General features: G+C 46.5%; 1 protein-coding gene and 1 pseudogene across 2 annotated transcripts; both read right to left on the minus strand.

The window, feature by feature from the left end:
- Positions 1–1,478: 1,478 nt before the first annotated feature.
- LOC125539384 (copper-transporting ATPase HMA5) lies at positions 1,479–7,085 on the minus strand. 2 transcript variants are annotated; one of them, XM_048702825.1, is made up of 6 exons: positions 6,665–7,085; positions 3,321–4,712; positions 2,989–3,243; positions 2,778–2,900; positions 2,198–2,674; positions 1,479–2,104 (listed from the first exon to the last, which is right to left on the minus strand). In XM_048702825.1, exons 1-6 carry the CDS (start codon positions 6,998–7,000, stop codon positions 1,652–1,654), a joined length of 3,036 nt encoding a protein of 1,011 aa, XP_048558782.1. In that variant the 5' UTR covers positions 7,001–7,085; the 3' UTR covers positions 1,479–1,651. The 2 variants fall into 2 exon arrangements, with proteins under 2 accessions (XP_048558782.1, XP_048558783.1); XM_048702826.1 differs by having other exon boundaries at positions 1,479–2,050; positions 6,665–7,084.
- A 5,198-nt stretch (positions 7,086–12,283) lies between these two features.
- LOC125539385 lies at positions 12,284–12,836 on the minus strand (annotated as a pseudogene).
- Between the last annotated feature and the right edge of the window lie 59,253 nt (positions 12,837–72,089).

The raw sequence follows: 72,089 nt of genomic DNA on the forward strand, positions 1-72,089 counted from the left end.
AGATACTCTCACCACCGATTTTCCCGAAGGCACGAAGCTTCTGGAAGCATCATCCGTCGGCGGCTGGATCGGAGCAAGCGCGGTCACGCCTCCTGCATGCAGATGAGATGAGATGGCCAGGTGCTTGGCTTGGACGTACGGAGCAACTCACGTGGACAGCTTTCAGCGCAGCATTTTACTCCTGCCGCCCCGGCCGTCACGCACACGCACGCACATACCACACGTCCTTTCACATTCACACCGCACCCGCATGGTATGGCCGTCGTCGCTGCTCGCCAGTCACACCGTACGCGCAAACTCGCAACCGATCACAACAGGAATCCAGCGTTCCGCCGTGCGTTTGCGGCCTGCCATAGACGCACGCATCACGCATGACGCACGAGTTGAATGGGCCGGTCTAGAAGGGCCGGGCGGGCGGATATGCCCGGCCCGACGCGGGCGGTCGGTCGGTAGGCGAGCTATATTCCTTTCTGCTTGCGAGATGCTGCAAAGCGGAGTAAATGATGCTGCAAAGCGGAATAAATTGCATGAAATCATCATTTTGAAGGCTTGGTTTGTAGAAAACACTACGCTATATTTTTGTTGCAGAAGACATCATCTCTAGCGTAATCTTTTTGCAAAAATCACTGATCGACGGATTTGGCTCTGTTGAGCGTGTTTACGACAGATGGGTCCCGTTTTCTGCTTACGTGGCATAAGCTAGCGAGCAGCAAAACAGCATAATCAACGATGTCTTCGAGATGGACGGACGTGGATGATCAGGTTGGTTTATGGTGCAACTATATAATATAAGTATATAACACAAGCAAGTGGTGAATATGAAAAAGGTTGAATGAATGGACGATGCCTCGGGCCGTTGAGAGACGTGGACGGCATGCTGCTCGCCGGTCGCCGTCCGACGGGCCACAAGAAGGCCGACACGGCAGGTTACCCTGACGAAGAACCGGTTGAGCGAGCTTTGTTTGATGGATCCGGTCTATAGCATCTTTTGCCCCGTCTTTGCTGCGACCACTGTCTATCACCACAAAGCAAGCATCATCATTGATTCATTGTAGGAAAAACACCGGCTTTATTACTGCGCTCGCTTTACAATCCTCTCCAAAGAAATTAAAGCTGCATCACTTTATATCAGGTTCCTTTTGGTCGCAAAGTTACATCAGTTGCGCAGCATTGCGTTCTTAACCGGCTCAGTTAGGTGACTGGCATCGCATCCCTCGACAGGGAGGACAAGTGGACAACGCACCGTGAAGATGGCATGCTTCTTGCCCGAATCTAGCGCAGTCACAGAGCACCATGCATCTTTACTTATTGCTTTCGAACTTGACCCCGGTCAGTCACAGCATCTTGACGACCCCTGACCCCCGCCCAAAGTCGTTCAATTCCCTTCATCAAAGGTCAAAGTTGCGATCTATAGTGGACTAGTAGCTACTACGTACGTAATTTATCCCTACCTGTTAAAGCGAACCGGCACAGCATGATACCTGCATAACTTGCACTAAGAACATTCATATTATTTGCACCTGGAGTACTAGAATTATATACATTTTCATCAGAGGACTGCTGCTTCGTCATTCTACCACACGCTTGTTACAGATATCTACAGCTTATTCTGTGTGTACTAGTATTATCTATACGGTGATGGCCCTCTTCTCTATGCCTGCCGCTCCTGTGTGATCAACGGCCTCTTGTAGTACCTCAGCAGGAGGGACCAGCAGACGACGCTGACGGAGGACGCGGCCATGGCGGCGCCGGCGACCCACGGCGGCAGCCGGAACCGGGTCGACGGGAACAGCACGCCCGCGGCGATCGGGATGCCGATGATGTTGTATCCCAGGGCCCACACGTAGTTCATCCGTATGCGGAAGAAGGCCTTCCTGGACAGGTCGATGGCCGTGATCACGTCCTCCAGGTTGCTCTTCATGAGCACGATGTCCGCCGCCTCGATGGCCACGTCCGTGCCCGCGCCGATGGCCATCCCGACGTTGGCCGCCACCAGCGCCGGCGAGTCGTTGATCCCGTCGCCAACCATTGCGACGGTTTTGCCAGACAGCTGCAGTGATCGATCAAAAGATTTAAAGGCGGTGAGTGGATGCGTGGCTGTATCCTGTTACCGTGTGACAGCACCATCAGTCAAAGTAATAAAGCAAAGGATATGGCCCTTTGACACAAAGCAAGGATATCTTCTAGTCTAGCTCACCTGAAGCTCCTTCACCTTCTCAGCCTTCTGCTCTGGTTTCGCTTCGGCTATGATGTTTTCGATGCCAACCTCTTTGCCGATGGCGTTGGCGGTTCCCCAGTTGTCCCCGGTCACCATTATGCACTCCACCTTCATTGACTTGAGGTATGATATCACTTCATGGGCGTTCGGTTTTATCGGATCAGACACAGAGATTATGCCGACTATTTCTTGATCCATGGCCACGATGATCCCTGTGTGTGCCTTCTCTTCCTCTTCCATGAGGATCTCTGAAGCTTCCACGGGGACATCAATGTCTAACGACAGCATAAAGCTCTTGTTGCCCACAATGACACTCCTGTCGCTGATCTTTGCCTTGACACCGTGTCCGGTGACTGAAATGAAATCCCTTGCTTCAGGCCAGATATGGGTTTCTTCCGAGTGAAAGTTCTTGGCATGCTCCACTACGGCTTTTGCTAGCGGATGCTCACTGTTGACCTGAAAATCAATGAAATTTAAGCAAGGTATCTTCCCAAGACAGTACAAGAAAGTCTACTAAGAAGACACTGCAGACACATGAGTATATAGTTAGAAAGCATACCTCTGCTGCTGCAACATAGTCATAGAATTCACGTAGGACCATGTTTTTAAAGAGCCTGGTATTGACGACAATAGGCTTTCCAATGGTTAGTGTTCCTGTCTTGTCGAAAACAATGCAGTCCACCTGTAAAATATCATACAGATAATGTTCGTCAACAATATGAAACACTATCTGCTAACATGTTTTCACTTGTATACTTATTATTAAATACCTTCTGCGCACTCTCCAGAGCTTGCCCGCCCTTGATCAGAACACCTTGCGAGGCACCGACTCCAGTTGCAACCATCACAGCAGTTGGAGTTGCAAGTCCCAGTGCACAAGGGCAGGCGATCACCATAACCGATATCCCAAACTGAAGAGCTAGCTGAAAGCTATCCATGGAAGATGGTATCCACGAGCTAGGGTAGACATGAAACCTCCCAGCTAAGAACCATGTAAGCCAAGTAAGCAAAGAAAGAAGGATGACCTGCAAGCATAAAGCTGATTGTTCAGTACTCGTATGAGTACAATGTTACTGGATTAACACAATGTAACTGAACTCACCAGGGGGACAAAGACTTTAGAGATTTGATCAGCAAACTTCTGTACAGGAGCTTTTGCCATTTGGGCTGACTCTACCAGCCTTACAATCTGTGCCAGGGCGCTCTCAGATCCAACAAATGTTGCCCTGACATGGAGGACACCATTCTCGTTCACCGTCCCTCCAATCACAGTGTCGCCCTTCCTCTTTGCCACGGGCCGTGATTCTCCGGTGATCATGCTTTCATTCACATGGCTCTGGCCCCAAATAACAAATCCATCGGAAGCAACTTTTCCACCAGGTATGACTTTGATCACATCATTTTTCTGAATCAACCGACTGTCGATCTCTTTCTCGCTTACAACATTACCTTCGTTGTCGTATATCAGCACAGTTGCAGTTTCTGGTGCAAGATCCATCAGCTTGGCAATAGCCTCAGAGGTCTTTCCTTTTGCCAAGATCTCGAGGTATTTTCCAAGAAGGATAAATGATATGAGCATGGAACTTGTCTCAAAAAAATCAGTTGACATATAATTCTCAGAAGTGGCAGCTCGGAGAACCGAGTAAACTGAGTAGAAGTACGCTGTGTTGGTCCCCAGAGCAATGAGCACATCCATGTTCGGTGAGCCATGACACATTGCCTTGTAAGCACCAGTGTAAAATTTGCGGCCAATTACAAACTGGACAGGAGTTGACAAAATCCACCGCAATAGTTCACCAATGCTCATCATGTTGACAACCTTTTTGTCCAGCCCCTCCTTCAGCCCTGGGATGTACATGAACACCATGGAGGTTAGGAACACTGGAATTGTGAACAGTAAGCTCCACAAAAAGGACTGCCTGTACCGCGTGATCTCCCCATTTCTATGCTGCTCTCTTCCATCGGCTTCTGGATATATTGATACAGCAATATGACCAGATCCAGCTGACTCGATGACTTCAATGAGGTCTCGTGGACCTGTTTGGTCAGGCTTGTAAGAGATGGTTATCTTTTGGAGCTCGGTATCAATTTTTATGTCTTCCACACCAGGAAGAGCTTGGACAGAACTTTTCACTATCATTACTGATCTCTCATTGAGAATGCCATCAACTTTGAGGTCTATCCTGCTCCGATCTTCTCCTGCGGTGACCAGTATTGCTTCAAAGCCAGATTCTTCAACTGCATTGACTAGTTGGATAGCAGCAACAACCCTCCGATTATAACGGATTTCCGCCTCTTCAATAGCCAATGCAACGGAAGCTCTCTGAACCCCTGGAACAGCTTGCAAGGCGGATTCAACTGTATTTGCACAAGACGTGCAGGTCATTCCTTTTATGTGCAGCCTGCATATTAGAATGCTCTTTTCCTTAAGCTCCTCATCGATCAGTTTAGCTCCGAAACCAACATCTTCAATGGTTTCCCTAATTTTTTCCTCCTGTAAAGAAAAAGGCAGACATGAACTTCAATCTCCAAATAAAATTATCAATAAATAGACACAAACTCTCTGTAAGAGCATCGAGTAAAGTTCATGAAAAAACATCTATCTGTACATGCACAATTGTTTCCAGAATTTTTTTAGGTTGCCAAATACTGTGTTTCCCCCCTTCTAAAAAAGGGCTCCGTGTAGCTCGGGCTCACTTTCGACTTTTCACTATGTTGGCCTCTTACTCACTATACTTTAGCCCTAGATGGTACTGCTATATTCAATAGGACACCTAAGTGTGGCACTATCTTCTAGCAATTACTGATTAAAGTTACTAGATGCAGCAAGAAATGACATCAGCCCAATCATAGGTGCCATCCAACAAGGAAGTGTGTGAGCAAGCAGCCATTATGCTGAAATAGAGATGGACCTTTTTTGGATCCTAAAATTCCAATCAAATGAAGTATCTCTCATCATCCAACTACAGTAGTGCACTTACGCTGCAAGAAAAGGACTTCCAATAATAGGAAAAGTACCCCTATCGTTCCAATAATTTTCACGATACTGATAAAAAGTTTATGTATTTCTTGTTTTCTCAAAAATAACAGTTCTTTCCCGAAAGATAATCAAAGATAACAATGGTGGGAGTGGGACAAGATTGCACCCCAAATGCTCCACTGATGAAAGAAAGTAATCATGAGATGAGAAACATGAGTTGCAAGATTTTCACGAATAAGAAAATATTTACCAGCCTGAAAATTTAATAATCAGTTGACATAAGCTCAAGTCTAGTGGGAGGAAGACCAAATGAACAGATAAAAAAACTTGGAAGTTATGCAACAGAGTGCACCACAACCCGGTTATAAGGAAAAAGCAAAGGGTCGCTGGAAGAGTAGATCATTTTTCCATGTGAACACGGTGTACATAGGTAGCCAAGTTCCATTACTTCAGCAAAGGCACAAGAGCTCACAGGTTCGAAACATCTAAGTAAAAGTTTTTTGAGAAGATTGATTCCTAAGGGTAACAATCTCCAGAGGTACGACACAAACTTAAGTCGTTAAACTTTGAAATTCTGTATGCCTTACAACTACAAGCATCGCTATCTGCACTTATAGTCAAAAACTTGTAAAAAACATAAACAATAAGTAGGAAGCGTCAATCTATTTTCCCAAATCAAGCTTCATACCGAGTCTGCAGCCTTGATCACATCACAGTATTTACAACTAGGAATGTAATGATAAACCAAATCGACCACTCGATGTTTTAAAGACACGCGAAGTAGTTAGCGGTTTCACATCAGAAGCAAAGTTGTCTAGCTGTAGCCTTCTGAACCACACAAAGTCAATAAATGCAAGAACTTTCCGGGCCACCACCCCTTTAAAAGTTTCTCATCTAAAAAAGAAAACCAATTAAGGCCACATGAATCCCTCCTGGAGTGATGCTATTAACCATACGTACCAGCATTGGCTGTTTAGCAGGAGTTTTTGTTTAGCCTCTGCCAATGTATTCTCCCAGATATATACTGCCTAAATCCCCAAAGTATGATATGCACACTCATAAGGTCTATCACCTCGGAAAGTTGCCAATTCTCCCAATATCAGCCAATTTTGTGATGCTGGGACCTCCTAAAGCTAAACGCCCGTGTATCAGTTTTCAGGGTTCCGGTAAGGAAGCAATGCATGTGACTTGACGTATAAGCACAGGCAGCACCCATGGGCCACCACGCCCAAACGATGAACGGAGGATGAATCCTTGTACTCATCTACAACTGTACAACAAAAGTATGCAAAGCATTTTCACTGAAAAAAACCCTCACAATAATCACACGCGACCATCTGAAATCCTAAATTCATCCGACCCCACGGCCGACCCCCCACCCCCCTAAAATGCCAAACTGCCGGGCTGAGCGTGCTTAACAATGGATGAGGAAGGGCCCAAAAATCAGGGTGCTCTGCTCTGCTCACCGAGACGAATGCCGGGTAGAAGGCGACCTGCGCGCGGCAGCCGAGGACGTCGACGGCGGCGTCGTGGATGCCGGGGAGCCGCTTGACGGCCTTCTCCACCGACCCGGCGCACGCGGCGCAGGTCATGCCGGTCACCGCGAACACCGCCACCTTCTCCTCCTCCTCCTCCTCGGCGCCCCCTGCGGCGGCCTCCAGATCGCCGGCGACCGCGGCCGCCTTGGTGCGCCGCGGCACGGGCGCGTACCGCGGCCGCAGCGCGAGGCGGCCGCCGCCGCTCCCCTCGCCGCCGCCGCCGCCGCCGCGGAAGCAGGCGAGGAAGAGGGCTCCCGCCGCCATACCGAGAGAGGGTGTCCGTCCGGGAACGGCGGTCGCCGGGGCTGGCGACGGTCACTGGCTGGGGAGTCGCTTGAGAGTGCGTCGGGCATTGCCGGATTTATAGGGCGGGGAGGGTGGCGCCGATCGCGTGCGCCTCTTTTTCCCGAAAATGAGACGGTGGGAGGGCGCCGTTAAAGCAAAGGCGATTTCGTAGTGCTCGCAGCGTCGGACCGGAATATGGCTGCTAACACGTCAGTCGCGTAGGCAAGGTGGAGGATTCCGGTATAACGGATTTAGAAAGATCAGACTGCGGACACGGGCAGTATTGTTTGGGCTCCGTCGCGTGGCCAACACATGATGTGCATAATCTTCTCATCAACAAAGAAAAACAAACACATGGTGTGCACGGCCTTGTATTTTGTAGAGCCGCAAGACAGACGCTGGCAACTTTCATGAACTTATAAACCTACGCGTGGCCACCACAATCTTTCCTCTCTCCGGTCTCTCGTCCGTCCGTCCTTCGTCCAATCTTACACACTCCCTCCTCCTGCCTCTTCCTCTCTTCGTTTTGATTTTTTTCCTCGCGTAAAAGATTTTAGTCTTTTTGTGTAAGCCGCATCAATAGTCACATCTCTTATCTATATCTATGCTTACTAATAAAAGGAGTAACATTTCTTCCTCCTTAATTTTTGTCTGTTACTGATTTCACTCGTCCATGTTCGTTTCGTCCGTAGTTGGTGAGTATAGTTCGTCCGAGCCAGGCCAACCGAGCCCGCCGGTGCGCTCTGTGGCCCAATAAATCAGGCCCACCTATCGTGTTTGAAGCAAAAAATACATGCTGGTGGGAGGATTCAAACCCCAAACTAACGCCTAGCTATGTTAAATAGTCCCATCTCGCTCCCTCACATCCAATCTACACAATTTATATACATCTTCAATTTCCTTGGTACCAGAAAGCCATCTGGAGAACATGGTGAAGTGCGGGTCTCATGTTTCCTAAAAATAAAGAAGGAAAGAAGGGTTTTTCGGGATTGACAACAAAACAAAATAGGAAAGTGGGAACCCGTCAAGTAATAAGAAGGTAAGGAGGGATTTCGGGAATTGAAAAAAAGGAAAGTAGGAAGCTGTCCCATAATAATAATAAGAAGGAAAGGAGGGATTCGGCGATTGACAGAGAAATAGGAAAGTGGGAAGCCAGCCGTCCCATAGTAAGAAGAAAGTGTCCTAATAAAGAAGAAGGGGGAGAAAAAAAGAAGGAAAGGAGGGATTTCAGGAAGAGAAAATAAAGAAGGAAAGGAGGGATTTCAGGAAGAGAAAATAAAGAAGGAAAGGAGGTGCATTTCTGGGATTGATAAAGAAAAATAGCAAAGTGAGTCCAGTAATGAAAAGGGAAGTGTCCTAATAAATCCCGTAGTAGGGTGAGGTGATTTTTTTGTCATTTATTTTACGTGTCCGTATAGTAGTTTTTCTCCTAATTAAAGAAAGCTCTTCTCCTCCTGTTGGCGCTGCCTCCAGTCCGCCCGATCTCCGATGGCCTCTAGGCCATGGAGATGCGGAGGATCTCGGGCCCCCGCCTGTGGGAGGGACCCCGTTCTTATTCTTATTAGATTCGGCATCTTGGTTGGGACTGTGTGACGGCGACGATCTCCCTTAGTATGAATAATGTCTCTAACGTTCTATCCCTGTCCCGATGGTGTGTCTAGTATAGTCGGAGGGCGTGTGAAGGTTTGTCTCTGTGGGATCTCGCATGGTTCGGTTGGTGCTGGTCTTCGGTTGACCTGGTTGGATTCGGTCTTTGTCCGTATTCGTTTGGATGTTTACAGGTTTGATCCTTATGATCTACGACTTCCTTTCTTGGCAATGATTCCTACTATGGTGCGCTGGTCCTATGGGGCCTTAGCACGATGACTTCCTGATTGTCCGGCTCCGGTGAGGGAGGGCGATGACGACGGCGCACCTTCGGCTCACTCTAGTGCTTGTATTCGTCGCTAGGTGGTCCATGAACATGGTTGTAATTTTTATTATCTCTAATGTTCTTTGAACTGCCATAATTGATAAGCCCATAAATTTTATTTTCATCATTTCCATTGTTGCCAAGAGAGGGGGTAAATTTTATTTTACTTTGATAAGCCCATAAATGCTTAACTAATAAGGGTTTACCAAATAAAATCCTATTTTTAACACAATCACACTTATAGGTGGCAAATAAATCACAAGAGAACCTACTAAAATATTTATCGGAAGTACCTTTCTACACCCGAGCTCAAATGCTCCTGGTGTGGACAGTAAAATAATTTTTTTTAGAAAATTCTGATTTTTTTGTGGCATACTTTATGAAATGTTTGTTATGCACGCAAAATTTTATCACGAAATCACATTTGTCGAAGTCGTGGCAGAAAAACACAAAATCAGAGCTCCAAAATGCGTTTGAAAGTAGCATTTTTAAAACAATGATTTTGTTTTTTTACCAAGCTTTCCACCAATGTCATTTTGTGATGAAATTTTACATGCACGACAAACATCTCTTAAAGTATACCACAAAAAGAACTCAGAATTTCTTGAAATGTTTTTCTATTTTTTTATTTTACTATTCACACCAGGAGCATTTGAGCCCAGGTGTAGAAACTTCACATCCAATATTTATGCCTAGATTGCAACACACGGCAAATTATCTAGTCGTGGTTAAACATGTGCGGCCACAAAATATATTTGGAGTTTTCTTTTCTCATAACCTGGATTGAGGTATAACTTGGACACTTTTTACGATATGAGCAACAAGAACCACTTGCCAACACAAACATCTCGTGTTGACTAGGATTGCCATAGTTCATACTCCCTCCGTCCCAAAATAATTGTCTCATCTTTGTGCTAACTTTAATACAAAGTTATACTAGAGTTAAGACACTTATTTTGCGACAAAGAGGGTATATGCAATGCATAGAAAACATAATTTCAATACATTAGTCCAAAATTTGTGAAAGTTAAATACGAATAGTGTAATTTAAACAAAACATCATTTAATTCCAACATATAACCTAAAAATACCATTAAGATGCTAGTAAAATAGTATCAAGTTATAGTATAAATTGTTTTGCACTTTTTGTATTGGCACCCATAGCAACCCATAGATCTGCCCTTGGCGGTGCAATGTAAAGAAATGTACGTGAGCATTTGCAATTGTACTGTATTTTTTTTAAAGATAGCAGTAGGATAGCAACGTTTTGGCTCCCAGGCTTAGATGAGCCCGTGAGTGAACAGTAATGCTATTTTAAAATAGAAAAAAAATCAATTTTTTTTAAAAAATTTGTGTGGTGAAAGATGTTTGAGTGTGTGATGTCCATGACAAACTTGGAGAAGTTTAAACATTCGAGAAGCTCATGAGAAAAAACAAATTCAGTTATGAGAGAAACATTTGAAAAATAGCACTTGTTCACATCTGGATTTGTCTTTTTTGCCGCGTGCTACTTGATTGTCCAAACATCACCAAATTTTGCACGAACATTACACATATGCACATCTTGCTTGCAAATAACTTTTTTGGAATTTTGGATTTTTTCTATTTTAAATCGTGTTACTGTTCACCGGGCTCAGACGAGCCTAGGCAGCAAGTTGGATTTTCGTAGCATTAGGTTGTAATTTGTTCTCTCCCTCTCCTCTCACCAATCACATTTAGCAAGAGATCTGTGTCAACTCAACCGCGTCACTATGCACACAAATGCATTATCTTGGGATGTTTGGACAATACAAAAATTTAGAAATAAAAAAAAGTATTCAGACGAAAGGTCACAAAACTTGCCATACTCGTGTTACTTATTATTATTTATAGAAAAAATCAAATAATTTAAGAGCTTGTGTTTTTTTTAAATCTAGAGTTACAGTTTAACACGATATAATTTAAAGAAGAGAAATATTTGGTGAAAAAGATTATAAACATTTCATTCTAGTGCTATATATTCTTTCAGAAAATCACAAATAATTTATGAACAAATGTGGTGATTCTCTATGACAGTTCCCAAACCATTTTTTTAATCTTAATTCCAGAGTTGCAATATAATTTTGTAATTTCCTAACTTATCCCAGTTCCAATTTTTTTCATTACTGCATGTATTTAAATTTTATTTCAAAATTGTATTAGTTTTTTTAGTAGGCTGTCATGTGCGTGAAACCATTGCCATGTCATTCATCAAACCATCTTGGGTCACGTAAGGAACCAAATTTATCCGAGGTCGAGGCCCAAACGTGAAACGTTGCACTCCAGCTAAGTTGAGAAACCAACGAATACTCCCTCCATCTGAAAATACTTGTCGAAGAAATGGCGCCCTTCTCCCGCCGGTGCCGCCGCCGATCCGTCCCATCTCCGATGGACTTTGAGCCGTCGAGATCTGGAGGATGTCGGCCCTCTGCAGGCGTGAGGGACCCCGTTCTCGTTTTTTTAGGTTCAACGTCTTGGTTAGGGCTGTGTGGCGGTGACGATATTCCTCAGTAGGAATAATTCTCTCACGTCCTATCCCCCCAGTAGGCATCATCGGAGGATGAGTGGAGGTGTGTCTCCATCAGATCTCACGGGATTCGATCTGTGCTGGTCTTCGCTGGATCTGTTTGAATCCATTTTTTTCGTCTTCGTTCTTGTGTTTACAGGTTTGATCTTTCCCGTCTACAACTCTCTTCATTGGTGATGATTGCTGTTCTGGTGTGCTGGTCTTTTAAGGTCTTAGCACGATGACTTCCTGACTGTCTACTACAACAAAGTTTGCCCGGCTCCGGTGAGGTAGGGGCAATGACGACGGCGCCCCTTCGGCTCGCTCCAGTGCTTGTACTCATTGCTAGGTGGTGCATGAATCTGGATGTATTTTTTATTGCTTCTAGTGTTTCTGTATTGTTATGATTGATGAATAGATTAAAAAAGTCTCATAAAAGAAAGATTAAAATAAATATATCTAGAACTAAAATACGTCTAGATAGATTCATTTCTCTGACAAATATTTTTAGACAGAGGGAGTATATCTTTGTGAGCCATGTCTACTTCTACGGCCGAATTTACTCGCCCTTGCCCACCAGCTTTGCTTGGATCAATTACTTTGCTATAGTTATAGTTTGCTGTTATTTTCTCTGTAGATACGAGGCGGTTAAATTAGCATAGTAAATACTTCCTCGGTCCGAAAAAATTTGTTCCTTAAGTGAATGTATCTAGTATTAACTTGGAGTTAGATACATCCATTTGAGGGACAAGTTTGGAACAAACTTTTTCGGGAAGGGAGTATGAACACGAATTTTGGTCACAAAATCAGAAAAGAAACGCGCACAAGCATCAAATTATATGCCTACTCGAACCAATCGATCTGATCATTTGGAAACAGCCCACGAGAAAACACGCGAAAAAGGTGCAGGCACAACAAACAGATGCCAGCGGGCAGCGGAAGCGCAGGAACATAATCAGAGTATCCGATGCTCACCGAGACGAGTGCCGTGTAGAAGGCGACCTGCACGCGGCCGCCGAGGACGTCGACGGCGGCCTCATGGATGCCGGGGAGCCGCTTGACGGCCTTCTCAACCGAGCCGGCGCACGCGGCGCACGTCATCCCGGACACCGCGAACACCGCCACCTTCTCCTCTTCCTCCTCCGCTGCCTCCAGATCGACCACGGCTGACCCGCCTTTTCCTCCACCGCCCTCGCCGGCGACCGCGGCCGCCCTCGGTTGCCGCGGCATGGACGGGTACCGCGGCCGCAGCGTGAGGTGGCCGCTCTCATCGGAGCCGCTGCTGTGGAAGCATGTGAGGAAGAGGGACCGAGTGGCCGCCGCCATTGGGAGCGTGAAGAGAAGGTTTTAGGTTGGGTTGGGGGTTCTGATCGGGGGTGGGAAAAATGGTTCGAACATTGGCAGATTTATTATAGTCGTACCAGCCCGACGCGCCCGAACGTAAAATACTGCACGTACGCTAAAAAAACTCATCATTTTGTAATGGGTGGGCTTGGGCCGCAAGCAAGTGTGGGATTGGACGGCTAGTTTCTTAAGCGGGCTGCGACGACCTCGGACTGTCGAAAACGTCGACACGAAGCCCAGGGCTCCTCTGGGGAGAAACCGATATTTCTTTCCTTCTTTTTCTTAATGACGCCGGGCAAGAAATCCGCACTTAGATCCAAACACGGCATTCAAACTTTGACATTCGTGCTCACACAAAGTACTGCACGTATTCAGTCGGTTTGTGTTTTAAAAAAGAGTGCAAGTTGCATGATTTGTAGGCAGCACGCAACACAAAATCCCAATTCGAATTTGACTTGGAGTTGCTTCTGGTAGCAGGACGCTGCTACGCACATCGCATCGGAGCTAAGCAACGTGATGTGATGTCGAATTCGAATTAAATTATCGGAAGATCTCCGGTGCCCACGAATCAAATTCGAGCCCCGGTTCCGATTTGCCTTTGCATTTGGAGGTCCCCCGTTTCAAAAGCAACGAATGCCACGACAGGTGACCTTGGTAAAATTATTCAGCCGCTGTTTTCACATCTCCCTGGTGTACGTCTACGTGCGTGGAGTGTAGACCAATCTCCCTGGTAGCAGGAGCCAATCATGGAACCTCTCGTGCATTTCTTTGAAAAAATCCATGCAATAACGCAGAGACATAAAACGCCCGGAGGACGGAGGACGGTCTTGGTTCACTGAATGTTTCATCAAACGGCTTGGTTCACTGAATCTTTGATTCCTGGACATTCGCTTCTTCTGTGTTATTATAAGAGCCTGAGGTTGCCATTTCGTTAAACTACCCCATGCATGGTCGCGATGACGTTTTTTTATGCAAGGGAGCCACCCCAATCAGATGAATTCAGAATTCAGAACTCAGAAAATGTAAGCAAGCTGAGAGTGTCACGCGTACGTGGACGCTTTTCACTGTCTTCGCCCGATAGAAGTCACCGCAGTGTATTAGCAGTGTTGAACGAGTGTGGGAGAATTATATGGTTGATGGATGTTTGAAGTTGAATCCGTTGCAGAGAGAACAAAAAATATATTTGAATCGCTTGGAACGACGTGCACACGTAGCCTGAACCAAATATATATCCGGGAAGTCAAATTCAGATAGGAGATTGATGACCAATACGAGAGGGATTGCGTGGTAAATAATCAAGTGTTCCTTGTTTTGACACCATCCCAGCATCGTCGGACGAAGATAACTTACCTGGCAACCAAATGACTTGACTAATGTGTCACAACTGATTGATTTGTATAGGCTGGTTAGGTTCGTTACGGGTAGGTTGATTCTTTGGTGTAGCAAGTAGCAACTCGTGGCATCAAATTCTGGTTTCACACGGAGCGTAGCTGCGAGCTCGAGCGTAGCCACCACCCTCGACTCCACGCGGCGCCACTCCGGCCGCTGCGGCCACCGCCCCACCTCTGTCGCAGCCCGCGGGGCAGCAGCGCCACCACCCCGTGTTGGTGGAAAAACCCTAACCCTAGCTAGCCCTAGCTCTTCTCTAGCTCTTTCTCTATGTGGCACGAACCGGGGAGGAAGAATGAGGAAGACACGATGAACAGGGAGCTTTTCCAACGCACGAACGCCTGTCACAACTACGGCGTTTCCTTGAGCACGAACTCAACACCTCTGCCGTTATAATGATCGATGCCGCGATCTTATACCTGGGCCAGCGCTGGGCCACAGACCCCATGCCTCTAGCCACTACTGCGCCTGGTTCGGCCCGCTCCACGCGCGCCCACGACCGCGCCTCCACGCACCCGTCGCGCCGAACCTGCAACGAACCAACGTGATCACCACGTCCCGATCGCCAATGGCATCGCCCCACACACATGCACGGACACGCCCGCGCACCACACGTATGCACACACGCACACCTATGTCGTAGACCCGACGCGTCCGACATGCCTAGCGTGCGCCCATACACGCGCTCGACGCATCCGACTCGTCGCCACGGCTTATTATGCCCAACACCCCGCACCCCATCACTAGTAGAAAAGGGGGCAAAGGTTCAGGCCGGTTCAGCCCATTAGTCCCGGTTCAGTCACGAACCGGGACTAATGTGAACATTGGTCCCGGTTCGTGCGGCTAAGGCATTAGTCCCGGTTCACCTGAGCCCTTTAGTCCCGGTTTGAGACACGAATCGAGACTAAAGGGTGCGATGCCCTTTAGTCCCGGTTTGTGTCTCAAATCGGGACTAAAGATTAGACCTTTAGTCCTGGTTTGTGTCTCAAACCGGGACTAAAGGGTGCAATGCCCTTTAGTCCCGGTTTGTGTCTCAAACCGAGACTAAAGGTCTCATTTTCAAACTCTACCCCCCTTCCCCCATGGATCGCCTTTTTTGTTTCGAAAAAATCAAAAGAAAATGATAAAAACTTCAAAATAAAATTCCTTCGAGAGGTAGTTATATTACTACATCTACTAGTTAGGAAAAATTTAAAAACTTAAATTCGGACATGTTTTGCAAAAAATGTAGGGAAAATGTAAAACGGCTATAACTTTTGCATACGATGTCGGAAAAAAACGTATAATATATCAAAATGTTCAGAACGAAAATCCGCTTCCGATTTTGACCGCCTACGGCCTGTTTGCAAATTTTTAGAATCCTCAAATTCTAAAAGGAAAAAAGTTAAGCTCAAATTTCAGTTTTTTTTTGAATTTTTGTTAAATCTGGTCAAACTACTTATTTAAGAAGTATTACTGTTACTAAATAATTATTCAAGAATATTAGTGTTACTAAATAATTATTTCAGTTTTTTTGAATTTTGGTCAAATATGGTCAAACTGTGGTCAAACTGTGGTCAAACAATGGTCAAACTACTTATTCAAGAAATATTAGTGTTACTAAATAATTATTTCAGTTTTTTTGAATTTTGGTCAAATCTGGTCAAACTATGGTCAAACTAGGGTCAAACTGTGGTCAAACTACTTATTCAAGAAATATTAGTGTTACTAAATAATTATTGTTTTTTAGAACAATAGTTTCAAACTCAAACAGTGAAATGTGTGACTACATGCTCAAGCTAAATTCCTGAGGGTGAATATGATTGACATCTTACTATTGTGAGGAAAACAACAAGTGCAGACTTGGAAACGAGGAAGAATAGAACCCGGAAGTTAAACGTGCTCAGACTCGAGTAGTGAGAGGATGGGTGACCGTTCGGGAAGTGATGAGGGGTGATTAGAGATTAAAGGTTAAATTGAGCAGTGATGAGGGGTGATTAGAGATTAGAGGTTAAAATAATTCAGAAATTTGAAAATAAATAAAAATTAAAAAAATCATAAAATTTCCTTTAGTACCGGTTGGTGTTACCAATCGGGACTAAAGATGGACCTCTAGGCAGCGGCCACGTGGAGGGCCTTTAGTCCCGGTTCGTATAAGAACCGGGACTAAAGGGGGAGGCTTTAGTACTGACCCTTTAGTCCCGGTTCCAGAACCGGGACTAAAGGCCCTTATGAACCGGGACTAAAGGCCCTTTATCTACTAGTGCATGGGCCATGTCGAGTCCCGCAGATCCACCAGGTCCCCGCGCTCCCACTCGTGCGACGCCTCTTGATGGGGCACGCCGTCCTCGAGCCCAGATCCGCTTTCTTTCAGCGGTCCTTCTCTGGTGCCGGACTTGCACCTGCATCGAGCGGCGTCAACGACTTATCTAGGCAATCCGCCGCGTATCCAGCTGCGGGGTGAGTGCTGATAGTCTCCAACGTATCTATAATTTATGAAGTATTCATGCTATTATATTATCAACCATGGATGTTTTATATGCATTTATATGCTATTTTATATGATTTTTGGGACTAACCTATTAACCTAGTGCCACTTTCTGTTTTTTCCTTGCTTTTGAGTTTTACAGAAAAGGAATATCAAACGGAGTCCAATTGACGTGCCAATTTTTGACGATTTTTTATGGACCAAAAGAAGACCCCGGAGTAAAAGAGTTGGGCCAGGAGAGTCCCGGGGCGTCCACGAGGGTGGGGGGCGCGCCCACCCCCCCAGGCGCGTGGGCCTGCCTCGTGGACGCCTCGGGCACCTCCTTGACGTGAAACCGACGCCAAAAATTCCTATAAATACAGAAACATCGAAAAATTAAGCTAGATCGGGAGTTCCGCCGCCAGAAGCCTCCGTAGCCATCGAAAGCCAATCTAGACCCTCTCTGGCACCCTGCCGGAGGGGGCCATCATCACCAGAGGGCATGGAGGAGGATCCCGGAGGGGCCATCATCACCATGAACGCCAAGGACCAGAGGGGGAACCTCTCCCCATCTAGGGGGGAGGCCATGGAGGAGGAAGCACAAGGGGGAGAACCTCTCCTCCTCTCTCTTGGTGGCACCGGAGTGCCATCGAGAGGGGAATCATCGCCGTGGTGATCATCTTCATCAACATCACCATCCTCATCTCTTTTACGCGGTCCACTCTCCCGCACCCCGCTGTAATCCCTACTTGAACATGGTGCTTTATGCCACATATTATGATCCAATGATGTGTTGCCATCCTATGATGTTTTGAGTAGATATCCTGAGTAGATATCCTTTGTCTTTGGGTTGATTGATGATCTAGATTGGTATGAGTTGTATGTTTTACTTTGGTGCTGTCCTATGGTGCCCTCCGTGTCGCGCAAGCGTGAGGGATTCCCGCTGTAGGGTGTTGCAATACGTTTATGATTCGCTTATAGTGGGTTGCGTGAGTGACTGAAACACAAACCCGAGTAAGGGGGTTGTTGCGTATGGGATAAAGAGGACTTGATGCTTTAATGCTATGGTTGGGTTTTACCTTAATGATCTTTAGTAGTTGCGGATGCTTGCTAGAGTTCCAATCATAAGTGCATATGATCCAAGTAGAGAAAGTATGTTAGCTTATGCCTCTCCCTCATATGAAACTGCAATAGTGATTACCGGTCTTGTTAACAATTGCCTAGGACAATTCCGCACACCGATCCACCATTATTCCACACTCGCTATTTATAATATTTAGTAATATATTCTAACTTTATGATAACACCTACTTTTATATTTTAGCTCTCCGATATCATACAAAGTTATCCACTTCATACCCACAACGTAGTTTTATTTCTCTTGCTAGTTGGAAGCAAACGTTCGGTGTACGTAGAGTCGTATCAGTGGCAGATAGGGCTTGAGAGAATATTGATCTTACCTTTAGCTCCTTGTGGGTTCGACACTCCATACTTATCACTTCCACCTTTGGAAATTGCTACGATGATTCCTTGCACTTGGGGATTATCAAGCTCTTTTCCGGGGCCCCGTTGTCGGGGAGAATAGCGTGGGGATTGATATTCTCGTGTGTGCTTGTTTGCTTTCTTCACTAAGTAGATTTTGTGTTTTCCTTTGTTTTATGTTTAGTTGTGGGTGAAACATATTTTTTAAATAATGAAAATACAAAAAAAATTACTTGCCTCTCATGCCTAATTTTTTCAAAAAGAGAAGTGATTGGAAAGTTATGCATTGAAGAAGTGAGGGTCGACCTTCAAGCACTCGTGTTCATGCTCGCGGAAACAATGTAGAATTTTTCATGGAAGTTTCTCTGTAAATAATTATCCCTTTATATATATATATCCATTGTATTATAAAAATAATATGCCAAGCCTTGGTTTTAGGATGATTAGATTGCTTGTTTACTATGTGCAGAACAAAAACAGAAACTTTGGCTGTAGCGCGTGATTTTACATTTTTTACTGGATAGTCAAATGGGTCTGAAACTTTTTGCACATTACTTCTGTATAAAATTTTCAAATTGTCAAATTTATTTCATAATTTTTGGAGTTACAGAAGTTTATTAAACCTTCAGATTTCTACAAACTGTCCTGTTTTAGACAGATTCTGTTTTTCGTGTGTTGTTTGCTTATTTTGATGAATCTGTGGGTAGTATCGGGGGTATGAACCATGGTGAAGTTGGAATAACAGTAGATATAGTTCTAATATTAAATTGGAATGAGTTTGCAACAGTACCTAAAGGTTGTGGTTTGCTTTATTATACTAACGGATCTCATGATGTTTTTGTTAAAGTTTTTTGTGGAATGGAAGTGTTCGAAGAACGAGGAGTTACCGATGTGAGAAGAATAAAGAGAGGCAAGAGCTCAAGCTTTGGGGATTCCCAAGGCACCCCAAGTAAATATTCTAAGGATACTCAAGCATCTAAGCTTGGGGATGCCCCGGTTGGCATCCCATCTTTCTTCTTCAACAATTATCGGTATACCTCGGTTTTTGTTTCGTTCACATGATTTGTGTCCTTTGTGTTTTTTGTTCTTCCTTTATGAACCATGCTAGTATGAGATAGCCCTTCATTGATTTATAGAATGCTTCATGTGCTTCACTTATATCTTTTAAGTATGATCTTATAGAATTGCTCTTTGTGCTTCACTTAAATCTTTTGAGTATGGTTTTATAGAATGCTTCGTGTGCTTCACTCATACATTTTGAGCTTGGACATTGGTTAGTTTATATTAATTGTAGAATGCTCCATGAACTTCACTTATATCTTTTGGAGTATGAATAATACTATCATCTAAAGCGGGTTTGGAAGAGTGTCAACTTTAGGAACTAGTGATCCCGCCATTCCGAATGAGGAGAATTTTGCTTATGTGGAGAGTAGTAAAATTTCTATGCTCGTAGATCATGAAAAGAATGCTTTATGTGATGGTAATATTGTTGAACTCATTCATGATGCTACTGAAAATTATTATGAGGGAGGAATACATGCTTGTAGGAGTGCAATAATATCAAGTTTCCTCTCTATGTGCTTAAAGTTTTGAAGTTATACTTGTTTTGCCTTCCTATGCTAGTTGATTCTTGTTCCCATAAATTGTTTGCTCACAAAATCCCTAGGCATAGGAAGTGGGTTAGGTTTAAATGTGCTAGTCATATTCTTCATGATGCTCTCTTTATGTTTCAATTCTTATCTTTTATGTGAGCATCATTGAAATCATCATGCCTAGCTAAAAGGCATTAAAGAAAAGCGCTTGTTGGGAGACAACCAATATTTACCCTTACTGTTTTGTGTGTTACATGATTAAGACTACTGTAGTAATCATTTTTATAGCTTTTGTTTCAATAAAGTGCCAAGTAAGACCTTTGGGAAGACTTGGGTGAAAGTTAATGTGATCTTGCTGTAAAAAACAGAAACTTTGCGCTCACGAGATTAGCTGCCATTTTTTTACAGAAGAGTGCTTTGGTGCTGATTCTTTTTGCAAGATTAATAGACAAATTCCTCACGTCCACCAATTTATTTCATAATTTTTGAGTAGCAGAAGTATGGTTAGTGTTCAGATCATTACAGACTGTTCTGTTTCTGACAGATTCTGTTTTCATTGCATAGTTTGCTTGTTTTCTAGTTTCTATGACTTATATTCCTCAATATAAATTGTAATAAATGATATGGTACAGTAGGCATTGTGTGAGAACAATTATGATCTTGTCTTTGACAGTACCAAAGTGAATGGTTTACTCTTTATCATACTAACCTATCTCACGAAGTTCCGTTAAGTTTTGTGTGATTGAAGTTTTCAAGCTTTGGGTGAGATATCGATATGAGGAGAATAAGGAGTGGAAAGACCCTAAGCTTGGGGATGCCCAAGGCACCCCAAGGTAATATTCAAGGAAGACTCAATGCACGCTAAGCTTGGGGATGCCCCGTAAGGCATCCCCTCTTTTGATCTTCAAAACTATCGGTATACCTTACTCGGAGCTATATTTTTATTCGTCACATGATATGTGTTTTGCTTGGACCGTAATTTCAATTTTACTTGCTATTTGAATAAAATCATTGGATCTGAAATATTAAATGAAAAAGAATCCTCCCATGGCTAGCTAATTATTTGACTACTCAGTGTCTACTATTATCTTTTGGAGTAGTTTGTCATTTACTCACGTGCTTCACGTATATCCTATGAGTAAATGGTTGAATAATTGAATATCATAAATCTGAATTTATGTATGTTTCATATGCTTATACCATGGGGAGTAATGACTTCACATAGAATAAGTATAGGTAGTAAACTTATTGAAAGTTAGCAAACGTAGAATTGGTCACTTGAACAATTCATGAAAGAATATTGAAAAAGAGAGATTTCACATATAAATATACTATCTTGGACATCTTTTGTAATTGTGAGCACTCATTAAAATATGACGTGCTAAAAGGTTGATGTCGGACAAGGAAGACGACGTGATGGGTTATGTTTTCTTATATCCGAAATAAAGTATATTGTCTTGGATCATCCAACATGTTGAGCTTGCTTTCCCCCCTCATGCTAGCCAAATTCTTTGCACCAAGTAGAGATACTACTTGTGCTTCCCAACATTCCTTAAACTAGTTTTGCCATGAGAGTCCACCATACCTACCTTTGGATTGAGTAAGATCCTTCAAGTAAGTTGTCATCGTTGCATGCAATAAAAAATTGCCCTCTAAATATGTATGATCTATTAATGTGGAGAAAATAAGATTTATACGATCTTGTGATGTGGAAGAAATAAAAGCGACGGACTGCATAATAAAGGTCCATATCACAAGTGGCAATATAAAGATGACGTCTTTTGCATTAAGATTTTGTGCATCCAACCATAAAAGCGCATGACAACCTCTGCTTCCCTCTGCGAAGGGCCTATCTTTTACTTTTATCTTCTACCATTATGCAAGAGTCATGGTGATCTTCACCTTTCCTTTTTACATTTTATCCTTTGGCAAGCACATTGTGTTGGAAAGATCCTGATATATGTATATATATATCCAATTTGATGTAAGTTATCATGAACTATTTTTGTTGACATTACCCTTGAGGTAAAAGGTTGGGAGGCGAATCTATAAGCCCCTATCTTTCTCTGTGTCCGATTAAAACTTTGAACCCATAAATACCACGATGAGTGTTAGCAATGATGAAAGATTAACTGATAGTTGATTATGTGGAGTTTGCTAAATCAAAGCTCTGACATAGACCCTTCCCGAAAATAAGATGAATTGCAATTGTTTGATGACTGAGAATATAGTTTGTTGGTTTCAAGAAAAGTTTATGATCTATACTTTAACATGTGAATAGCTTGTTACTTGATCATGAAAAGTTTTATGAAGATGAGCTACTGTTATGATATATAATGATGCTATAAAAAGTGATTGAAACTATCATTGATTAAATCTTATGCACTTGCTAGCATTCACACTTCATAAATTATTTCTTTTATCATTTACCTACTCGAGGACGAGCAGGAAATTAAGCTTGGGGATGCTGATACGTCTCCAACGTATCTATAATTTATGAAGTATCCATGCTATTATATTATCAACCTTGGATGTTTTATATGCATTTATATGCTATTTTATATGATTTTTGGGACTAACCTATTAACCTAGTGCCCAGTGCCAGTTTTTGTGTTTTCCTTGTTTTTGAGTTTTACAGAAAAGGAATATCAAACAGAGTCCAATTGACATGCAATTTTTGACGATTTTTTATGCACCAAAAGAAGACCCCGGAGTAAAGAGTTGGGCTAGGAGAGTCCCGGGGCGTCCACGAGGGTGGGGGGCGCACCACCCCCCAGGCGCGTGGGCCTGCCTCGTGGATGCCTCGGGCACCTCCTTGACGTGAGACCGACGCCAAAATTCCTATAAATACAGAAACCTCGGAAAATTAACCTAGATCAGGAGTTCCGCCGCCAGAAGCCTCCATAGCCACCGAAAATCAATCTAGGCCCTCTCTGGCAGCCTGTCGGAGGGGGCCATCATCACCGGAGGGCATGGAGGAGGGTCCATCATCACCATGAAGGCCAAGGACCAGAGGGGAACCTCTCCCCATCTAGGAGGAGGCCATGGAGGAGGAAGCACAAGGGGGAGAACCTCTCCTCCTCTCTCTTGGTGGCACCGGAGTGCCAACGAGAGGGGAATCATCGCCGCAGTGATCGTCTTCATCAACATCACCATCATCATCACCATCCTCATCTCTTTTACACGGTCCACTCTCCCGCACCCTGCTGTAATCCCTACTTGAACATGGTGCTTTATGCCACATATATGATCCAATGATGTGTTGCCATCCTATGATGTTTTGAGTAGATATCCTTTGTCTTTGGGTTGATTGATGATCTAGATTGGTATGAGTTGTATGTTTTACTTTGGTGCTGTCCTATGGTGCCCTCCTGTGTCGCGCAAGCGTGAGGGATTCCCGCTGTAGGGTGTTGCAATACGTTTATGATTCGCTTATAGTGGGTTGCGTGAGTGACTGAAACACAAACCCAAGTAAGGGGGTTGTTGTGTATGGGATAAAGAGGACTTGATGCTTTAATGCTATGGTTGGGTTTTACCTTAATGATCTTTAGTAGTTGCGGATGCTTGCTAGAGTTCCAATCATAAGTCATAAGTGCATATGATCCAAGTAGAGAAAGTATGTTAGCTTATGCCTCTCCCTCATATGAAACTGCAATAGTGATTACCGGTCTTGTTAACAATTGCCTAGGACAATTCCGCACACCGATCCACCATTACTCCACACTCGCTATTTATAATATTCAGTAATATATTCTAACTTTATGCTAACAGCACCTACTTTTATATTTTAGCTCTCCGATATCATACAAAGCTATCCACTTCATACCCACAACGTAGTTTTATTTCTCATTGCTAGTTGGAAGCAAACGTTCGGTGTACGTAGAGTCGTATCAGTGGCAGATAGGGCTTGAGAGAATATTGATCTTACCTTTAGCTCCTTGTGGGTTTGACACTCTATACTTATCACTTCCACCTTTGGAAATTGCTATGATGATTCCCTGCACTTGGGGATTATCAAGTGCTCCCACGCAACACCACCACTCCCCCGGCGGTACAAGCAGTGGCTCCACTCTTCGGGCAACATAGACTAAAATCCATCGTAGTTAGGCCCTTCCCCGCGCCCTAGACTCTTCCTCCTTGCGATGAGGACGGATGGACGGTGGTCGAGTCTCAGAAGGCGCGCAATGTAGAAAAGAAGACAACGCTTCGTAACACATGCCAGCGGCCACGTCGGTCAGCCAAGGGCGTTGCCATTAATGGCCATGACGAGCGCGCGGCCTTCTTAAGCCGCTTCGACGGCATCTGCTTCTGCTGCCTCTGCACCGAGCACCGCCGGATAGATTGTAGAGACCCACTTGAAAGATAGTGGATGTCGCCTAGAGGGGGGGGGGGTGAATAGGAGCTTTAAAATAATTACGGTTTAGGCTTGAACAAATGCGGAATAAACCTAGCGGTTAATTTGTCAAGCACAAAACCTACAACAACTAGGCTCACCTATGTGCACCAACAACTTATGCTAAGCAAGATAGACAACAAAGTGATAGCAAGATATATGACAAGAAACAATATAGCTATCACAAATTAATGTGCATAAGTAAAGGGCTCGGGTAAGAGATAACCGAGGCACGTGGAGACGATGATGTATCCTGAAGTTCACACCCTTGCGGATGCTAATCTCCGTTTGGAGCCGTGTGGAGGCACAATGCTCCCCAAGAAGCCACTAGGGCCATCGTAATCTCCTCACGCCCTCGCACAATGCAAGATGTCGTGATTCCACTAAGGGACCCTTGAGGGCGGTCACCGAACCCATACAAATGGAAACCCTTAGGGGCGGTCACCGAACCCGTACACTTTGGCAACCCTTGGGGGCGGTCACCGGTACCCGTCAAATTGCTCGGGGCAATCTCCACAACCTAATTGGAGACCCCGACGCTTTCCCGGAGCTTTACACCACAATGATTGAGCTCTGAACACCACCAACCGTCTAGGGCGCCCAAGCACCCAAGAGGAACAAGCTCAAGGGTACCAAGCACCCAAGAGTAATAAGCTTCTCAACTTGTAACTTCCACGTATCACCGTGGAGAACTCAAACCAATGCACCAAATGCAATGGCAAGGGCACACGGAGTGCCCAAGTCCTTCTCTCTCAAATCCCACCGAAGCAACGAATGCTAGGGAGGAAAATGAGAGGAAGAACAAGAAGGAGAACACCAAGAACACCAAGATCTAGATCCAAGGGGTTCCCCTCACATAGAGGAGAATGTGATTGGTGGAAATGTGGATCTAGATCTCCTCTCTCTTTTCCCTCAAAGACTAGCAAGAATCCATGGAGGGATTGAGAGTAAGCAAGCTCGAAGAAGGTCAACAATGGGGGAAGAACACGAGCTCAAAGGATAAGGTTCATTGGGGACGAAGACCCCCTTTTATAGGGCCTCCCGAATCCAACCGTTATGTGCTCAGCCCGCACACGAGCGGTACTACCGCTCCAAGAGCGGTACTACCGCTCCGGCGGAAGAAGCAGGGAAATGGATCAACAAAACATGAACCTCTTGGGGCGGTAGTACCACATATAAGTGGTACTACCGCTCAGCCCAGTGGTACTACAGCTAGAGGGGCAGAACACGGGACCAAAATAGGCAGGGCAGAACAGAGTACGGCGGCAGTAGTGCAGTAGCGGTACTACCGCCCGATCGGAGCGGTACTACCGCTTATAGGCGGAACTACCGTGCCTTACTGCCGTGCAACTACTGCTAAACCCGACACGAAAAGGCAGGACCCAAAATCGAGGCAGTAGTAGAGCGGTACTGCAGTGGTACTACGACTGAGAGCTCCAAGCGGTACTACCGCTTGGGCTCGTGGTACTACCGCTGGGACCAGACAAAAGCCACTTCCAAGAAAACAAGAACTGCCATAACTTCTGCATATGAGCTCCGAATTGAGCAAACTCAAGCTTGTTGGAAACAAGATGACGAGTAGCATCAAAACAACGATAGGAGTGAAACCTCCAACAGAGAAGAACGGGCATAACCTCCAACATCGAAAACATCATAGAAGATGCAAGTGAACTCCATTTTCGATGAACTCGAGCTTGTCATCAAGATGACCATAAGCTCCAAAACTCTCAAAGAGAACCAAACAAGAACCAAGAAAGATGATGCAAGGATGCAATGGTTTGAGCTCTCAATGAACGATACGATCAAGCTACTCATCGAGAGCCCCCCTTGATAGTACGGCAATCGATCCTATAACCCGGTCTCCCAACTACCACTATGAGACCGGTAAAATAGAAAACCTAACAAGGGCAAACCTTTGTCTTTCACATAGTCCACTTGAGCTAGATGATGACGATCTTGACTTCCTCAAGTTGGACCACCTTTCTTGATTGTGTTGGCTCGATGAAGACTAGTTGATTGCTCCCCCATACTCCACTATGGGTGAGCCACTCTTCGACATATCTTCATAAATCCATTTTTACCGTAATGGACGGCAAGCTTCAAGCATTTGATCTCTTCATGATGCTCCACTTGAACTTGCACATCGCCACCTAACCCCACAAAGAACTCTCACGAAAACCATGGGTTAGCAAACAAAGCGTAATGGAAAATGCTTACCATACCATGGGATCACTTGATCCCTCAGTACATCTTGTATGCTTTGTGTGTTGATCAACTTGATTCATTCTTGACTTAATCTTGATCAACTTGAATCTTTCCAATTCTCTTCATTTGGATGATGACTTGAAGGTAGACATGAATGATCACACAATCTTCTTCTTCAAGACATGCTTGCAATAAGCTCAACACTCACATGACCAATCTTTGGATAATTCCTTGAATAGCACCTTGGTCGACACAAACTCTCCTTGAAACCAACACATGTACTCCAAGAAAATCCTATGGACAAAACCTTCAAATATAACTCAAGGAAACCATTAGTCCATAGAGATTGTCATCAATTACCAAAACCAAAGATGGGGGCACCGCATGTTCTTTCACCACTTAGATGCATCATTTGCAAGCTACCAGGACACTATGGTACAGAGTGATGACCCACAAGTATAGGGGATCTATCATAGTCCTTTTGATAAGTAAGAGTGTTGAACCCAACGAGGAGCAGAAGGAAATGACAAGTGGTTTTCAGCAAGATATTCTCTGCAAGCACTGAAATATCAGTAACAAATAGTTTTGTGATAAGATAAATCATAACGGGTGACAAGTAAATGAAGTAACTAAAGTGCAACAAGGTGGCCCAATCCTTTTTGTAGAAAAGGACAAGCCTGCACAAACTCTTATATAATGCAAAGCGCTCCTGAGGACACATGTGAATTGTTGTCAAGCTAGTTTTCATCATGCTCATATGATTCACGTTCGTTACTTTGATAATTTGATATGTGGGTGGACCGGTGCTTGGGCACTGCCCTTCCTTGGACAAGCCTCCCAATTATGATTAACCCCACTCGCAAGCATCCGCAACTACGAAAGAAGAATTAAGATAAACCTAAGCATAGAATGAAACATATGGATCCAAATCAGCCCCTTACGAAGCAACGCATAAACTAGGGTTTAAGTTTCGGTCACTCCAGCAACTCATCATATACTTATTACTTTACAATGCCTCCCCCTAGGCCAATAATAGTGAACTTTCATGTAATCGACGTTCACATAACACCACTAGAGGAGAGACAACATACATCTCATCAAAATATCGAATGAATACCAAATTCACATGATTACTTATAACAAGACTTCTCCCATGTCCTCAGGAACAAACATAACTACTCACAAACATATTCATAATCATAATCAGAGGAGTATTAATTATCATTAAGGATCTGAAATTATAATCTTCCACCGGATAAACCAACTAGCATCAACTACAAGGAGTAATCAACACTACTAGCAACCCCCAGTTACCAATCTGAGGTTTTGGGACCAAGCTTGAATAGAAGAGATGAACTAGGGTTTGAGAGGAGATGGTGCTGGTGAAGATGTTGATGGAGAATGATCCCCTCTCGATGAGAGGATCATTGGTGATGACGATGGCGACGATTTCCCCCCTCCTAGAGGCACATCAATTGTTTCTTAGCCCTGTGCGGTGCCCCCCTCTACCGTTTACTCCTCCGGTCATATTGTCGTAGTGCTTAGGAGAAGCCCTGCACGGATCACATCACCATCACCGTCACCACACCATCGTGCTGATGAAACTCTCACTCGACACTTTGCTGGATCAAGAGTTCGAGGGACGTCATCGAGCTGAACATGTGCAGAACTCGGAGGTGCCGTACATTCGGTGCTTGTTCGGTTGAATCGAGACGACGTTATGTAACTCCAACTCTTGCCATTCCCGGCTATGTGATATTTTATATCCTCCGTGGTTGGGTTCTGTCCTCGTTTTGCATTTTGTTCATGTCATGCATTTCATCTCATGTCGTCATGTGCATCTCATTTGCATTCATGTTTGTCTCATGCATCCGGTCATATTCCCCGTTGTCCGTTTCGGAATCCGACACTCACACATGCACCCGTTGCACCCCTCAGATCTCGTTTCATGAGCGGGAGAAAAATGTTCTCGGAATGGGACGAGATTTGTCGAGTGGCCTTGGTACATCACCGGTAGGCCGCCTGTCAAATTTCGTTCCATTTGGAGGTCATTTGATGCCCCAACGGTTAACTGCGTTACCCGAAAACCCCCTCTCTCTTTGCAGCCCAACACCCCTCCAAAACAGCTGATGACCCACAAGTGTAGGGGATCTATCGTAGCCTTTTCAATAAGGTATTCTCTGCAAGCACTGAAATTATCGGTAACAGATAGTTTTGTGATAAGGTAATTTGTAACGGGTAGCAAGTAATAAAGGTAAATAAGGTGCAGCAAGATGGCCCAATCCTTTTTGTAGCAAAGGAAAAGCTTGGACAAACTCTCATATGAAGGAAAGCGCTCCCGAGGACACATGGGAATTATCGTCAAGCTAGTTTTCATCACGCTCATATGATTCGCGTTCGGTACTTTGATAATTTGATATGTGGGTGGACCAGTGCTTGGGTACTGCCCTTACTTGGATAAGCATCCCACTTATGATTAACCCCTGTTGAAAGCATCCGCAACTACAACAGAAGTATTAAGGTAAACCTAACCATAGCATGAAACATATGGATCCAAATCAGCCCCTTACGAAGCAACGCATAAACTAGGGTTTAAGCTTCTGTCACTCTAGCAACCCATCATTTACTTATTACTTCCCAATGCCCTCCTTGTCGGTGTCAAAACCGGCGGATCTCGGGTAGGGGGTCCCGAACTGTGCGTCTAAGGCAGATGGTAACAGGAGGCAGGGGACACGATGTTTACCCAGGTTCGGGCCCACTTGATGGAGGTAATACCCTATGTCCTGCTTGATTGTTCTTGATGATATGAGTATTACAAGAGTTGATCTACCACGAGATCAAAGAGGCTAAACCCTAGAAGCTAGCCTATGGTATGATTGTATGTTTTCCTACGGACGAAAACCCTCCGGTTTATATAGACACCGGAGGGGGCTAGGGTTACACAAGGTCGGTTACAAAGGAGGAGATATACATATTCATATTGCCTAGCTTGCCTTCCACGCTAAGGAGAGTCCCATCCGGACACGAGACGAAGTCTTCAATCTTGTATCTTCATAGTCCAACAGTCCGACCAAAGGATATAGTCCGGCTGTCCGGAGACCCCCTAATCCAGGACTCCCTCAGTAGCCCCTGAACCAGGCTTCAATGATGATGAGTCCGGCACGCAGTATTGTCTTCGGCATTGCAAGGCGGGTTCTTCTCAAATCTTGAATATCTGTTAAGTAGTGTCCGGCTCCCATAAATGTTGGACTTCTTGGCTTCTGTGCCCAATAAGGGCCATCTTCCACGCGTCGAGCGAATGCGAGGAGCCAGGGCATTTTTACATCCGCCCCCTAGCCAAGTAAATAAATTGTCTATTAAAGGGATGGGGATTCTTAGATCCAATCCACACCATCCTCCCATGGCGAGAATCCATCGGAGCGCGCTCGGAAAAAATCCATTCCAACATGGCCGACCACCGCAGCTCCTCCTCCCGCCCCTGTAGCGCTAAGCCCGGTGATTGGGAGAGGTGTTCCGTGCCGCACAATCGATTAGTAGAGCTGCAGACTCGGGGATTTCTCCCTCCAGAGTATATGGCCCCCGTCCGAGCCGGGCTCGCCACTTATAATGGTGGGGAGCAAGCGGAGAGCTTCCCCAGCCCCTCTAAGGGGGAGCGGGTATGCCTCATCCCTTACTTACTAAGGGGACTCGGATTTCCAATTCATCCATTCCTCCGCGGGCTCCTGGAGTTCTACGGCCTCTAACTACATAATTTCACCCCTGCTTCCATACTACACATAGCCGGTTATGTTGCCCTTTATGAGCTATTTTTGGGATGCGAGGCTCATTTCGAGCTATGGAAGAGGTTATTTTGCCTTGTGCCCCGCACACATAAGGGGTCACTTTATCAGGTGGGCGGAGCTGAAATATGGCGCATCGGCGAGACCGGATACCTATCCGTCACTCCGAAGAAGATGTCCGAAGACTGGCCTTCGGAGTGGTTTTATATGGAGGACGTCCCCCTTCCAGACCCTGTTCGGCGGGATCTTCCTGAATTCAACAATGCTCCTCTAAAGAAACGCCGAAGCTGGCGCCCACGGAGCCCCCAGGAGGAAGACAACGGAGAAGTCCTTTAACTGATGAACCGGATTAAAGCGCTGGCTCAATCAGGTTTGACAATAATCGAGGTTATGTCAATATGCATAATGCGGGGAGTGCAGCCACTTCAATATGAGGGCACCCCCTGTGGTGTTTTAACGGGGAAGATGATGCCACCCATTGCGGGCGTAAGGGACCGGACACCGCTGCTGCTTTAGCAAAAATTCTGTCTGAGTTGTTCAAGGGAGAGGAAGAGGAGCTCATCCGTATCAAGCCACGGGATGGATTCTCCATGTACAACCCTCCAAGCTGGATGAGTTATACCTCTTTACTCCCATTCTTCCCGCATTCTTCATCGTAGGTACTAACCTTGCCATTTCACGGCAGGAACTGCGAAAAGCTGTAAGGGAGGTCAACAGCCCATCTCCACAACCAGAGGACCCTGGCTGGGCCCTCGGTCCTGGACTCGAAGAGGATCTAGACATATTCATGGAGCTGATAGACAAGCAATTCTATCAATTGAGCTGCGATGACGCCATGGTGGCCATAACGGCCGACTATCCCGGACTGCTCCCTATGTCGCACGTATGAAAAACCAAAATCCCAACTCCAAAAATAGGATCCCCTTTTAGACACTTCACCTACCGTACACATATGGTGTTTTACAGGGAAGGCATTCGGGACGCCATGCCGAACCCGCAGCAACTCGCCAACAAGAGGCACCGAAGCCGGGTAGGCCAAAAAGGAAGGCGGTTAGGACAGAGACGCCGACGTAGAGGTATGACACGAAACCTCGCTCCGTGGTTGTCGTATTTCTCAAAATGTAATGACGTCCATGTTTCTTTAATAGAAAAAACGCTTGCCGAACTATATCCGGAGAGGCTGCCGATCATGCCTCCACCAGTCGGGCTCCAGGGCCGAACATAGAGGTGGAAGCCAACATGGGGCGGATGCCGGATGCTCCTCCTACATAGGATGCGGATGTACTATTACGGTGTCCTGGACTAGGGGGTACTCACCAGGTCATCTCCCGATCAGTTAGATTGGGCCGAGAACCCCATGGCCGCATACTCATGGGCCAGTTCGGACAACCCCTGCCGCATACAAGGAAGACCACACAAGACTTGGCGCCCAAGACAAGGACTCCTCTAAACCCTAGGCCTACGGTGCATATATAAACCGAGGCCAGACTAGTCAATAGACAATATCTCATATTCATTACCATCTCGTGGTAGACACATGTACTCTATACTATCCCCATAGGGTTTTACCTCCATCAAGAGGGCCCGAACCTGGGTAAAATCCGTGTCCATGTTACCATCGCTCCAAGACGCCTAGCTTAGGACCCCTACTACGAGATACGCCAGATATTGAACCGACATTGGTGCTTTCATTGAGAGCCTGCTGGGTGGTCGCCGTGGATCAGTGGGATGATCAGGTGATATTTTTTCAGTTAGATCTATTCAAAGTAAACTATCTTTTTTGTAAGATTGCGGGTGTTGCCGTGGGCTACCTATCGCAGTTCGATCAAGCTCAGCAAAAAGGTGTCCGACGACTGGCCGTATGCGAAGCCCGACCTCCCCTGCGACTCCCATGTGCCGCAGCCGAGGAGTCATCAAATGGCGCTCAAGCCGAGGAGCCACGTTGCATGGAGTAGTATTGCTTGGGTTCAACAGCACACAAGCTCGGCTGGGCGGCGGCCGCAGGGAGATTTGGCCCTTTTCTTTATTATTTAATCTAGCTGAGGTTGTTTATGCTTCTGGCCACTGATCCTTTTTCATGTGCTTTCCCATGAAGCAATCAACTAGTATTACTAGTTGGGGCACATCAATCGAGGTTTGATTGATGCATCGTACTAATCCGTCAAGCTACTATCTCACATGAAGCTCTCTACAACACTTCGGTGCAGATTTCTTTTGCTCCTATAGCTACTTTTGAAATCAGGTGCTATCTTTTCAATTAGACATATCAATCATCAGTTGAGTTCGTCAAGAATTTTTTCTGCCAGTTTTTTTAATTGTGTTCGTAGATTTCAATCGGGATCTGGACTGCGGCATCCGTGCACTATTTTATCTGATGATAACGCACTGTGGCTCGTTATGGATCCGATGTCGCCCGGGTTCAGCGTGCCTTCATCAGGGCGTGCCAACATCGTCCTCCCGCCAGGCCGCATCTCATCCAATAATTTATTTCATGTAATCAACTTCGACTACGTCACGCGGTCAACTCTGTGGGCCAACGTCGCCGTCCGGCCTGCATCGATCAAGTTGTGGCGTCGCCTCAGTGCGCATCCCTGTGTTAACGACTTCGGCTGCGACACGCTTTCACCTCGGCGTGCCGACGTCATCATCATGCCTCGGCCGGACTAGGGGCTTCACCTCGCCACATCGACCGTGCTATGTCACCACTTCGGAATGCCGAACTCCTCGCTCTACCATCTCGGAACCGGCTCGGGGGCTGGGACCTTGTACCGCCGCAATCTCGGCTTGCATCATCAACATCGAGCACATTAACCAGCTAAGTCGCTTTCATGCTCAAAAACTTTCAGTTTTAAATCTTGTTCAGTTCGACCAAGCATTATACTTTTTTGGCACAAAGTTGTTTGTGAGAAACTTGTCAAAACTTTGTTTGTGACACACAAATTCAAATACCCCGTTTACTTGGGGGATTCCTTTATGAAGCCTTTCCTCTTGCAAATGATTACACTTGTACGGCTTCGTTCCTTATTCGTGTATTACGCCACAATATGCACCATGTTGACTTAAGAGATTTGCAAGATGGGTTGCCTCGCTCCTGTGTTTGCCCCTACGTTCCCGATTGTTCGGCTAGGGAGTAAAGGGAGCACCTTTGCGATTGTCACGATCGGGTCATCCGAGCCGGACCTCAGACTGGGTGAAGCCGAAAGCTAGCGCTCTTATTGTTTTCAATTATGGTCGGCACACAACGGAACTCATGAGTACAAAAAATCTATTGCACAAGTCTCATATTAGCAATGAGCAACCGAAGAAAGGTATCGGTGGGGGTACTATTTTCTTCGAAGATGCTTCTTACACTTCGTCAGTAATATAGCATAAGTTCCCTGAGCGCGCTTTGTCTGTTACAGCCTTATGGCCTGATTGCCTGGTTATCAGAAACACCATCGATATTCTCGACAGGTGGAGTACATAACACTTTTCGGCCCTTGACCGAAGAGGGAGAAGCCGACGGCCGGTTAAGACGCGTTTAAAGTTCAGGTGAACACATATATGATATAAGTACTTCGGTACGTAGAATCATTATACATAAAATTCTTTTACCCAAGTCACATGGGGGCTCTTAAATTTATATGAGCCGTTTTATAATAAGTGTTCTTCTTCTTAGTCGTTGCAAAGTTTTTTTAATTATTATTATTTATCACTCCTTTTTTCGACACGAGTGTGCGGTCACTAGCTGGGGAGCCTAATTTCTCTCTCAAAGCCACTAGAGTTTAGTTTGCTAAACTGGTCTAATGAGAAGTACTCCGCCTTCGGGATAGGAGGTTGAAGCCGTAGGCTGACCCGCTTGAAGTCTTGAGATAGGATGTGTCATGTTAAAGCACGACAGAATCACTTTTTTTTTTCTAAAGTCCAATTTTCAGATTGGCACCGAATACTTGATCTTATTCGGACGTCAGGTTTTCACTGACGTTTTTTGGTTTTCCAAGCCTATGGCACTTTTAAACTATTTGTGTGTTTCCAGCATCAGTCTCATAGTGCAACGCCGGACACCTTTAGAGATTCGGCAAAAATACTCTCGGATATTGCCATGTATGCATCGGTTTCGAATTGTGTCTTCGGTCAATAGTTGAGTTGCTCGGCTCCTATGCTTGCATCCTACGTTCCGCTTTGTTCGGCTAGGTGTGCAAAGGGAGAACCATTGCGATTGTGCTTCCAGCTCGCATGGTTAAGCACCTCAGTGGAGAAAGCCGAAAACTGACTGTCACAATAGGCGTAAACTGGTCAGCGATCCGATGACTATGTTAAATGACGGGCTGAGGGAGTCCTGGATTAGGGGGTGTTCGGGTAGCCGGACTATACCTTCAGCCGGACTCCAGGACTATGAAGATACAAGATTGAAGACTTCGTCCCGTGTCCGGATGGGACTTTCCTTGGCGTGGAAGGCAAGCTTGGCGATGCGGATATTCAAGATCTCCTACCATTGTAACTGACTTGTAACCCCAATCCTCCCCGGTGTCTATATAAACCGGAGGATTTTAGTCCGTAGGACAACTTCATCATACAACAATCATACCATAGGCTGGCTTCTAGGGTTTAGCCTCCTTGATCTCGTGGTAGATCTCTTGTACTACCCATATCATCAATATTAATCAAGCAGGACGTAGGGTTTTACCTCCATCAACAGGGCCCGAACCTGGGTAAAACATCGTGTTCCTTGCCTCCTGTTACCATCCGGCCTAGACGCACAGTTCGGGACCCCCTACCCGAGATCCGCCGGTTTTGACACCGACATTGGTGCTTTCATTGAGAGTTCCTCCGTGCCGTCGCAATCAGGAAGGATGCCTCTTCCCGTCTTTAAAGACGGCGCCATTACTAAGGGAGCCTTGGCTATCGGCCAAACTCTCCGGCTAGGCGGTTTTCTCATGACCGCCTGTTTGGCCGTTGCGCCGACGGTGACCTCTCGGGCCATCAAAAGCAATCTTCACATCAGCTCAGAGCTTGTCGAGCAGTTTGATCCAATGGAGCTCTCTTCCGTAAATGAGCTCTTGGATCGCATCGCCGCCTTGGGGGTCACTACGGATTATGACCAGGTTGGGCTTAAACCGGATCTAAGAGAAATTAATTCTCCCCAAGTCACCCATCACGTTGCCGTGGTAGAGGCACAGTGCGGCGACTCTTCATCTATGTTAAGGACTAGCTACGTCAGTATTCCCGATCCCTCCAAGCCGGATACCCGAGGAGGGGAGGATGTAACTCAAGACCTGAACTTAGAATCAGGCAACGGGCTAGATTCACTGGACAACATCCAAGAATCCAAACTTCAGAGTTCGGAAACTCCTTGTCCTCTGAGTCCTAGATTGGGTGAAGTTCCGGATTTAATTCCACCCACCCACCCGAACATGAGCGATCTATCCCAAATCAGGCAAAAGCCCGAAGAAACAATACATCATTACTGGGCAAGGTTCCTCCTGGTTATGAACAGGATAAAGGACTGCCGCGAGGAAGACACAATCTCAATCTTTTGCAATAGTTGCATGAACAAGGGAATCCTCAACGCCATAGGTCGTCGTGATCTTACACGCTTCGCTGACTTGGCGTCCATAGTACAAAAGTACTGTGCGATGGAAAGCGCCCGGAAAACCGAAACTAAATTTTGGGACAATCCGGCCCTGAATAGAAACCTCGTCCGAAATAAAAGGGTGCATCATCATCAGACACCCGGGTTAAAAACCAAAAAACCAAAACCCTCTACAGGGCATGGAACCGTACTGGAGGGATGGCTTAATGGACCCTGTAAAATTCATAGTACAGAGGACGCCACACCAACTCATAGCCTTAGAGCATGTTGGATACTCTGGCAGGTGGCCAAAAGGGGCGAAGATCTCCTAATTCCGGAGGCCGCAGAAAGCCACCTCAGGGACTCCAGTACAGTCTTAACAGTATTCGAGACTTTCGCATCAAATAATATGCGAAAAAGAACACTCCGCAGCCTCGCCGAAGTCTATCAAGTAGCAACAATAAACCCATGGAGTGACACAGCTATTACTTTTAATGCCAGCGATGAACCTAAATTCCGAACAGCTCGAGCACCAGCTGCATTGGTACTCAGTCCTATAGTGGACGGCTTTCGCCTCACCAAGGTACTCATGGACGGAGGCAGCGGATTGAACCTCATTTATGAGGAAACCCTTCAAAAAATGGAAATAGACTGGAACCGCATTGAGCGAAGCAGCACAACCTTTAGAGGAATAATCCCTAGTCAAGAAGCGCGCTGTGTAGGAAAAATCACACTAGATGTGGTGTTCGGCACGCCGGATAATTATATGTCCGAAGAGGTCACATTCCAAGTGGCCCCGTTCAGTAGCGGATACCACGCTCTGCTGGGGCGGGAAGCATTTACAATCTTCCAAGCAATACCGCATTACGGGTACATGAAGCTCAAGATGCCCGGGCCGAACAGAATCAGCACTCTCGCTAGTGATCCGGACATAGCACTCCGCGCCGAAAACAAGACAGTCGCATTGGCCCTTGAGGCACTGTCCGAAGCCCTAGCAGCTGAGGAACTGACTACGCTACGCTCCACGGTAAATAGGGACGATGTGATACTCGACAAAAGATCCAAGTCCACCTCCTTTAAACCAGCGGATGAAATAGTCAAATTCCAGGTCCATCCAATGGACCCCAATAAAACAGCTTCCATCAGGGCACGATTAAACCCTGATGTAGACGACGCACTGCGAGAATTCCTATGGGAGAACTGGGACATTTTTGCCTGGCACCCTTCAGACATGCCAGGAATCCCACGCAGGCTGGCCGAACACAGCTTAAATATCCTAAAAGGATTCAAATCTATCAAACAAGCCCTTCGGCGTTTTTCTGAGCCCAAGAGACAGGCAATGGGAGAGGAGCTAGCCAAACTATCGGAGGCCGGATTCATCAGAGATATAAAACATCCGGACTGGCTAGCAAACTTGGTGATGGTACCAAAGAAGGACAAATCCTGGCGCCTGTGCGTTGACTTCAAAGACCTTAACAAGGCTTGCCCAAAGGATCCCTTCCCCCTCCCCCGCATCGATCAAATTATCGACACCACTGCAGGACACGATTCGTTGTGCTTCCTCGACGCATACTCCGGTTACCATCAAATCAAGATGGCCGAGTCAGACCAAGCCGCAACGGCATTCATCACCCCACACGGCCCATTTTTCTTCAACACAATGCCTTTCGGGCTCAAAAACGCCGGCGCAACATATCAGCGCATGATTCATACATGTCTGGCAAACCAGATCGGCAAAACAGTAGAGGCATACGTGGATGATGTGGTCGTAAAAACAAGACATGTCGAATCTCTAGTAGACGACTTGAGGCTTACATTTGACAACCTCCGAGCATATGACATCAAGCTAAATCCGGAAAAATGCGTTTTCGGCGTTCCAGCCGGAAAGCTCTTGGGCTTCATTGTATCCGGTAGTGGAATCGAAGCAAATCCAGCCAAGATCCGAGCTTTGTCACAATTGGATATCCTAAAGGACCACAAACAAATACAAAAATTAACCGGATGCGTGGGGGCTCTAAGCCGCTTTATCTCCCGTTTGGGAGAAAAGGCGCTACCCCTCTATCGCCTCCTTCGGTGCACCGAACACTTCGAGTGGACGGATGCCGCCATGGCCGGACTCGAGGAAATAAAAGCTGTATTGGCAAGAAACCCTGTCCTGGCCGCGCCAAACATCGGTGAACCAATGCTATTGTACATTGGAGCAACCCATCAAGTTGTCAGCGCAGTACTCGTCGTCGAGCGGGAAACGGACGGACACAAATCCCCCCTTCAAAATCTGGTTTACTATGTGTCCACTGTCCTCACCCCATGCAAATCACGGTACCCACATTATCAAAAGATTGCATATGCGGTATTCATGGCATCCCGGAAGCTATGACACTACTTTCAAGAGTGTTCAATCATAGTAGCATCGGAAGTACCACTCAACGATATTATAAACAACTGTGACGCAACGGGCCGGATTGCAAAATGGGCCATCGAGCTCCTCCCGTTCGACATAACTTATAGGCCACGGCGAGCTATCAAGTCGCAAGTTTTGGCTGACTTCGTCGCAGAATGGACGGAGGCCGAACTCCCTAAAGAGTACGACACATATTCAAACTAGATCATGCACTTCGACGGTTCCAAAATGTTGGCCGGACTAGGGGCCGGCGTCATTTTGACGTCCCCCACATGAGACACAGTTCAATATGTACTCCAGATTATGTACACGAACTCCAACAATGCAGCCGAATATGAGGCCCTTTTACATGGTCTCCGGATGGCAGTATCCATGGGCATTCAACGCCTAGAGGTGCGCGGGGATTCGAACCTCGCGATATCCCAAATAAATGGAGACTTCGATGCCAAGGATCCAAAAATGGCAGCTTACCGCAACGCCGTCCTCAAAATGTCAGCTCGGTTTGAGGGGCTCGAATTTCACCATATAGCCCGAGAAAACAATCAGGCGGCAGACGTCCTGGCACGCATCGGCGCAAAACGCGATGTGGTCCCCCCCAACATCTTCCTGGAAAGGCAGTTCAAGCCATCCGTAGTATGGGAAGGGGAACATGACAATATTAGCCCAGACCCAACCGCACTGTCCGACGTCGAACAATCTGACACAATCGGAGGCTCTGCCAATGAAATCACAACCTCAGCCCACGTACTAATGGCCGTTATCGCCCCGTGGACAGAACCATTCCTAGCCTACCTTACTAGGCAGGAACTCCCAGAGGACCAAAACGAGGCACGCTGTATAGTGCGGCGATCTAAAGCCTATAAAGTCCATGAGGGAGAACTTTATAAGAAAAGCACTACCGGAGTCCTTCAAAGGTGCATCTCCGAAGAGGAAGGGCGGAACCTGCTGGCTGAAATTCATGCCGGACTCGGTGGCCATCACGCCGCAGCCCGGTCCCTTGTAATCAAGGCTTTCCGTACAGGCTTTTATTGGCCAACGGCCCGGGCGGATGCTCAGGACTTGGTCCAAAAATGCGTCGGTTGCCAGCTTTTTGCAAACGAAAGCCATATGCCACCCACCGCCCTCCAAACTATCCCCATCACTTGGACTTTCGCGGTCTGGGGGCTTGACATGGTGGGACCCCTTAAATGCGGAACCCACAAGAAAAAATACTTACTGGTCATGGTGGATAAGTTCACCAAATGGATAGAAGCCAAGCCTGTTAAGACGGCCGAATCCGGACCTGTGATAGACTTTATATCCGGGGTCGTACACCGTTATGGCATCCCCCACAGCATCATCACCGATAACGGCACGAACTTTACGGCCGATGAGGTAAAACTCTGGTGCAAAAACATGGGCATCAAGCTCGATTACGCTTCCGTCTATCACCCACAAACTAACGGTCAGGTCGAACGTGCAAATGGTCTCATCATGAGCGGCATCAAACCCAGATTAGTGCGGTCCCTCAAGGAATCTAACACGCACTGGGTAGAGGAGCTCGACTCCGTACTCTGGGGTGCGGACCACGCCGAATCGCACCACCGGATACACACCATTTTTATGGTGTACGGCGCAGAGGCAGTCTTGCCCTGCGACATAATTCATGACTCACCTCGAGTGCGCATGTATGAAGAAAGGGAAGCCGAGCTCGATCGGCAGGACAGTTTGGACGCCTTAGAGGAGGAGCGCGACGTGGCAAAAGCCCGTTCCGCATTCTATCAACAGCAGGCTCGAAGATATCAAAGCAGAGAAGTGCGGGCCAAAAACTACAATGTTGGCGAATTAGTTCTACGCCTGCCAGACAAGAAAAAGGACAAGGTGAAGCCCAAGTGGGAAGGTCCCTTCATAATCGACCAAGTCCTGACTGGTGGAGCATACCGCCTGCGAGATGCGTCGGATAACCGACTCGAGCCGAACCCATGGAACGCAGCCCGTCTCCGAAGATTCTATGCCTAGCGCCGGACTCTGTGTTTGTCTCCTTCCTCTGTCCATTTTTTACATTTTCTGTCTTACATTTCTCTCCTTCCCCTCTTTTCTTTTATAGCCCTTAAAGGCTCCTCAAGTGACGTGCTACTTGCGCTCATTAAACCTGGGGGCTTCTTTAACAGAAGCTTATTTACTCGGGCTTCACGCCCACCACATGTGTCAAACTTCCGCATGTACCTTTTCTTCACCATTATATGCATCGATATGACTTAAGTTTTGGCCAAGCTGGGTTTCCTGGCTCCTGTGCTTACCCCTACGTTCCCGATTGTTCGGCTAGGTGGTAAAGGGAGCACCTCTGCGATTGTCACTGCCGGATCAGCCGGATGTGTACCTCAGACTGGGTGAAGCCGAAAGCTAGCGTTCTTAAGGGAATATTCGGTCGGTGAACTAAAAGATGACCTTTTTTACTTATTTATATATATGCCCCCAGATGATTTTCCTGCGTTTGCAGTCCGGACATGTACTTTAGGGCATGCCTCCCAGAGGAAGGAACCCCTAACAGAACTATTCTCTCTGGAAGATGTTTCTTACTAACCATGTAATATAACATAACTAGTTGGGCACTTGTCTGATAAAGCACTAATGACCCCTACGCCTGGTCTCCATGCATACCCCGGTTCTTACATAACTGGTAGGGTATTCGGACACACTCCAGACCGTCAGGTCCTGAGGTTGAAGCGAAAAGGTCGGCAACGACAAATGATCTACAATCCGGCTAGAAGGTATTACACATGTCAATTAAAATTACATAGTCACTCTGACTGATTGTATTCCTCTTCAATACCATCTAATAGGCTGTCTAACTTACAGTCCTGCTAGGAATACTTTGCGGCCAATTCTACTTGGCCGTACACTAAGCTTACAGGGATCTCCTTCCCGTCAGGCCCCACAGGTCCGACCTCGGCCATGTGGTTTGGGTCAGACTTCGTGTACTGCGTCTTCACCATGGCCCAGGCCTCCCTAGCGCCTTGTCGGCAGGCCGATATCTTCCACAACCGGAAGCGCCGCCGAGCTCCCTTAAGCTTCTCCGAAAGCTCTCTAAGGCCCTCGGGCATGGAGTGGGAAGGCCATAAGGCTTGGACAATGCCTCGCATCGCCTACCGAACTCACTCGTGCAGTTGCGAGAGCTAGGGAAGAAGGTCACCCGTAGAACCGGGCATCTCCTCTGCAGGACGACCCGTTAGCATACCTATAGACATTACTCTGTTAGTCGACTTCCTCGCCGAACTCTTTTCTTTCAAAGATTCGCTTAAGCACTTACTAAATATGCCGCGTCGAAGCCGCTGATTCTCCTTAGTGGAGTCCGAAAGCTGGCCACGAACATCTTTAAGTTCAACATCCAGCTTGGTGTTGGCGTCCTGAAGATCATTCTTCTCCCGCCTCACCCTTGTCAGCATACTCTCACCGGCCTTTAGCCGGCGTAAGAGTTGTTGCCTCTCCAGATCCAGTCCGGCTCCATCTGCAATATGATTTGTCAGATTTACACCCACGCCGCACTTCGCAAGATACTAATATTTCAAAGTGTATCTTACCAGAGGGGGTCTCTTTGGGCTCCCCTACCGCGGCTAGTGCGGCCTCCAGTTGGGCTTTGCACTCTTCCAACTCCTAGGACAGTACGGTATTCTTCTCTGTAAGAACTTGCATAACAAATGATCCTTAAATCAGTTACTCTAACTGTTTCAAGTCTCGGGGGCTACTGGTATATATATATAATTACCAAAATTTTCTTACCCATATGTCTTTTACATATTGCTCCGTGGCTCTGGCTAGACCATTTTGAGCGGCACGGAGGTACGCATCTAATGCCTCTTGGGAGAAACAAGCATCGCGAAGAGTTGTCCGGCGACGCCTGTGGTTCATGGCACTCTCCACCTCAGAGTTGGTGGCAGACAACCTGTCCACATCCTCCATCGGAGGAGCATCCGGTGCGCGCCTTGTGTTCGCCTCCGCCTCTGGACCAGGCTTTGGAGCCTGGCTGGTGGAGGCGCGGTTGGCAGCCTCTCCGGGTATAGTCCGGCGAGGTCTCTTTGTCCTGAAGAGAGCGCGAGTGTTAATATGCCTCGCATGTGTAACACCTGGGATAAGGGGGCGCGCCATACCTTTGCGCTGACGCCTTGGTCCGGACTGCACCTCTTTTTTGCCCACGGGGCCCTGCGGCCCCTCGTTGGCTTGCCGCCGCAGGTTCGGCCTCCTGTCTCAAAAACCTCCCCTGCAAAGCTCGGTTGTAATCAGAAAACTGCAAACACGAGAGGGCGGACACCTATTCGGGGTACTAGGACTTCGATCTCAGTTACCTGGGAGGCCGGGATTAGCCCTGGGTAATCGGCCGTAATGGCCACCAAGGCGTTGTCCTTGCTCAATTGATGGAACACTCCATCAATCAGCTCCACAGATATGTCTGGATCCTCTTGAGAGGCCGGGTCGAGGGACCTTCCTGGGTCCTCGGGTTGGGGAGGAGGGCTGTTTATTTCCTTAACAGCCCGGCGCAGTTCCTGCGTTGAAGTTGTTAGACTAAATATTTAACAGTGGGAATACAAAATGGATGGGCAAGTAAATGCGGCCGCTTACCCAGCTTGGTGGATTGTGCATAGAGAATCCACCCTGTGGGTTGACGCGGAGAAATTCCTCCTCTTCTCCCTTATACAAAGTGGACAAGATCTTTAGTAGAGCGGCAGTCGAATCCGGCCCCTTATGGCCGTAGCGGGTGGCGTCGTCCTCCCCGTTGAAGTCCCACATGGGGTGGCTTCTATACTGAAGTGGCTGCACCCCCCGCATAATGCATTCGGCCATAACCCTGATCATGGTCAGTCCAGAATGGGCTAACAATCTTATTTGGCCCATCAGGTAAATGATGTCCCTGTCACTTTCCCTCTGAGGGCTCCGTGGCCGCCAGCTTAGGCACTTCTTTAAGGGAGCATTGTCAAACTCAGGGAGGCCGATCCAAACAGGATCCGGCAGCGGGACGTCCTCTATATAAAACCATTCCGAAGACCAGTCTTCGGACGCCTTATTTGGGGTTCCGGATAGATATCCGGTCCCGGCGATGCGCCACACTTCGGCTCCGCCCACTTGATACATTGACCCCTCCTTAGAGCGGGGCACCAGGCAGAATAACCTCTTCCACAGCGCGAAATGAGCCTCAACACCCAGGAATAGCTCGCAAAGGGCGACGAAGCCCGCGATATGCAATATAGAGCCGGGCGTGAGATTGTGCAGCTGGAGGCCGTAGAACTCCAGAAGCCCGCGGAGAAATGGATGAATTGGAAATCCAAGTCCTCTTATGAGATAAGGGACGAGGCACGCCCGCTCTCCTTTGGAGGGATTGGGGGTGCTCTCCGCCATTATAGGTGGCGAGTCCGGCTCGGACTGGGACCATATAGGCCTGAGGGAGAAATCCCTTGGCCTGAAGCGACACTAGCTCGCTGTGCGGGATGGAGCACCACTCCCAGTCTCCAGGTTTAGGACTGGAAGGGCGAGAGGAGGAGCTGCGACGGCTGGCCATGTTGGAATGGACCTTTGCTGGAGGCGCTCTGATGATTACTCGCGGAGAGGAGAAGGTGTGGTTTGGATCTGAATCCCCATCCCATTAAATAGGTGGCTCGTTTATGCAGCTAGGTGTGTGAATGTAAAAATACCCCGACTTTTCGCATTCGTTTGATATGTGGAAGACGGCCATTATTGGGCGTGGAAGCCAAGGTGCGCTACATTACGAAAATCGGACATTATTTAGCAGGTACACGGAATTTGGAGAAGAACCCGCCTTGCAATGCCGAAGACAATCTGCGCGCCGGACTCGTCGTCATTGAAGCCTGGTTCGGGGGCTACTGAGGGAGTCCTAGATTAGGGGGTGTTCGGGTAGCCGAACTATACCTTCAGCCGGACTCCAGGACTACGAAGATACAAGATTGAAGACTTCGTCCCGTGTCCGGATGGGACTTTCCTTGGCGTGGAAGGCAAGCTTGGCGATGTGGATATTCAAGATCTCCTACCATTGTAACCGACTTTGTGTAACCCTAATCCTCCCCGGTGTCTATATAAACCGGAGGATTTTAGTCCATAGGACAACTTCATCATACAACAATCATACCATAGGCTAGCTTCTAGGGTTTAGCCTCCTTGATCTCGTGGTAGATCTACTCTTGTACTACCCATATCATCAATATTAATCAAGCAGGACGTAGGGTTTTACCTCCATCAAGAGGGCCCGAACCTGGGTAAAACATCGTGTTCCTTGCCTCCTGTTACCATCCGGCCTAGACGCACAGTTCGGGACCCCCTACCCGAGATCCGCCGGTTTTGACACCGACACGGGCCATTCATAACATTGGCCGAAGTGTTTATGGCTTGACCTCGGATGTTGCCGAACACTAACCGGGGGCTCATAGCTAGCTTCCCTAGTTTAAAGCTCCTATGACTAAGCGAAAGTTATAAACCCCGCATATCTGATTGCCTCGTTTCCGCTAACACAACCGCCTTCGGGCACCGAGACGTCGGCTAAGGGTTGTTTTGTTATTGCAGAAACACCCTGCGTAGTATCTACCAAGGGTTAGAGGTCGACGATGGGCCACTTTCAACTGATAAACGGTCGCAATGGAGTCAAAATAATGATGTAAAGTACTTGCATACATAGAATCATTACACATAATCTATGATTTTACTCTGGATATCGATCCTTAATTCGGCAACCCGTGCCCACATTAAGGCTCAGGGGCTACTGGGCTTTGCGCTCATTATTTACAAATATTAAAGGGGCACATCGATCCCCTGATCTGGTGTTGCCACCCGACCAGTGTCTCGGGGGCTACTGCATTGCCTATTCAATGCAGAAATTCAAAGGGCTTAGTGTTTGGCTTGATCGAACTATGGGAAAGTGCGTCTTCGGACAACAATAAGTACCATCTGGACCTATCTGGCATCAAGCTAATATATCACGGCGACTTCTCACGACCCTCTCTCAGGGGCCCATTCGCCGATCACTATTATCTCTAACATATTACACTGCGTTTTTATTCCTATGTATGCTGTCGAGCTAGGAGTTGATCCTCAGGCCGATTTCGCGCATCAACCTGAGTCTCAGGGGCTACTAGGAACAACGGTTTTATGCTTGCCTTCAGGTGCATCTCGGGTTTTAGACTGATACACACCTTGAGGGCTACTGGATATACATCGGCAGAGAATAAACTGCACCAGTTAAAAATATTCACAAAAATCAGCCCGCGGTCGGGGTGGTGCACCACCTTGGAAGCAGTCCGGCATAAAGCTCAGGCGCGAGTGGCTGGCTCCATAGAGGGCATTTCTGGCATTAAGCACGGCTAAAATCCTTCGACTTTTTTGAACCAAGGTGATATGACACCTCGAATATAGTCCGGCGTTGGAGCCTGGATACAATCCGGCGTTGGAGTTTGGACATAGTCCGGCGTTGGAGCTCGGATACATTCCGGTGTTGGAGCTCGGAAAGCGGTCCGACGTTGGTGCTTGGCTGCAAAAGATACCTTGAATGCAGTCCGGCGTTGGAGCTCGGGCGCAAGAGGACGCTGCCGCCCGGGAATGACTTCAAACCCGAGGTGTGGCATAAAAATAACAAGGCATTGATAAGGGCCGAAGACTCAAAGGGCTCCTGGGATACCCGACGTGTGAGATCTTCAGATTTAGCTCAGCAACCCTCAAGATAGAAGATGGGAAGATTTGTTGAACCAGTTTTCAAGACCGACGACCGAAGACAAAGAACAGTTCGGAAGAATTGAGGAGCGTCCCCAACTTGAAGACCGGTTCAGGGGGCTACTGACGGTGTCCTGGACTAGGCGTACTCACCACGTCATCTCCCGATCAGGTAGATTGGGCCGAGGACCCCATGGCTGCATACTCATGGGCCAGTTCGGACAACCCCTACCGCATACAAGGAAGACTCCACAAGACTTGGTGCCCAAGACAAGGACTCCTCTAAACCCTAGGCCTACGGTGCATATATAAACCGAGGCCAGGCTAGTCAATAGACAAATCTCATATTCATTACCATCTCGTGGTAGACACATGTACTCTGTACTATCCCCATATGAATACAATCAAAAGCAGGACGTAGGGTTTTACCTCCACCAAGAGGGCCCGAACCTGAGTAAAATCCTTGTCCATGTTACCATCGCTCCAAGACGCCTAGCTTAGGACCCCTACTACGAGATACGCTGGATATTGAACCGACAACTATCCGATACAAATTCAGAAGTGGAGAGCGCCATGAATCACAGGCGTCTCTGGGCCGTACTCCGTGACGCTTGTTTCTCGCCAGAGGCATTTGATGCCTTCAATTCCGGAGACGCGTACATCCGTGATGCTCAAAATGGTCTAGCCAGAGCCACGGACCAGTATGTAAGGGATATATGGGTAAGCAAATCTGATGATTATATGTATCAGTAGCCCCTGAGACTTGAAACAGTTGACACAACTGATTTAAGGATCATTATTTGTGCAGGTTCTTACGGAGAAGAATTCCCAATTGTCTCAAGAGCTGGACGAGTGCAAGGCCCAGCTGGAAGCCGCTGTTGCCGCATTGAAGGAGTCCAAAAAGGGTCTCCCTGGTAACACTTTTGTATATTGCAAAGAATATGGGTACCAGGTAGTATGCAGCATGTATGCACACCTAACAATAGATGTTGCAGGTGGCCCCGGAGTGAATCCGGAGGCCGTGGAGGCGGATACGGCACATGATGATCGACAGCGAAATGCTGGCGAGCGCATGCTGAAGCGAGTCAGGTAGGAGAAAAATGATCTCCAAGATGCCAATATCCGACTGGGCGTGGAACTGAAGGATGTTCGAGCCCAGCTTGCGGACTCCGTGAAGGAGAATAAACGGCTTCGGCATGGCATTTTTAGTAAGTGCTTGAACGAACTTTTTAAAGGAGTTCAGCGAAGAAGCCTGCTAACAGCGTTATGTCTGCAGGTATGCTGACGGGTCGTCCCGCGGAGGAGATGCCCGAGTCTTCGGGTGATCTTCTACCAGAACTCTCACAACTGCACGAACAAGTTCGGCAGGTGATGCAGGGTATTGCCCAAGCCTTGTGGCCATCCGCGTCCGTGCTAGGAGGCATGGGGGGGGCTTATAGAGAAGCTCAAGGGAGCGCGGTGGCGCTTCCGATTATGGAAGATATTAGCCCGCCGACAAGGTGCAAGGGAAGCCTGGGCTATGGTGAAGACACGATATACCAAGGCTGACCGAAACCACATGGCCGAGGTCGGACCTGTGGGGCCCGATGGGAAAGAGATCCCCGTCAGTTTAGTGTATGATCAAGTCGAATTAGCCGCAAAGTATTCCCAACAGGATTGTAGGCTAGACAGCCTATTGGATGGTATAGAGGAAGAATTTAATCAGTCTTAGTGACTGTGTACTTCAAGTGACATATGTAATGTCCCTAGCCGGATCATAAATCATTTGTCATGGCGGACCTTTTCGCTTCGACCTCTGGACCCGATAGTCCGGAGTGTATCTGAATACCCACTCGGTTATGTAAAAATCGGGGTATGCATGGAAACCAGGCGTAGGGGTCATAAGTGCTTGAACAGACAAGTACCCAACTAGCTATGTTATATTACATGGATAGTAAGAAACATCTTCCAGGGAGAATAGTTCCGTTAAGGGTTCCTTTCCTGGGTACGCATGCCCTAATGTGCATGTCCGAACTGCGAGACGCAGGCTAAAAACATCTAGGGACGTGTAGTAAATTAAATGAAAGTTGTCTTTTATTCACCGACCGAATATTCCCTTAAGAACGCTAGCTTTCGGCTTCACCCAGTCTGAGGTACACGTCCAGCTGACCTGGCAGTAACAATCACAGAGGTGCTCCCCTTATGCCCTAGCCGAATTAACGGGAATGTAGGGCATAAATACAAGAGTCAGGCAACCCAACTTGTCCAAAACTTAAGTCATATCGATGCATATAATGGCAAAAAAGGTACATGCGGAAGAATAACACATGTGCGGGGCATAAAGCCTGGAAAGATAATTAGATTAAGCTTATGTATAAGAAGCCCCCAAGTATATTGAGCGCGGTTAGCGCATCAAGATTCTGTAACCAAGACACAAGTTTAGCCCTTTAGGGCCTTGAAGAGAAAAAAGAGAAAGAAAGAGAGAAAAAATAGATGTGCAAAAAATTGATGGAGGTAAGGAGACGAACATAGAGTCCGGTGCTAGGCGTAGAATCTTCGGAGTCTGGCTGCGTTCCATGGGTTTGGCTCGAGTCGGTTATCCAATGCGTCCCACAGACGGTATGCTCCGCCAGTCAGAACCTAGCTAATGAAGGGACCTTCCCATTTGGGCTTGAGCTTGTTCTTTTTCTTCTCCTGCAGACGTAGAACTAGTTTGCCAACGTTATAGGTTTTGTCCCGCACTTCTCTACTTTGATACCTTCGAGCCTGTTGATGATAGAATGCGGAACGGGCTTTTGCCACGTCGCACTCCTCCTCCAGGGCATCCGAACTGTCCTGCCGATCGAGCTCGACCTCTCTTTCTTCGTACATGCGCACTCGAGGTGAGTCACGAATTATGTCGCAAGGCAGCACCGCCTCAGCGCTGTACACCATAAAAACGGTGTGTATCTGGTAGTGCAATTCGGCGTGGTCCGCAACCCCCATAGTACGGAGTCGAGCTCCTCTACCCAATGAGTGTCTGATTCCTTTAAGGACCACACTAATCTGGGTTTAATTCCGCTCATGATAAGACCATTCGCTTGTTCGACTTGACCATTAGTTTGCGGATGATAGACAGAAGCATAATCGAGCTTGATGCCCATGTTGCTGCACCAAAATTTCACCTCGTCGGCTGTAAAGTTCGTGCCATTGTCAGTGATGATGCTGTGGGGGACGCCATAACGGTGTACAACCCCGGATATGAAGTTTATCACCGGTCCAGATTCAGCCGTTTTGACAGTTTTGGCTTCTATCCATTTGGTGAATTTATCCACCATGACCAGTAAGTATTTTTTCTTATGGGTTCCCCCTTTGAGGGGTCCGACCATATCAAGCCCCCAGACCGCAAAGGGCCAAGTAATTGGGATTATTTGGAGGGCGGTAGGTGGCATGTGGCTTTGGTTTGCAAAAAGCTGGCAACCGACACAATGTTGTACCAGATGTTGTGCATCTGCTCGGGCCGTCGGCCAATAAAAACCTATACGGAAGGCCTTGCTTACAAGGGCCCGGGCTGCGGCGTGATGGCCGCCGAGTCCGGCATGGATTTCTGCCAAAAGCTTCCGCCCTTCCTCTTCGGAGATGCACCTCTGAAGGACTCCGGTTGTGCTTTTCTTATAAAGCTCTCCCTCGTGGACCTTGTAGGCTTTAGATCGCCGCACTATGCAATGTGCCTCATTTTGGTCCTCGGGTAGTTCTTGCCTAGTTAGGTAGGCCAGGAATGGTTCTGTCCATGGGGCGATGACGGGCATTATCACGTGGGCTGAAGGTGTTATTTCGGTGGCAGAGCCTCCGATTGTGTCAGATTGTTCGGTATCTGGGGTTGTGGCCAGGTCCGGACTGTTTTTGCCGGTGTCCCATTCCTATACCACAGATGGTTTAAACAGTCTTTCCAGGAAGATGTTCGGTGGGACAGGGTTGCGTTTAGCACCGATACGGGCGAGGATGTCCGCCGCCTAGTTGTTTTCCCAAGCCACATGGTGGAATTCAAGCCCCTCGAACCGAGCTGACATTTTGAGGACGGCATTGCGATATGCCGCCATTTTCGGATCCTTGGCATCGAAGTCTCCATTTATTTGGGATATTGCGAGGTTCGAGTCCCCACGCACCTCTAGGTGTTGGATGCCCATGGAGACTGCCATCCGGAGACCGTGTAATAGGACCTCGTATTCGGCTACGCTATTGGAGTCTGTGTATAGTATTTGGAGTACGTATTGCACTGTATCTCCGGTGGGGGACGTCAGGACGACGCCAGCCCCCAGACCAGCCAACACTTTAGAGCCGTCGAAGTGCATGATCCAATTGGAGTATGCGCCGTACTCTGTAGGGAGTTCGGCTTCCGTCCATTCGGCGGCGAAATCGGCCAATACTTGCGACTTAATGGCTCGTCATGGTTTGTATGTTATGTCAAACCGGAGGAGCTCGATGGCCCATTTGGCAATCCGGCCCGTGGCATCGAGGTTGTTTATTATGTCATTGAGTGGTACTTCGGAGGCCACCGTGATTGAACACTCTTGAAAGTAGTGTCGTAATTTCTGGGATGCCATGAATACCGCGTATGCTATCTTTTGATAATGTGGGTACCGTGATTTGCATGGAGTGAGGACGGTGGATACATAATATACCGGCTTTTGAAGTGGGAATTTATGTCCGTCCATCTCTCGTTCGACGACGAGCACTGCACTTACAACTTGATGAGTTGCCGCTATATATAATAGCATTGGTTCGCCAACAGTTGGCACGACCAAGATTGGGTTGGTGGCCAGGATGGCTTTTATTTCTTCCAGTCCGGCCATGGCTGCGTCCGTCCACTCGAAGTGTTCGGTGCACCGAAGAAGGCGATAAAGGGGAAGTGCCTTTTCTCCTAATCGGGAGATAAAGCGGCTTAAAGCCGCCACACATCCAGTTAATTTCTGGATTTGCTTGAGGTAAGTTGGGATAGCCAACTGCGACTGAGCTCGGATTTTAGCTAGATTTGCTTCAATTCCTCTAGTGGAGACGATGAAGCCCAAGAGCTTTCCGGCGGGAACACCGAAAACACATTTTTCGGATTGAGCTTAATGTCGTATGTTCGGAGATTGGTGAATGTGAGCCTCAAGTCGTCTATTAAAGAGTCGACGTGTCTGGTTTTAATGACCACATCATCTACATATGCCTCCACAGTCTTACCGATCTGCGTTTCCAGACATGTCTAGATCATGCGCTGATATGTTGCGCCAGCGTTTTTGAGACCGAAGGGCATTGTGTTAAAACAGAAGGGGCCGTATGGCGTGATAAATGCCGTTGCGGCTTGATCAGACTCCACCATCTTAATCTGGTGGTAACCGGAGTATGCATCGAGGAAGCACAATGATTCATGTACTGCGGTAGCGTTGATGATTTGATCGATGCGAGGGAGTGGGAAGGGATCCTTTGGGCAAGCCTTATTAAGGTCTTTGAAGTCGACGCATAGGCGCGAGGATTTGACCTTATTTGGTACCATTACCAGGTTTGATAGCCAGTACGGATGTTTATTTCTTTAATAAATCCGGCCTCCAGTAGCTTGGCTAGCTCCTCTCCCATGGCTTGTCGCTTAGGTTCAGAGAAACGCCGAAGAGTCTGCTTGACCGGCTTGAATCCTTTTAGAATATTAAGGCTATGCTCGACCAATCTGCGTGGGATTCCTGGCATGTCTGAAGGATGCCAGGCGAATATATCCCAATTGTCGCGTAGAAACTCCCGTAGTGCGGCGTCTACAGTGGGGTTTAACTGTGCCCCGATGGATGCTATTTTTGTGGGGTCCGTTGGATGGACTTGGAATTTGACTATTTCGTCCGCTAGTTTAAAGGAGGTGGACTTGGATCTTTTGTCTAGTATCACGTCGTCCCTGTCCACCATGGAGCGCAGCATGGTTAACTCCTCCGCCACAAGGGCTTCGGATAATGCCTCGAGGGCTAGTGTGGCTGTTTTGTCTTCAGCGCGGAGTGCTATGTCCGGATCACTAACTAGAGTGATGATTCCATTGGGTCCGGGCATTTTGAGCTTCATGTACCAGTAATGGGGTATGGCTTGAAAAATCATGAATGCCTCGCTCCCTAGAAGGGCGTGGTATCCACTACTGAACGGGGCCACTTGGAATGTAATTTCTTCGGACCTGTAATTCTCCAGAGTGCCGAATACCACATCAAGTGTGATTTTCCCAGCGCAACGTGCCTCCCGACTAGGGATGATTCCTCGGAAGGTCGTACTGCTTTGCTCAATACGGTTGTTGTCTATTTCCATTTTTGGAGAGTTTCCTCATAAATGAGGTTTAATCTGCTGCCGCCGTCCATGAGCATCTTAGTGAGCCGAAAGCCGTCCACAATTGGACTGAGGACCAAAGCGGCTGGTGTTCGGGCTGTTCGGAATTTAGGTTTGTCACTGGCATTGAAGGTGATAGCCGCATCGCTCCATGGATTTATTGCTGCCACGTGGAAGACTTCAGCAAGGCTGCGGAGTGCTCGCTTACGCCTATTATTTGAGGCGAAGGTCTCGAAGACCATTAATACTGTATTGTTACCCATGGGAAGGTGCTCTGAGGTATTTTGGGTGAGGAGCTCCTCACCGCTTTTGGCCACCTGCCGGAGTACCCAACATGCTCTAAGGCTATGTGTTGATATGGTATCCGTTGTACTATGGATTTTGCAGGGCCCGTTTGTTGGAAATATGCCCTAGAGGCAATAATAAAAGCTTTATTATTATATTTCCTTGTTCATGATAATTGTCTTTATTCATGCTATAATTGTGTTATCCGGAAATCGTAATACATGTGTGAATAACAGACACCAACATGTCCCTAGTAAGCCTCTAGTTGACTAGCTCGTTGATCAACAAGATAGTCATGGTTTCCTGACTATGGACATTGGATGTCATTGGTAACGAGATCACATCATTAGGAGAATGATGTGATGGACAAGACCCAAACCTAAACATAGCACAAGATCGTATAGTTCGTTTGCTAGAGTTTTCCAATGTCAAGTATCTTTTCCTTAGACCATGAGATTGTGTAACTCCCGGATACCGTAGGAGTGCTTTGGGTATACCAAATGTCACAACGTAACTGGGTGACTATAAAGGTAGACTACGGGTATCTCCGAAAGTGTCTGTTGGGTTGACATGGATCAAGACTGGGATTTGTCACTCCGTATGACGGAGAGGTATCGCTGGGCCCACTCGGTAATGCATCATCATAATGAGCTCAAAGTGACCAAGTGTCTGGTCACGGGATCATGCATTACGGTACGAGTAAAGTGACTTGCCGGTAACGAGATTGAACGAGGTATTGGGATACCGACGATCGAATCTCGGGCAAGTAACATATCGATTGACAAAGGGAATTGCGTACGGGGTTGATTGAATCCTCGACATCGTGGTTCATCCGATGAAATCATCGTGGAGCATGTGGGAGCCAACATGGGTATCCAGATCCCGCTGTTGGTTATTGACCGGAGAGCGTCTCGGTCATGTCTGCTGTCTCCCGAACCCGTAGGGTCTACACACTTAAGGTTCGGTGACGCTAGGGTTGTGAAGATATGTATATGCAGTAACCCGAATGTTGTTCGGAGTCCCGGATGAGATCCCGGACGTCACGAGGAGTTCCGGAATGGTCCGGAGGTAAAGAATTATATATAGGAAGTGCTGTTTCGGCCATCGGGACAAGTTTCGGGGTCATCGGTATTGTACCGGGACCACCGGAGGGGTCCCGTGGGCCCACAGGGTGGGGCCACCTGCCCCAGGGCCCACATGGGCTGTAGGGGGTGCGCCTTGGCCTATATGGGAGGGAACCCAGCCCATAGTGGGCTGGGGCGCCACCCCCCCAAGGGCCCATGCGGCTAGGGTTTGGGGAAACCCTAAAGGGGGGCGCCCCTTGCTTGGGGGGCAAGCCCCCCACCCTAGGCCGCCGCCCCCCCTAGTAGATCATCTACTAGGGCCGGCGCCCCCCTGGCACCCCTATATATAGTGGGGGAGAGGAGGGACTTCATACACCAGCCCCTTGGCGCCTCCCTCTCTCCCCCCGTTACGTCTCTCCCTCGTAGTATAGGCGAAGCCCTGCTACTGTGACGCCCTGCATCCACCACCACGCCGTCGTGCTGCTGGATCTTCATCAACCTCTCCTTCCCCCTTGCTGGATCAAGAAGGAGGATACGTCTCCCGTCCCGTACGTGTGTTGAACGCGGAGGTGCCGTCCGTTCGGCGCTTGGTCATCGGTGATTTGGATCACGTCGTGTACGACTACATCATCACCGTTCTTTCGAACGCTTCCGTGCGCCATCTACAAAGGTATGTAGATGCATCCATTGACTCATTGCTAGATGAACCCCTAGATGATCTTGGTGAAACGAGTAGGAATTTTTTTTTGTTTTCTGCAACGTTCCCCAACAGTGGCATCATGAGCTAGGTCTATGCGTAGTTCTTCTTGCGCGAGTAGAACACAATGAGTTGTGGGCGTAGATTTGTCAACTTTCTTGCCGTTACTAGTCTTTTCTTGCTTCAGCGTTATTGTGGGATGAAGCGGCCCGGACCAACCTTACACGTACGCTTACGTGAGACCGGTTCCACCGACTAACATGCACTAGTTGCATAAGGTGGCTGGCGGGTGTCTGTCTCTCCCACTTTAGTTGGAGCGGATTCGATGAACAGGGTCCTTATGAAGGGTAAATAGAAGTTGACAAATCACGTTGTGGCTTTAACGTAGGTAAGAAGACGTTCTTACTAGAACCCTAAATCAGCCACGTAAAACTTGCAACAACAATTAGAGGACGTCTAACTTGTTTTTGCAGCAAGTGGTTTGTGATATGATATGGCCAAAGTTGTGATGAATGATGAATGATCTATATGTGATGTATGAGATGTTCATGCTATTGTAATAGGAATCACGACTTGCATGTCGATGAGTATGACAACCGGCAGGAGCCATAGGAGTTGTCTTTATTCTTTTATATGACCTGCGTGTCATCGAGAAACGCCATGTAAATTACTTTACTTTATTGCTAAACGCGTTAGCCATAGTAGTAGAAGTAATGGTTGGCGAGCAACTTCATGGAGACACGATGATGGAGATCATGATGATGGAGATCATGGTGTCAAGCCGGTGACAGGATGATCATGGAGCCCCAAGATGGAGATCAAAGGAGCTATGTGATATTGGCCATATCATGTCACGTTTATTATTTGATTGCATGTGATGTTTATCATGTTTTTGCATCTTGTTTACTTAGAATGACGGTAGTAAATAAGATGATCCCTCATAACAATTTCAAGAAGTGTTCTCCCCTAACTGTGCACCGTTCCTAAAGTTCATCGTTTCTAAGCACGCCGTGATGATCGGGTGTGATGGATCCTTACGTTCACATATAACGGGTGTTGACGAGCCTAGCATGTACAGACATGGCCTCGGAACACATGCAAAACACTTAGGGTTAACTTGACGAGCCTAGCATGTACAGACATGGCCTCGGAACACAGAAGACCGAAAGGTCGAGCATGAGTCGTATGGAAGATACGATCAACATGAAGATGTTCACCGACGTTGACTAGTCCGTCTCACGTGATGATCGGACACGGCCTTGTTAACTCGGATCATGTAATACTTAGATGACTAGAGGGATGTCTAATCTAAGTGGGAGTTCATTAATAATTTGATTAGATGAACTTAATTATCATGAACTTAGTCTAAAATATTTTACACTATGTCTTGTAGATCAAAATGGCCCACGTAGTCCTCAACTTCAATGCGTTCCTAGAGAAAACCAAGCTGAAAGACGATGGCAGCAACTATACGGACTGGGTCCGGAACCTGAGGATTATCCTCATAGCTGCCAAGAAAGATTATGTCCTACAAGCACCGCTAGGTGATCCACCCGTCCCACAGAACCAAGACGTTATGAACGCTTGGCAGACACGTGTTGACGACTACTCCCTCGTTCAGTGCGGCATGCTTTACAGCTTAGAGCCGGGGCTCCAAAAGCGTTTTGAGAGACATGGAGCATATGAGATGTTCGAAGAGCTGAAAATGGTTTTTCAAGCTCATGCTCGGATCGAGAGATATGAAGTCTCCGATAAGTTCTTCAGCTATAAGATGGAGGAAAATAGTTCTGTCAGTGAGCACATACTCACTATGTCTGGGTTACATAACCGCTTGTCTCAGCTGGGAGTTAATCTCCCAGATGATGCGGTCATTGACAGAATCCTCCAGTCGCTTCCACCAAGCTACAAGAGCTTTGTGATGAACTTCAACATGCAGGGGATGCAAAAGACCATTCCTGAGTTGTTCTCTATGCTGAAATCAGCGGAGGTAGAAGTCAAGAAGGAACATCAAGTGTTGATGGTCAATAAAACCACTAAGTTCAAGAAAGGCAAGGGTAAAAAGAACTTCAAGAAGGACGGCAAGGAGGTTGCCGCGCCCGGCAAGCAAGCTGTCGGGAAGAAGCCAAATAATGGACCCAAGCCTGAGACGGAGTGCTTTTATTGCAAAGGGAAGGGTCACTAGAAACGGAATTACCCCAAATACTTAGCGGACAAGAAGGCCGGCAACACCAAAGGTATATTTGATATACATGTAATTGATGTGTACCTTACCAGTACTCGTAGTGACTCCTGGGTATTTGATACCGGTGCCGTTGCTCATATTTGTAACTCACAGCAGGAGCTGCGGAATAAACGGAGACTGGCGAAGGACGAGGTGATGATGTGCGTCGGGAATGGTTCCAAGGTCGATGTGATCGCCGTCGGCACGCTGCCTCTACATTTACCTACGGGATTAGTTTTAAACCTCAATAATTGTTATTTAGTGCCAGATTTGAGCATGAACATTGTATCGGGATCTCATTTAATTCGAGATGGCTACTCATTTAAATCTGAGAATAATGGTTGTTCTATTTATATGAGAGATATGTTTTATGGTCATGCTCCAATGGTGAATGGTTTATTCTTAATGAGTCTCGAACGTAATGCTACACATGTTCATAATGTGAGTACCAAAAGATGTAAGGTTGATAATGATAGTTCCACATACTTGTGGCACTGCCGCCTTGGTCACATAGGTGTCAAACGCATGAAGAAGCTCCATGCAGATGGACTTTTAGAGTCTCTTGATTATGAATCATTTGACACGTGCGAACCATTCCTTATGGGTAAAATGACCAAGAATCCGTTCTCAGGAACAATGGAGCGAGCAACCGACTTATTGGAAATCATACATACTGATGTGTGCGGTCCAATGAGTGTTGAGGCTCGCGGTGGATATCGTTATGTTCTCACCCTCACTGATGACTTAAGTAGATATGGGTATGTCTACTTAATGAAACACAAGTCTGAAACCTTTGAAAAGTTCAAGAAATTTCAGAGTGAGGTTGAGAATCAACGTGACAGGAAAATCAAGTTTCTACGATCAGATCGTGGAGGAGAATACTTGAGTCACGAATTTGGTACACACTTAAGAAAATGTGGAATAGTTTCACAACTCACGCCGCCTGGAACACCTCAACGTAACGGTGTGTCCGAACGTCGTAATCGCACTCTATTGGATATGGTGCGGTCTATGATGTCTCTTACTGATTTACCGCTATCTTTTTGGGGCTATGCTTTAGAGACTGCTGCATTCACTTTAAATAGGGCTCCGTCGAAATCCGTTGAGACGACACCGTATGAATTATGGTTTGGGAAGAAACCTAAGCTGTCATTTCTAAAAGTTTGGGGATGCGATGCTTATGTGAAGAAACTTCAACCTGAGAAGTTCGAACCCAAGTCGGAAAAATGCGTCTTCATAGGATACCCAAAAGAAACTATTGGGTACACCTTCTACCTCAGATCCGAAGGCAAGATCTTTGTTGCCAAGAATGGGTCCTTTCTAGAGAAAGAGTTTCTCTCGAGAGAAGTAAGTGGGAGGAAAGTAGAGCTTGATGAAGTATTACCTCTTGAACCGGAAAATGGCTCAACTCAAGAAAATGTTCCTGAGGTGCCTGCACCGACTAGAGAGGAAGTTAATGATAATGATCAAGATACTTCTGATCAAGCTCCTACTGAAATTCGAAGGTCCACAAGGACACGTTCCGCACCAGAGTGGTACGGCAACCCTGTCTTGGAAATCATGTTGTTAGACAACAGTGAACCTTCGAGCTATGAAGAAGCGATGGCGGGCCCGGATTCTGACAAATGGCTAGAAGCCATGAAATCCGAGATAGGATCCATGTATGAAAACGAAGTATGGACTTTGACTGACTTGCCCGTTGAACGGCGAGCCATAGAGAATAAATGGATCTTTAAGAAGAAGACAGACGCGGATGGTAATGTGACCATCTATAAAGCTCGACTTGTCGCTAAGGGTTATCGACAAGTTCAAGGGGTTGACTATGATGAGACTTTCTCACCGGTAGCGAAGCTAAAGTTCGTCCGAATCATGTTAGCAATTGCCGCATTCTATGATTATGAAATATGGCAAATGGACATCAAAACGGCATTCCTTAATGGTTTCCTTAAGGAAGAATTGTATATGATGCAGCCGGAAGGTTTTGTCGATCCTAAGAATGCTGACAAAGTGTGCAAGCTCCAACGCTCGATTTATGGGCTGGTGCAAGCATCTCGGAGTTGGAACATTCACTTTGATGAGATGATCAAAGCGTTTGGGTTTACACAGATTTATGGAGAAGCCCGCGTTTACAAGAAAGTGAGTGGGAACTCTGTAGCATTTCTCATATTATATGTAGATGACATACTGTTGATGGGAAATGATATGGAACTCTTGGACAGCATCAAGGCCTACTCGAATAAGAGTTGTTCAATGAAGGACCTTGGAGAAGCTGCTTATATATTAGGCATCAAAATCTATAGAGATAGATCAAGACGCCTCATAGGTCTTTCACAAAGCACATACCTTGATAAGATATTGAAGAAGTTCAATATGGATCATTCTAAGAAGGGGTTCTTACCTGTGTTACAAGGTGTGAAATTGAGCTCAGCTCAATGTCCGACCACGGCAGAAGAAATAGAAGAGATGAGTGTCATCCCCTATGCCTCAGCCATAGGTTCTATTATGTATGCCATGTTGTGTACCAGACCTGATGTAAACCTTGCCGTAAGTTTGGTAGGAAAGTACCAAAGTAATCCCGGCAAGGAACACTGGACAGCGGTCAACAATATCCTGAAGTACCTGAAAAGGACTAAGGAAATGTTTCTCGTTTATGGAGGTGACGAAGAGCTCGTCGTAAAGGGTTACATCGATGCTAGCTTCGACACAGATCTGGATGACTCTAAGTCACAAACCGGATACGTGTATATTTTGAATGGTGGGGCAGTAAGCTGGTGCAGTTGCAAGCAAAGCATCGTGGCGGGATCTACATGTGAAGCGGAGTACATGGCAGCCTCGGAGGCAGCACATGAAGCAATATGGGTGAAGGAGTTCATCACCGACCTAGGAGTCATACCCAATGCGTCGGGGCCAATCAAACTCTTTTGTGACAACACTGGAGCTATTGCACTTGCCAAGGAGCCCAGGTTTCACAAGAAGACAAGGCACATCAAGCGTCACTTCAACTCCATCCGTGAAAATGTTTAAGATGGAGACATAGAGATTTGTAAAGTACATACGGACCTGAATGTAGCAGATCCGTTGACTAAACCTCTCCCTAGAGCAAAACATGATCAACACCAGAATTCCATGGGTGTTCGATTCATCACAATGTAACTAGATTATTGACTCTAGTGCAAGTGGGAGACTGTTGGAAATATTCCCTAGAGGCAATAATAAAAGCTTTATTATTATATTTCCTTGTTCATGATAATTGTCTTTATTCATGCTATAATTGTGTTATCCGGAAATCGTAATACATGTGTGAATAACAGACACCAACATGTCCCTAGTAAGCCTCTAGTTGACTAGCTCGTTGATCAACAAGATAGTCATGGTTTCCTGACTATGGACATTGGATGTCATTGATAACGAGATCACATCATTAGGGGAATGATGTGATGGACAAGACCCAATCCTAAACATAGCACAAGATCGTATAGTTCGTATGCTAGTTTTCCAATGTCAAAGTATCTTTTCCTTAGACCATGAGATCGTGTAGCTCCCGAATACCGTAGGAGTGCTTTGGGTCTACCAAACGTCACAACGTAACTGGGTGACTATAAAGGTAGACTACGGGTATCTCCGAAAGTGTCTGTTGGGTTGACATGGATCAAGACTGGGATTTGTCACTCCGTATGACGGAGAGGTATCACTGGGCCCACTCGGTAATGCATCATCATAATGAGCTCAAAGTGACCAAGTGTCTGGTCACAGGATCATGCATTACGGTACGAGTAAAGTGACTTGCCGATAACGAGATTGAACGAGGTATTGGGATACCGACGATCGAATCTCGGGCAAGTAACATATCGATTGACAAAGGGAATTGCATACAGGGTTGATTGAATCCTCGACATCGTGGTTCATCCGATGAGATCATCGTGGAGCATGTGGGAGCCAACATGGGTATCCAGATCCCGCTGTTGGTTATTGACCGGAGAGTCGTCTCGGTCATGTCTGCTTGTCTCCCGAACCCGTAGGGTCTACACACTTAAGGTTCAGTGACGCTAGGGTTGTGAAGATATGTATATGCAGTAACCCGAATATTGTTCGGAGTCTCGGATGAGATCCCGGACGTCACGAGGAGTTCCGGAATGGTCCGGAGGTAAAGAATTATATATAGGAAGTGCTGTTTCGGCCATCGGGACAAGTTTCGGGGTCGCCGGTATTGTACTGGGACCACCGGAAGGGTCCCGGGGGTCCACCGGGTGGGTCCACCTATCCCGGAGGGCCCCATGGGCTGAAGTGGGAGGGAACCCAGCCCAAAGTGGGCTGGGGCGCCACCCCCCCAAGGGCCCATGCGGCTAGGGTTGAGGGAAACCCTAAGGGGGGCGCCCCCTTGCTTGGGGGGCAAGCCCCCCACCCCTTGGCCGCCGCCCCCCCTAGTAGATCCATCTACTAGGGCCGGCGCCCCCCCCTTGGCACCCCTATATATAGTTGAGGAGAGGGAGGGACTTCACACCACAGCCTTGGCGCCTCCCTCTCTCCCCCCGTTACGTCTCTCCCTCGTAGTATAGGCGAAGCCCTGCTACTGTGATGCCCTGCATCCACCACCACGCCGTCGTGCTGCTGGATCTTCATCAACCTCTCCTTCCCCCTTGCTGGATCAAGAAGGAGGAGACGTCTCCCGTCCCGTACGTGTGTTGAACGCGGAGGTGCCGTCCGTTCGGCGCTTGGTCATCGGTGATTTGGATCACGTCGTGTACGACTACATCATCACCGTTCTTTCGAACGCTTCCGTGCGCCATCTACAAAGGTATGTAGATGCATCCAATGACTCGTTGCTAGATGAACTCCTAGATGATCTTGGGGAAACGAGTAGGAAATTTTTTTGTTTTCTGCAACGTTCCCCAACACCGTTAAGCCATCCCTCCAATACGGTTTCACGCCCTGCAGTGGGCTTTTGCTTCTTTGTAATTGAGTCGGGCGACTTATGAGAGTGCACCCTTTTAGTCCGGACTAGGGGTTTTGTCAGAGCCGGATTATCCCAAAATTGCGTTTGGGTTTTCCAGGCACTTTCCATCGCACAGTATTTCCGTACTATGGCCGCCAAGTCAGCAAAGTGTGTTATGTCACGGCGACTTATGGTGTTGAGGACTCCCTTATCCGTGCAATTGTTGCAAAAGAACGAAATTGCGTCTTCCTCATGACAGTCCTTTACCTTGTTCATTACAAGGAGGAATCTGGCCCAATAGTGATGTATTGTCTCTTGGGGTGCTTGCCTAATGTGGGAAAGATTGTTTGTATCTGGGTGGGTGAGTGGATTTAAGTCTAGACCTTGACCCAATCTGTGATCCCGGGGCAGGGGAGTTTCCGATCTTGGAAGTTCGGGCTCTGGGATGTTGCCCTGTGGGTTCGGTATGCGGCCTGATTCTGGATTCAGGCTTAGGGCGGTGTCTTCCCGTGAGCGAGTATCCGGCTCGGGGAGTTCGGGAATCCGGACATAGTTCGTCCTTAGGATAGAGGGAGAATCGCCGCATTGCTCCTCCATCACCGCTATCTGATGGGTGACCGGCGGAGAGTTAATCTCCGTTTGGTCGGGTTTAAGCCTGATCCAATCATAGTCCGTAGTGACTCCCAGAGCAGCGATGCGGTCCAAGAGCTCATTCAAAGAGGAGAGCTCCATTGGATCCATCTTCTCGGCAAATTTTGAGCTGATGTGGAGGCTATTTTCGATGACCCGAGAAGTCATCGTCGGCGCCACGGCCAAGCGGGCAGTCATGATGAAGCCGCCTAGTCGGAGAGTTTGGCCTACAGTCACGGCTCCCCCAGAGGTGATGTTGTCCTTGACAGCGAGGCGAGCCATCCTCCTTATGATGACGACACAGTGGAACTCTCAATGAAAGCACCAATGTCGGTGTCAAAACCGGCGGATCTCGGGTAGGGGGTCCCGAACTGTGCGTCTAAGGCGGATGGTAACAGGAGGCAGGGGACATGATGTTTACCCAGGTTCGGGTCCTCTTGATGGAGGTAATACACTACGTCTTGCTTGATTGTTCTTGATGATATGAGTATTACAAGAGTTGATCTACCACGAGATCAAAGAGGCTAAACCCTAGAAGCTAGCCTATGGTATGATTGTATGTTGTCCTACGGACTAAAACCCTCCAATTTATATAGACACCGGAGGGGGCTAGGGTTACAAAAGGTCGGTTACAAAGGAGGAGATATACATATTCGTATTGCCTAGCTTGCCTTCCATGCCAAGGAGAGTCCCATCCGGACACGAGACGAAGTCTTCAATCTTGTATCTTCATAGTCCAACAGTCCGGCCAAAGGATATAGTTCGGCTGTCCGGAGACCCCCTAATCCAGGACTTCCTCACTCCTCTAGGCCCAAACAATGGTGAAGTGTCATGTAGTCGATGTTCACATGACACCACTAGAGGAAAGACAACATACATCTCATCAAAATATCGAACGAATACCAAATTCACATGACTACTTATAGCAAGACTTCTCCCATGTCCTCAGGAACAAACGTAACTACTCACAAAGCATATTCATGTTCATAATCATAGGGGTATTAATATGCATAATGGATCTGAACATATGATCTTCCACCAAGTAAACCAACTAGCATCAACTACAAGGAGTAATCAACACTACTAGCAACCCACAAGTACCAATATGAGGTTTGGATACAAAGATTGAATACAAGATATGAACTAGGGTTTGAGATGAGATGGTGTTGGTGAAGATGTTGATGTATATTGACCCCCTCCTGATGAGAGGATCGTTGGTGATGACGATGGTGATGGTTTCCCCCTCCCGGAGGGAAGTTTCCCCGACAGAACAGCTCCGCCGGAGCCCTAGATCGGTTCCGCCTCATGGCGGCGGAGTTTCGTCTCGTAAGCTTGCTTATGGTTTTTTCCTTGACGAAAGACTCATATAGCCAAAGATGGGCATCAGAGGGCCACCAGGGGCCCATGAGGCAGGGGGCGCGCCCCCCACCCTCGTGGATGGTGGGTGGCCCCACTCTGGTACTTTCTTTGCTCAGTATTTTTTATATATTATGAAAATAACTCCCGTGAAGTTTCAGGGCTTCTGGAGATGTGCAAAATAGGTCTCTAATATTTTCTCCTTTTCCATCCCAGAATTCCAGCTGCCGGCATTCCCCCTCTTCATGTAAACCTTGTAAAATAAGAGAGAATAGGAATAAGTATTGTGACATAATGTGTAATAACAGCCCATAATGCGATAATTATCGATATAAAAACATGATGCAAAAATGGACGTATCAAGTCCCCCAAGATTAGACCTCGCTTGTCCTCAAGCGAAAGCCGATATCGAAAAATATGTCCACATGTTTAGAGATAGAGGTGTCGATAAAATAAAATACGGACATGAGCGCATCATGATCATTCTTAGAACAACAATTCAATCACAATTTCGAGTATGATCTCTTATGCTAAAGTAACAATTCAATCACAATTTCAAGTATGAATCATAAACTTCATTGAAAACTAACAAACTATAATCTCAATCATTGAAGCAATTGCAATTTATCATAACATCGGAAAGAGTCAATAAGATCTTTTCAGCAAGTCCACATGCTCAACTATCATTTAGTCTTACATAATTGCTAACACTCACGTGATATGTATGGTTATGAAGTTTTAGCCGGACACAGAGAGAGATAGGGTCTTATAGTTTGCCTCCCAACTTTTTACCTCAGGGTAATGTCAACAATAATAGTTCATGAAAACTCATATCCAATTAGCTATGTGTATCTGGATCTTTCCAACACATTGTGCTTGCCAAAGGATAAAATGTAAAAAGGAAAGGTGAAGATCACCATGACTCTTATATAAGGTAGAAGATAAAAGTAAAAGATAGGCCCTTCGCAGAGGGAAGCAGAGGTTGTCATGCGCTTTTATGGTTGGATGCACAAAATCTTAATGCAAAAGAACGTCACTTTATATTGCCACTTGTGATATGGACCTTTATTATGCAGTCTGTCGCTTTTATTTCTTCCACATCACAAGATCGTATAAAGCTTATTTTCTCCACATTAATAGATCATACATATTTAGGGAGCAATTTTTATTGCATGCACCGATGACAACTTACTTGAAGGATCTTACTCAGTCCATAGGTAGGTATGGTGGACTCTCGTGGCAAAAACGGGTTTAGGGATATTTGGAAGAACAAGTAGTATCTCTACTTGGTGCAAAGAAATTGGCTAGCATGAGAGGTAAAGGCAAGCTCAACATGTTGGATGATCCATGACAATATAATTTATCTCAGATGTAAGAAAACATAACCCATTATGTTGTCTTCCTTGTTCAACGTCAACTCTTTAGCATGTCATATTTTAATGAGTGCTCACAATCATAAAATATGTCCAAGATAGTATATTTATATGTGAAAAGCTCTCTTTCTTTATTACTTCCTATTAATTGCAACGATGACCAAAACTATGTTTGTCAACTTTCAACAACTTTTATTCATCATACTTTTATATGTGAAGTCATTACTCTCCATAAGATCCTTATGACCTCTTTATTTCTTTTTCTTTTATTTTATTCCCTCAAGATCATAACAAAATAATCAAGCCCTTGACTCAACACTAATCTTTATTATATAAAGCTCACGGAGTCGATTACATAGAAGGATCATAGAGCAAAACTCAAAACTAGATCATACTAAAACTTTATTCTACTAGATCAAGATATTACCAAAAGGATCGAACTAAGAAAAACAGTGAAGATAAAAGTGATGGTGATACGATACCGGGGCACTCCCCCAAGCTTGGCAGTTGCCAAGGGGAGTGCCCATACGCGATACTAAGTTCTTCTTTGTTGGTGAAGAAGGTGTTGGTTTTGTTGATGCGTAGCCTTCTTCCTTAATTTGCACTTGATGACAGAATTTTGATCCCTCAGGTCATCGATCTCCTGCTCCAGGCTTAGTATCTTTTTGCATAATTCCTGCTTGTTTTCCTGCAAGAGGCGAAAAGGGATAAACTCGATCTTAGGTTTCTTTGCTCTATCCGGGAGGCTTGACTTTTGGAACTCCACATGCATGTCCCCAGGTTGAGGTAATGGGACTTCATCTTCATCTGAGCTCGTCTCCTCCTTTCCCTTAGGTTCGTTGTCCTCTTCTTCTTCTGTAGTCGAACCACAATGCTCCACATCCCCATAGACCTTAGGATCTACAAGGTAATCAGCCACATAGCTTTCTCCTTCCGAATCCTGGGACGACATGTTGCTCAAATCTGCAGCAGGACAGCTCGAAACAAAGACAGGAGATATTTGCATGATATAGTGGTCAAAACCTTCGGGAGATTATATAATGAATTTTTACCGACCAAAAGAAGTATCATGCAAGAAAACGGAGTCCGGAGGGCACACGAGGTGACCACGAGGCAGGGGGCGCGCCCAGGGGGTAGGGCACGCCCTCCACCCTCGTGGAAGCCTCGTGTCCTTTCCAGACTGCTTCTTATTTTCCTATTTTCTTAAATATTCCAAAACGGAGAAAATTTGCCATTAGAACTGTTTTGGAGTCGATTTACTTACCGTACCATGTACCTATTCCTTTTCGGAGTCTGAAACGTTCCGGAAAGTGTCCCTTATGTATTCCTCCGGGGTTACGATTTCAATAACATTAGTTTCAACATTTTTGGGATTACCTGAGATATAATGTTTGATTCTTTGACCATTTACCACCCTCGGATTTGTGCCTTCGAAGTTGTTGATTTTTATGGCACTGGAACGATAGACCTCCTCGATGACGTAAGGACCTTCCCATTTAGAGAGGAGTTTGCCTGCAAAAAACCTTAAATGAGAGTTGTATAACAATACATAATCACCTACATTAAACTCACGCTTTTGTATCCTTTTATCATGCCATCTTTTAACCTTTTCTTTAAACAGCTTGGCATTTTCATAGGCCTGGGTTCTCCATTCATCAAGTGAGCTAATGTCAAAAAGCCTCTTCTCATAGGCAAGTTTGAAATCATAATTGAGCTCTTTAATGGCCCAATATTCCTTATGTTCTAGTTCAAGAGGTAAGTGACATGCTTTACCATAAACCATTTTATACGGAGACATACCCATAGGATGTTTGTATGCAATTCTATAAGCCCATAATGCATCATCAAGTTACTTGGACCAATTCTTTCTAGATCTATTAACAGTCTTTTGCAAAATTAATTTAAGCTCTCTATTGCTAAGTTCTACTTGACCACTAGACTGTGGATGACACGGAGATGCAATTCTATGATTAACATCATACTTAGCAAGCATTTTACGGAAAGCTCCATGAATAAAATGTGAACCACCATCAGTCATTAGATATCTAGGGACTCCAAACCTCGGAAAAATAACTTCTTTAAGCATCTTAATAGAGGTGTTATGATCAGCACTACTAGTTGGAATAGCTTCTACCCACTTAGTAACGTAATCAACAGCAACTAAAATATGTGTATACCCATTAGAGGAAGGAAAAGGTCCCATATAATCAAAGCCCCAAACATCAAATGGTTCAATAACAAGTGAATAATTCATAGGAATTTCTTGACGTATACTAATATTACCAATTCTTTGACATTCATCGCAAGACAAGACAAACTTACGGGCATCCTTGAAGAGAGTAGGCCAATAAAAACCGGATTGCAATACCTTGTGTGCAGTTTTTTCTCCAGCATGGTGTCCTCCACTTGCGTAGGATCAGTTCCTGTTCATGCTCAGGTACACAATGTCTAATAACACCATCTACCCCTTCTTTGTAAAGATGTGGGTCAACCCAGAAATAATGTCTTAAATCATAGAAGAACCTTTTCTTTTGCTGGTATGTGAAACTAGGTGGTATAAATTTAGCAACAATGTAATTAGCATAATCAACATACCATGGAGCAGTACGAGAAGCATTTATGACAGCTAGTTGTTCATCAGGAAAGCTATCATCAATAGGTAGTGGGTCATCAAGAATATTCTCTAACCTAGACAAGTTGTCTGCAACGGGGTTCTCAGCTCCCTTTCTATCAATAATATGCAAATCAAATTCTTGTAGCAAGAGGACCCATCTAATGAGTCTAGGTTTAGCATCTTTCTTTTCCATAAGATATTTAATAGCAGCATGATCAGTGTGAATAGTTACTTCAGAATCAACAATATAAGGTCTGAACTTATCACAAGCAAATACAACTGCTAAAAATTCTTTTTGAGTAATGGCATAATTTCTTTGGGCACTGTCTAGAGTTTTACTAGCATATTGAATAACATTTAATTTCTTATCAACTCTTTGTCCTAGAACATCCCCTACAACATAATCACTAGCATCACACATGATTTCAAATGGTAAATTCCAATCAGGAGGCTGAACAATAGGTGCAGAAATCAGAGCTTTCTTAAGTATTTCAATGCTTCTACACAATCATCATCGAAAACAAAAGGAACATCTTTTTATAAGAGATTAGTCAGAGGCCGAGAAATTTAGAGAAGTCCTTAATGAAACTCCTATAAAAACCGGCATGCCCAAGGAAACTTCTTATACCTTTGATGTCCTTAGGACACGACATCTTTTCAATAGCATCAACTTTAGCTTTATCAACTTCAATACCTCTTTCAGAAATTTTATGTCCCAAGAAAATACCTTCATTAACCATAAAGTGGCACTTCTCCCAATTCAAAACAAGATTGGTTTGTTCACATCTCTGCAAAACTCGATCAAGATTGCTTAAGCAATCATCAAGAGAAGTCCCATAAACAGAGAAATCATCCATGAATACCTCAACAATCTTTTCACAAAAGTTAGAGAATATAGCAGTCATACATCTTTGAATGGTAGCAGGTGCATTACATAAACCAAAAGGCATACGTCTATAAGCAAAGGTACCGAAAGGGCAAGTAAAAGTTGTCTTTTCTTGATACTCTTTTGACACAGGTGTAACGCCCCGAGACCGATGTGCCAGGTGTCTTCCAGTTATTCGATGTGTTGCCTTGTCATTGCTTGCATGTCATGCATTCCATATCATGTCATCATGTGCATTTCTTTTGCATACATGTTCGTCTCATGCATCCGAGCATTTTCACCGTTGTCCGTTTTGCAATCCGACGCTCCTGTGTCACCCGGTGTCCCTTTCTACCTCTTTTCGCATGCGGGTGATAAACGTTTTCGGATTGGACTGAGACTTGCCATGCGGCCTTGGTTTACTACCGGTAGACCGCCTGTCAAGTTCCGTGCCATTTGGACTTCGTTTGATACTCCAACGGTTAACCGAGGGACCGAAAAGGCCTCGTGTGTGTTGCAGCCCAACACCCCTCCAAAGTGGCCCAAAACCCACCAAAACCCCCTCCATCATCTCAGTCGTTCGATCACGATCGCGTGGCCGAAAACCGCACCTCATTTGGAGTCTCCTAGCTCCCTCTACATATATATATGTGTCTCCTTCTAAAAATCTCGCGCAAATGAAACCCTAACCTCCTCCTCCGCGCGCCACTGGACATGTCCGCGCTGCGCCGGACATGTCCGCCTCCGCCGCCACGTCGCTCCGGCCAATCCAGAGGCGACACATCATCACTGTCGCCCCCGCGCCCAATCATGCAGCGCCACTTGTCACCGCGCACCGCCCCTCCACCGCGCCTGGCCCGCCGGCCCATCTCCGGCCCTCGCCCGAGCCGCTCCGGGCCCGAGCCGCCCGCGCGCCTCCGCCGCCACACGCCGTTCCCCGCCGCCGCGCTCTCCTCTCGCCGGCGCCCGCGCCATCGAGCCGCGCCTCCCCGGCTCCGCTGCCGCTCGCCGGCGCCAATCGCCTCCGCCGCGGGCCTCCTCCACCGCGCCCTGGCGACCGCGCCTCCATTCCGGCCACCTCTCCGGCGCCAGATCCGGTGAGCCCCGGCCGTCTCCTTCCACTCCGGCGGCGAACTCCGGCGAGCTCCACGGTCGTCCTCGTCATCCGTGCCAAACGGGATGAGATCCACCCATCCCTCCAACCAAACGCCTCCCTGCTTCCCCGGATCTCCTCGTCCCGATCCGTCCCGTCCAGTTTCGGAGGGTATAATTACTCTAAGTCCTAGTAATTTTGAGCATACTTCATCACAACATAACTTTGCATCCGTTGCTCCTATTCGTGCGTGTAGCATATCAAAATGTTCGTCTCGACGAGTACATCATTTCATCTCATTGCATCATTTTCATTTGAGCTCATCTTGTTGCCCGAAATGCTGTTGTAAGAGGGCTATGTGAGAATAGTTTCAGATCTATTTCAGCAAATGCACTTTTGTCATTTTTGCCATGATTAATGTGTGCATGCTATGACCTTGAGCTCTACATGTGTTTTGAAGAATGCCATGCCATCTTTACAGGGGTGTATGCCATGTATTTTGTGATCTTTGTGGTGACTAGCACAAGCATGCAAAGTAGCTTACTCAATGATGCTGATTTCAGGGACTTAGTATTTCACTAAGTCCTTGCCCTGTCTTATTTTTATACCATATGTTCATGTTGTTTCCTAGTGATCCGTGCCTCTTTTGAGCATGATCAGTAAGGATGTTTTGTAGATATTGTGGTGCTCTATCCATCCATGTCTTTGTTTGCAATTATGGATCACCCTAGCTTGAGTCAATCGAGCTCTACTTTTGCTATAAAATGTTCCTGGCAGATTGTTAACATGTTTAGCAATTTTGCCGAGGTTGTTGTTATTGATCCGTGCATGCTATGATGTTGTTCTTGCCATGTCTATTTGCTGGGTGTATGCTTAGTTTATCATTTCATGCTTTGTGTTGAGTGCATCGAGCTCGTAAACATGCCTACTTGTTATCTGTTTTGCCATGCTCCAGTTTTTCACTAAGTCTGAATCTGTTTATGTTTTTGCTATGTGCACATGCTTGCAATTGTATTTTCCGATCCCTTTTGGCTTATGGTCAGTAAGGGAATTTTGTTTTATGCTTTGAGGAGCTTCATTCCATGTATTGCTTGGCCATGATATGTTCGTGTAGCATGTTGTTATCGTGCTCTAAAGATTGCTTCCTGATGATAAATTCCTGACATGCTGTTAATTTCACCAAGTCTGAAACCTGTTATCTTTTGCACTTTTGCCATGCTTGTTTGAACCTGTTAATGAGTGAATTAGCCATAGCTCAGTGTTCATCTTTTGTCAAGCATCATGAGTGGATCCCTGCCATGTATTTTGTTGCCATGTTTGAGTGCAGTAGCTTATTTATCTTGATGCATTTAGAAGGCTACTTGCTGTTTATCGCAGACCGGTGCCATATTTGTTTTGCTTGTCATTTCCAAACCGTGCATCCGATTCCGGTGATCTTTATATCGATTTCAACCGAAATCAACTCCTACTTCCAGTGGCACTCTTGGATTTCCATGTTAAGGCCAGGTTCAATCATTCCTTTCCAAATCATGCATACGCACCACATACCGCATCCCGCATATCATGCCATGTTCATGTGTTGGTTGTTTACTATGTTGTGTGCTTCTTTCCGGTGTTGCTTCTTCGGGTTGGTTCCGATAACGTCGCGTTTTTGAGGACCCGTTCGACTACGTCCGTTTATCTTCTTCATGGACTCATTCTTCTTCCTTGCAGGATTTCAGGCAAGATGAACATACCCTCGAAATCACTTCTATCTTTGCTTGCTAGTTGCTCGCTCTTTTGCTATGCCTATGCTGCGATACCTACCACTTGCTTATCATGCCTCCGATATTGTTAAGCCAAGCCTCTAACCACCTTGTCCTAGCAAACCGTTGTTTGGCTATGTTACCGCTTTGCTCAGCTCCTCTTATAGCGTTGTTAGTTGTAGGTGAAGATTTGAGTTTGTTCCTTGTTGGAACATGGATATTTTTTGGGATATCACAATATCTCTTATTTATATTAATGCATCTATATACTTGGTAAAGGGTGGAAGGCTCGGCCTTATGCCTGGTGTTTTGTTCCACTCTTGCCGCCCTAGTTTCCGTCATATCGGTGTTATGTTCCCGGATTTTGCGTTCCTTACACGGTTGAGTTATAATGGGAACCCCTTGACAGTTCGCCTTGAATAAAACTCCTCCAGCAATGCCCAACCTTGGTTTTACCATTCGCCACCTAGCCTCTTTTTCCCTTGGGAGTCGCGCTCCCGAGGGTCATCATTATTTTAACCCCCCGGGCCAATGGTCCTCTGAGTGTTGGTCCAAACTAGAGCCCTGTGCAGCGCCACCTCGGGGAAACTCGAGGTTTGCTTTAGTTGTATGGAGCGCTCATCTGAGTGTGCCCTGAGAATGAGATATGTGCAGCTCCTATCGGGATTTGTCGGCACATTCGGGCGGTGTTGCTGGACTTGTTTAACCGTTGTCGAGGATGTCTTGTAACCGGGATGCCGAGTCTGATCGGATTGTCTTGGGAGAAGGAATATCCTTCATTGACCATGAGAGCTTGTGATGGGCTAAGTTGGGACACCCTTGCAGGGTTTGAACTTTCGAAAGTCGTGCCCGCGGTTATGGGCAGATGGGAATTTGTTAATGTCCGGTTGTAGAAAACCTGAAACTTAACTTAGCTAAAATGCATCAACCGCATGTGTAACCGTGATGGTCTCTTCTCGGCGGAGTCCGGGAAGTGAACATGGTGTTGGAGTTATGCTTGACGTAGGTTGTTCTAGGATCACTTCTTGATCATAGTTTCTCGACCGTGCTTTGCCTTCTCTTCTCACTCTCATTTGCGTATGTTAGCCACCATATATGCTAGTCGCTTGCTGCAGCTCCACCTCATACCTTTACCTTACCTATAAGCTTAAATAGTCTTGATCGCGAGGGTGTGAGATTGCTGAGTCCCCGTGA

Source organism: Triticum urartu, chromosome 2 (assembly GCF_003073215.2).
Source record: "Triticum urartu cultivar G1812 chromosome 2, Tu2.1, whole genome shotgun sequence".
Classification (NCBI taxonomy): domain Eukaryota; kingdom Viridiplantae; phylum Streptophyta; class Magnoliopsida; order Poales; family Poaceae; genus Triticum; species Triticum urartu.

What these genes read in the sequence shown, in the direction of transcription:
- LOC125539384 (XM_048702825.1), bottom strand. Translation starts at nt 7,000, where the DNA reads ATGGCGGCGGGAGCCCTCTTCCTCGCCTGCTTCCGCGGCGGCGGCGGC. An exon ending in TCTACCCGGCATTCGTCTCG is followed by an intron (nt 4,713 to 6,664) that starts GTGAGCAGAGCA and finishes TTTTCTTTACAG; the next exon opens with GAGGAAAAAATTAGGGAAAC. An exon ending in ACTATGTTGCAGCAGCAGAG is followed by an intron (nt 2,675 to 2,777) that starts GTATGCTTTCTA and finishes ATTGATTTTCAG; the next exon opens with GTCAACAGTGAGCATCCGCT.